Source organism: Papaver somniferum, chromosome 10 (assembly GCF_003573695.1).
Source record: "Papaver somniferum cultivar HN1 chromosome 10, ASM357369v1, whole genome shotgun sequence".
Classification (NCBI taxonomy): domain Eukaryota; kingdom Viridiplantae; phylum Streptophyta; class Magnoliopsida; order Ranunculales; family Papaveraceae; genus Papaver; species Papaver somniferum.
In genome coordinates this window covers 69,968,445-70,040,533 of record NC_039367.1, presented here as the reverse complement: position 1 = coordinate 70,040,533, position 72,089 = coordinate 69,968,445, and the positions used below count along the sequence as shown (strand labels likewise).

At 37.2% G+C, this 72,089-nt stretch overlaps 3 protein-coding genes, 5 non-coding genes and 1 pseudogene across 8 annotated transcripts; all 9 read right to left on the bottom strand.

Annotated features, from left to right (window-relative positions):
• Positions 1 to 3,557: 3,557 nt before the first annotated feature.
• LOC113315760 (protein ALP1-like) lies at positions 3,558 to 4,585 on the bottom strand. The gene is made up of 2 exons (XM_026564018.1): positions 4,456 to 4,585; positions 3,558 to 4,030 (listed from the first exon to the last, which is right to left on the bottom strand). The coding sequence occupies exons 1-2, from the start codon at positions 4,583 to 4,585 to the stop codon at positions 3,558 to 3,560; spliced, it is 603 nt and encodes a 200-aa protein (XP_026419803.1).
• Positions 4,586 to 43,609: 39,024 nt separating this feature from the next.
• LOC113317174 (subtilisin-like protease SBT1.5) lies at positions 43,610 to 46,401 on the bottom strand. The gene is made up of 2 exons (XM_026565297.1): positions 45,694 to 46,401; positions 43,610 to 45,570 (listed from the first exon to the last, which is right to left on the bottom strand). Exons 1-2 carry the CDS (start codon positions 46,323 to 46,325, stop codon positions 43,779 to 43,781), a joined length of 2,424 nt encoding a protein of 807 aa, XP_026421082.1. The 5' UTR covers positions 46,326 to 46,401; the 3' UTR covers positions 43,610 to 43,778.
• Positions 46,402 to 48,774: 2,373 nt separating this feature from the next.
• On the bottom strand, positions 48,775 to 48,852 carry LOC113319890. The gene has a single exon (XR_003345865.1). It is a non-coding gene; the product is annotated as a small nucleolar RNA snoR117 (small nucleolar RNA).
• Positions 48,853 to 49,045: 193 nt separating this feature from the next.
• Positions 49,046 to 49,175, bottom strand: LOC113319875. Its single transcript, XR_003345851.1, has one exon. It is a non-coding gene; the product is annotated as a small nucleolar RNA snoR77 (small nucleolar RNA).
• A 633-nt stretch (positions 49,176 to 49,808) lies between these two features.
• On the bottom strand, positions 49,809 to 49,885 carry LOC113319891. The gene has a single exon (XR_003345866.1). It is a non-coding gene; the product is annotated as a small nucleolar RNA snoR117 (small nucleolar RNA).
• Positions 49,886 to 50,078: 193 nt separating this feature from the next.
• On the bottom strand, positions 50,079 to 50,200 carry LOC113319876. Its single transcript, XR_003345852.1, has one exon. It is a non-coding gene; the product is annotated as a small nucleolar RNA snoR77 (small nucleolar RNA).
• Positions 50,201 to 51,005: 805 nt separating this feature from the next.
• On the bottom strand, positions 51,006 to 51,097 carry LOC113319863. Its single transcript, XR_003345842.1, has one exon. It is a non-coding gene; the product is annotated as a small nucleolar RNA U6-53/MBII-28 (small nucleolar RNA).
• Positions 51,098 to 51,188: 91 nt separating this feature from the next.
• On the bottom strand, positions 51,189 to 51,293 carry LOC113319865 (annotated as a pseudogene).
• A 796-nt stretch (positions 51,294 to 52,089) lies between these two features.
• LOC113315758 lies at positions 52,090 to 54,042 on the bottom strand. The gene is made up of 2 exons (XM_026564017.1): positions 53,031 to 54,042; positions 52,090 to 52,769 (listed from the first exon to the last, which is right to left on the bottom strand). Exons 1-2 carry the CDS (start codon positions 54,040 to 54,042, stop codon positions 52,090 to 52,092), a joined length of 1,692 nt encoding a protein of 563 aa, XP_026419802.1.
• Between the last annotated feature and the right edge of the window lie 18,047 nt (positions 54,043 to 72,089).

Below are 72,089 nucleotides of genomic sequence, written 5' to 3'. Positions count from 1 at the left end.
TACCATCTTTAACTTGCCAGACAAAATTTCCTTTAATAAGGTCTAATCCTTTTTGTATGCTCGTCCAGATCCACGATAAATTTGAGGTTCTAGAGTTTTCTAGTGGGTGAGCATTTGGAAAGTATTTTTCTTTAAGGAGTTTGACCCATAATTGATCTTGATCTGAAATAAGACGACTGGCAAGTTTGGTGAGGAGAGAAATGTTGAATTTGTGGGGAGTTTTAATCCGTAGCCCTCCTTGCGAGATAAGCTTACATATGCTGGCCCAAGCTCTAATGAATCCTCCCTGTCTTTTTTTCCCCTCTTTTTTCCACCAGAAATTCCTCTGAATTCGATCAATTTGATCTAGGGTATCATTTGGAAGAGCAATCACTTGCATTTGATAGGTTGGGAAAGCTTATAGAATAGATTTTATTAAGACGGTCCTTCCTGCTTGAGAAAGGAGTTTCGATTTCCAACCTTGCAAAGTAGAATAATATTTTTGGAGAAGCGGCTCAAAATTTTCCTTTCTATTTTTGTCGAAAAACAGGGGAGTACCGAGGTATCTGTCATTTTTAGTCATCAAGGGGACTTTTAGAATTTTCGCTATAATTTTTCCATGTTTGGGGTGTAATCGAGGACTGAAATAGACACTGGATTTTTGGAGGTTAATCATTTGACCGGTGATATCACCAAATAAGGATAAAATATCTAACAACTTTTTTGCCTCTCCTAAATCATCTCTTGTGAAAAGAAAGCAGTCGTCTGCGAAGAAAAGATGGGAGATGTTTGGCGCATTTTTGTTGATTTTGAGACCCGATATCTTCCTATCCGCAATCGCTTTTTCAAGGAGCCTGGATAAGATTTCCATGCATATGAGGAAAAGGTAAGGGGAAAGGGGTCTCCTTGTCTTAATCCTCTCGAGGTATTGAATTTTGGACCTGGGAAGCCGTTAAGAAGAATAGAAAAGGATGTTGTAGATATGCACCGCCATATGAGATTTACCCATTTTTCATTAAACCCAAAACTGAGAAGGGATTTTGTAATGAAAGACCACTACACTCTGTCGAAAGCCTTAGAGAGATCTAATTTAAGTGTTGGATGTCCTTTTTTCTTTCTAAAAGTTTTCATAGAGTGGATAAGTTCATGAACGATTATGATATTATCTGTGATCTGTCTCCCCGGTAGAAAGGCAAATTGATTTTGGGAAATTAATTTGTTGAGAATGGGTTTCAATCTGTTCGCCAGGATTTTTGAGATTAATTTGTAGATCGTATTGCTTAGGCTAATGGGCCTGAAATCACTTGGAGTTTGAGGTGTGGATAATTTCGGGATGAGGGTGATAAAGGAATAATTGAGTTCTGTGTTGAGAGTACCAAATTTAAAAAATTCATGGACTGTGCTAATAATATCAGGCCCAACTGTTTCCCAGTTGGCTTTGAAGAATCCTGGTTGGTATCCGTCAGGACCCGGAGCGCCCCATTGGTTCATATTAGATAGGCTAAGCCAAATTTCCTCTTTTGTGGGGATTTGAATAAGAGTATGATTTTCTTCTTCAGAGATACATGGATCAATGATGGTGGATAAATCAAAGCTATGATTGTTAATTTAGGATGTACCAATTTGTGTAAAATGATTGACTAAGAGAGAGTTGTTTGATCCCTATCAGAAAGCCAGAGACCAGAAGGTTCTCTAAGAGAGTTGATGGAATTTATTTTTTTTCTATTGGAAGCAATGGCGTGGAAATATCTGTGTTCTGGTCATATTCTTTGAAAAAATTATCTCTAGAAAGTTGATGATAAAAATCATTTTTAATTTCGTACCACTTTCCTAATTCCGCTTGAAGATTTTTTAACTTCTCTATGTCATTGGAAATGTTTCCAGTTCTTTGAATGCTACTATTTTATTATTTAAATTCCTAATGTTTTTATGAATGTTACCGAATATTTCGAAATTCCAATGAGCAAGGTCTGAAGATAGGAGTTGAAGTTTTAAAGCAAGATTCATGCATGTCGAGCTATTAGAGTGTAGGTCTCAGACAGCTTTTACTACTGAAGATAGTGTTGGATGAGATAGCCACGGCCTAATACATCTAAAAGGTTTATGAGCTTTGTGTTTCTCAGGATTGGAATCAAGTAGAATTGGGGTATGATCTGACCCCACTCTAGGTAAGTGAGTTACCTTGGAATCCGGGAAGTGCTGAGACCAGAGATAAGAGGTCATCGCTCTGTCAATTCTTTCACATACATTCTCTTCACCTTTTCTGTTGTTTGACCATGTGAATCGAACACCATCGTAACCCGCATCTTGTAGCCCCAGAGAGTAGATTGTCTGAATGATGAATGATTTACTGCTCGAGCTTTCTTTATTCCCCCTTGCTTTTCATCTGGGTCTAAAATGACATTTAAGTCTCCGATCAGCATCCACGGTTTGTTCACTTGATGTGCTATGTCGGAGATATAAGTCCATTGTTAAACTTTGTTATCAACATCAATGGCTCCGTAGACACACGTGATTAGAATCACAATGTCATTTACTTTTGATTCAAAATGGCAGACATTAAATCTTGACGATATTAACTTCGTATTAATGTTGTTGTGCCAGGTTATTGCTAATCCTTTTGCTATTCCCACGGAAGGTACGATGAACCAGTCATGGAAACTAGAGTTTTTAAAGAAAAGGTTCGTCCAATACAAAGGAGCTTTTGTCTCAGCTAGGAATACAATGTCAGGGTTGTAATATTGGCAAATGTAATTGAAATGGTCTTTAGTAAGCGGGGTGCCAATACCCTGAACGTTCCAAGATAACAACTTCATGTTGTTAAGTTTCACAGATAGTTGATAAGGCTATAGCCTAACTATAAGATATGCTACAAAAACTTAAAAGGATAAAGAGAAAGCTTACTTAATATTTAATAGATCTATATGTAAAGAAAACAAAAACACCAGGAAGAGAGGCAGAGATGTGCAACTCATGAAATATTCTAAGAGATAGATTTATGCAGACTCACTACAATAGTAACGAAAAGAAAATGAGGGTAAAAAATATTTAACAGGATGAATGGAACATCTTACCGACCATGCAACTACCCTAAGGAAACCGTTAAATCCGTGTAGTATCTGTTAAAGAGATGGCAAGGGAGAGTGGGAATTACTGGCCAAAGAAGGAGCAACTTATGGGGTTAAGAATTATCACAAGTACCTAACAAAAGGTTACATCATAGGGAAACAAATCGATCTACCACAATATCTAAACACCTTGTCGATATCAAAGGACTTGGGGGAAAAGCCACTGAATTATTAGTGATCCAAGCATACAGGAGTTGTGGCCTGGAATCATTAGCGGTGGCCATGTAGATAATCATAAACTGAAAAATGATTATATCATAATCATTTTTGGAATAAATTTTAACAAACACCTTTTTGGAATAATTGATTACCAAAAAATGAAAAATGATTTAAATGAGAAGTTGTTTGGTAAACATGTTTATTATTATCATTTTAGTGTTTTTTTTCTTCTAAACCATCAATACACAAATTTAATCATAGATCTTCAATACACTAGTAGTTTGATCTTAGCTAGTTTCGGTATCGGAACCTATACATGGCATCGGCAATTTGATCTCTCATGCGATTCATTTCACTTCTTCTTTGTTGATGTGCGTACATACCACTGAACTCTGGTTCATCAGGCAGGGATTTATCAACATCCATGACATTTTCTTCATTTGCATAATATGCAAACAGTTCATCAGACTTGGATTCCGTTCTTATGGAATTGTGAATTGCACATGCTGCTATCAGTATTTGTACTTGGGTATTGTATGGAAATGAGGAAAGATCCCTCAAAATTGGAAAGCGAGATTTAAGAACTCCAAAGCTTCGCTCGATTGCATTCTTTAACGAAGAATTCCCAAAATTAAACAACTCCTTTGTAGTGAACCTTTCATTGCTTCCTCTTCTACGGTCATGTAAGTGATACCGAACTCCCCGATATGGAGCCAGAAAATCAGGCATGTTCGGATATCCAGCATCAACAACATAATACTTTCCTAAAAATGTAAATAATGTCGGAGAATATTCAGCAACAACAACATCGTTAGTCACAATACAAGTACAGGAAATTCACAAGAAGGAAACGCATCCTGGTCAGAAAGAAGACATGGTACACAAACGACAGTGGTTTAGGTTCTAAGCTATGCATGCTTATAATTCAGTACTTGACAAAGAAGATTGCCTGATCTCATTTAGGGACCCATACATAATGAGAAAAGTTTTGGAACAAATGAGCCAAAGATGAAGGTATAACAATTTCATAAAGTTGAATAAAACATCAATCATTTTGATATTGTAGTGGTGTAAACTGAAATTTCCTACAGATTCATTGAACAACTATATCAAATCAGGATATAACAAAAACAAATTATGTAGTTCGAGGCTCATATGATAAGCAAAATGTATAGCAAAATTAACTAACCTTCAGGGGCATGAGGAAACATCAGAGTTCTATTACTCAAAGCTTCCCATAAAATTCTTGAGTCATTTTCAGATCCTTCCCATCCAACGTAGATATATGTGAATTTCAAATCAAACGAACATACTGCCATCACGTTTTGTGATATATTTCCTTTCCTATCGAAGTATGGTGTTTGTTGGGCTAGTGGTACAATCATTTTAATATGTGTTCCGTTTATAGCGCCAATACAATCCTATAAAATATTTATGGATATTTAAATTATAAGTTAAAAATGGGAAGAAACAAAAAAATACAAAGCTGTAAGAGATCTGACGTACCTTGAACTATGAGAAATATTTAGAGTTGTTGAGTATTTCATCTAGAGTCTCAGAAAAAGAAGGAGGTTTTATAAGTTCCTTGGAAAGTTCCATGATGGATCTCAATATTTCATTGAAGTATCTACTTATAGTTTCACCGGAATGTTGAAATCTTGTTTGTAACATTCTATTATCTTCATTATGTCGAGTCGTGAGAAGGAAAATCGCCAACTGCTCTTCTATGATAACCCATCGACTGTGGGGTAAAAGTGCTATTTCTCTTACAATGTGAGTCAACCTTAAGAAAACAAATTTCTCCATGCGACACTGTTCATAACATCTACGGGGATGGTCGTACAAAATCTCTTGCATGTGTTGATGTCTCGTAAGTATAGAAGTTCTACAAGGTTCCTTATATATGGGACCCTTAACGTTTTTGATAACTGTTGCAACCACAAGTAATAAGGTGTGTTCTTCAAGCTCTTCTTCAGAGTTCATATCCTAATATATACAAACAATTGGTAAGGCTCAGTAAGAGGGAAACTAAATAAAGTAGATTGAACTAAATTAAATGTAGAAGAGTAGATTGAACTAAGAGCATGTTTGGTTCAAGGAATTGAATTCTTGGTAATCCAATTCCGGGGAATGTGATCAATTCCTTGAACCAAACGGTACAAATCAACTCTATTTAGTTGAGAATTTTGATTCCTAGGAATCCAATTCCCTCCAAAACAATACATTTCCATTGCATTGGTCTAATAGTGCAACGGAATTTGATTCCATGGTAAAAACAAATGTAATTGGATTACCTCAACCAAACACTATTTTTTTGGATTTGAATTCAATTCCTTGGAATCCAATCCCAAGAATTGGATTAACCCATAATTGAATTCCTAGGATTCCAATTCTTCCAACCAAACGAGGTGTAAATTGAATGTAGAATAGGAAAACTAGAGAACAATAGAAATAAACAGGTTATCAATTTAAAAACAGTTCTCAATATGCCTCATCTATAACCAGAATGCAAAGGAAAGAGCAAGTGCATTAATCAGAACAGTGTTTGTGTCAAGTTGTCAGTGATAAACACTTCCATGGTTAAAACTCTGATAACACGAGCATTGTAGTGCATAAAAAAGTGTGTAGTTAGTTTATCAACAACTTCAATTCTATAAAACTAGGGGTGTCAACGGGTCCGGGTCCTCCCGGGTATCACTAGACCCGGACCCGGACCCTACTTATAATGGTCGGGTCCGGTTCCTAACGGTTCCGGGTCCGGTTCCTAAACTTGTGGACCCAGAACCGGACCCGTTTAAATACCCGGGTACCCGTCGGTTCCGGGTACCCATTGGGTCTTAATAAAACTATTTAAAAAACCTCAAAAACTTAATATATTTCTCTTTTTGGCTTGGATTTAAGTAATTTTTATAAAAATTTATTATTATTTCTTATTAATGTACTAAATAAAGGTTAAATGTAAGAGAAAAAATTTAAATGAGTAAAATATCAAAGTTAAAACTAGCAAAAATACTTGTAATTTTGCTAAAAACATGAATAAAAGAATGAATAAACGGGTACCCAACGGGTATTACCCGTTTGGACCCGTTTAAATTCGGGTCCGATCGGGTAATTACCCGCCGGATCCTAAGTAGCTAATGGATCCAACTTTAGGACCCGGAACCGGACCCAAATATACCGGGTCCGGTTCCGGGTCCGGGTAATGGGTACCCATTGACAGCCCTATATAAAACCCTTGAAAATTTCGAGTTTCATATTGAACAGCACTACTCAGACATTTAAAGATTGCAGAGGGTCAAAATTTATTTATCTTTTTAGTGTGTTAAAATATATGTAAAAATCAAAATTTTATTCCTCATCCATATAAAAAAATGGTGTGTAATGATTGTTATAAGAAGTATCCAATGGGGATGGAGGGTTAGTTTTGAACATTAGATAAAGAACTCTGCCAATCGGACGACTCTAAGTTGACTCAGTATTAAAAAAAAAATCGTCTAAATATTCTTCTTTCTTAACGAATCTCAACCAGTTTATCTCCTAATGCATCACAGCCTTTACAATGATCCCTAGTTTTGTATCACTTCGTTTTTTGATCTTTCATCTATTTTAGCTTTTTTATTTAAAATTATTTTTTGTTGTTTTATTTTCTTTCAGTTTTTTATAAACTTCTAGTACTTTAGATTCAAAATTTTGTCTATTTTAAAGAGTCTGAAATGCATCATTCACTAATGCACGCTTAAGTATCTCTTTAGGGCCTTATAATTCATTAACCATGGAAGGTATTCAGTATTGGACTTTTTTATGCAATATCTCATTCTCTTAACAGTCTTGTTTCAATCCAAAGCAGTTTTGGTGTCAGTTTGTTCAGCAGTTTTGCAACCCATCAAACTCAAGATGGATCTAAACAGTTTGTTTTAGTATCTCCAAGGTAATCATGTATATGATCTCAATGATACTTGTGAATCTTCTAATTCCGACTCAGGGTATCCGATTCAACCTCTTCAGTCCAAAAATTAAAATTTTCAAAAATCAGAATTTCTCCTGTTATTGGTGCGTAAATGTAGGAATTACGGTTTTCCTCCGGTAATTCCTTAGTTGACCCTTAAGCCATTTAATGCTGAAAATATTCCGTCATATGTTTCAGTTATTTTGCTTCCTAAGTTTGTTATTCTTAGTTATTCCCATGAAACTATTAATGGCTATTTCAATACCCTTTTAAAAAGAAAACATATGTCTGAGTCTTTCACATCTTCTTCAACCCTAGTCGTTCAAACATTTGTAAACTCTAAAGCTATGGCTTCCTTGTCGAATCACCAAATTTCAGCTATTACCAACCAGTTACATAATGCAAATATACGTGTTATTTGTGCCAGGCATATGAGATGGATTGTAGGATCTACAAGAGCCATTGTTGTTGCTACTGATGAATGGAGTAATACTTTGATTGGAAAACTCTTCTCAAAAGCTCAGATTGAAACTGATGTTATAAGAAAAGAAATAAACGTTCTTTGGAATCAATATAGAACTAGGGAGGTTAGAGCTCTGGATAAGAATATTTTTTTCTTCAAGTTTAATTCCAAGGAAATTGTTGAAGCTGTTCTCAAAAAGGGATCGTGGAATGTTAAGAAGTGTCATCTAAATCTCAAAAAATATGATGCTTCTATTGCAGTTGAAGATCAAACTTTTACTCATCAAGAGTGGAAGGTTCAATTTAAAAATATTCTCCTTCAACATCATTCTTAGCAGGTGGTGGATGATGTGTTAGAGGAGCTAGGACCAAAGGTATGGACTGATCCGGAGAATTATTGACTAGGTTTTTGATATATGATTACTGCTAGAGTTAAAATAAATTTGAAGAAACCACTTCATAGAGGGGGTTAGAGGAACACAACTGCTGGAGGAGTTACTTGGGTGAGATACCATTGGGAAAGACAACTGCACAAAATTTTAATGCTACATAGTAGATCATGATGATGATGAATGTCCTAATACAGTTGATGATTCAGAAATAAGAAGGTACACAAATGGGAAGTATATTAGTTATTGTCATGAACTAGCTAAAGCATATGAAGTTGAAATAACTGATGACTTGTATTTGATGCTACAAAAGATTTGTGAAGCTAGCAGGAGACAAATAGAAGAAGAAACTGAAGATCAAGATGAGATTAGGAAATCCAAGAGGTCTAGAAATAGTGAGTCTGAGCCTATTGAAACCACTGGGAGACTTCCTAAACCTGTTCTTCAAAACTTGATATTCACAAAAGTATCTGACCAAAATACTGGAAAACAACCAATGACCGATTTTGATGGCATGGAACATGACTTGATTGATGAAGGAGAAGGAAACAAAAGGGAGTACTTTTTGGAGATGAATGAGGCCATTGCTGATTTGGTAACTATATTCATTTACTCAAAAATCCATTCTTTACTTGTTCATTATTTTTCATTAGTTACTTAAGTTCTTGTTTTAAGTTCTGCACTATTTTCTCTTCATCTCAGTGCTTTTTTAATGCTCGTTCTGCTTATACAAATTCAAAGTCTTAAGTTGGAACTGTCAAGGATTTCTAGGAAAGGATACTAGAGATCATATTCATCATCTCAACAATATACATGCTCCTGACGTCATTTATCTTTCAGAAACCAAAATAAATGATGATAGAATATTGAGGCTCACTAGTTTCCTTTGTATGCCAAATAAAAGGTATGTCGCTTCTGTAGGTGCAGCTGGTGGGATCATCCTTTTATGAAAAGATAGCTTCTCTTTAGATATTGCTGATAACAGTCCACTAATGACCCTAATAAATGGGAATGGCTCCTTTCTTGTGTTTATGGTACTTCCTATAGAGCTGACTAACCAGAACATTGGTCTTTCATTAATGATTTAAGTAAATCAGTTAAAATCCCTTGGGTTCTAACTGGTGACTTAAACATCACCATTTCTTCATATGAGAAAAACTTTGACACATCCTATATCACCTCAGCTGAATTTTTTTCTCTTATTAGAGAGTCTGATTTATCAGATATGGGCTTTAGTGGTAGTCCCTTTACCTAAACTAGAAATAAGCATGGAACTAGTAAATATAAGTATAGACTAGATAGAGCTCTAGTTAACAGTGACTGATATCTAGTTTATCTAGATGTAATTCTTACTCTTCTCTCTCAAAATGGCTTAAATCATACTCCCATATTGCTTCAACTGTACAAAAACAATTCAGTGCCAGATAAGAATTAAAAATTCTTTGAACATTGGTTACAAAATGATAAATGTCATGAGGAAATTTAAAAATGCTTGGTATGTTAATTATGCTGGTTCTAATGAGTATGTGTTGTTTAACAAGCTTTCTAACACTAGACATGTGTTATCTAGTGGAGTAAAAGTACTTTGGGGAATATCCAGAGTAGAATCAAAGAACTACAAGGGGAAATTTATATACTTCAAGCTTCTGATATAGCTGGAAGCAATACGAATGCAATACTAGCTATGGAGAAAGACATTAGTTCTCTTAATGATATTCTTGCTTCTTCAAACAGACAAAAGTCAAGGGATCCATCATATAATAAAATGGACAAGAATTCTAAGTATTTCCATATTAGAGACAATAAAAGAAGAGCCCTTAATTAGAATTGATTCAATACTATCTCCAGGTGGAAGTTGGTGCGGAGATAGAAAATCTCAAGAAAAGCTTCTCAACAATCATTTTCAAAAGATCATGTCCACATCTTCTCCAGCAAATAACTATTAGTTCATGCAACATATTCCTTCATGTATATCCGAAGAACACAATCGAGAGCTAATAACAATTCATTTTGATCAAGAAATCTTTAATACTCTCATGACTATGGATCCATGGACTTCTCCAGCTCCTGACGGTTTTCCACCAGGATTTTATCAGACCCTATGGCAGATAGTCAAGAAAGATATATGTAAAATGATCAAGTCTTTCTTTCATACTAGTTTTCTTCTAAAGCGGCTCAACAAGACTAGAGTATCTTTGATCCCTAAGAATCAAACTTCTTATAAACCTGAAGATTTTAGACCAATTGCCATGTGCAATACAGTTTACAAGATCATCTCCAAACTTATTGCTCTAAGATTGAGAAAACACATTATTAATATCATTTCACCAATGCAAGATGCATATGTCCCAGCGAGAAAGATATCTGAAAATGTTTGTTCAGTTCAAGAAATTGTCCATGTAATGAAGAAAAATGAAGGAAAAGGTGGTCATCTTGCTCTCAAGATGAACATGTCCAAAGAATTTGATTGTCTAGAATGGTCTTTCTTGATTGATATTCTAGAGAAATTTGGTTTTGGGTCAAAAAAAAAATTCAATTGTGTTAGAGCACTGCCCGGTCGAACTCACAAGTGTTGTTATCTCAAGCTTGTTTGTCAAGTTTAGTTATCAAAACTATAAGTCTTGATTTCTAGTCTACTTATAGCTAAATATCGGATTAGGATAGAAAGTGTAGTTGAGCATTAGACTTCACGGCGTTCATCGATTAAATACAAAGAACTACTAAGGGGAGCTTGTGGAACTTCATCAACAAAAGGTATATGGAGACTTGAACTAATATATCACTCAAAAGTCTATGTACTCTATCTCCTATTTGAGACAAAAGTCGTACAACTATATAAACTTCGATTATACACTTTTGATATTTCGAGCTGAGTTTAACTCGCTTACATATATCTCGAAATATATGTTGGTAAGTTTTTGCTTTAACCAAGTTCATCTTATATTCTTAACGAAAGTCAAAGGATGATCATGTGAAAATCGCCTTGTAACATCTTACATGATTTGTGTGAGACAGTCATTTGATGTAGACTCGGAATGTTTCGTATTGATCATTCGATCACTTGAAAATTGCTTTGAAGCTAATAATTTGTGTGAGACATCTATTGTCGTCTTCCAAGAATGTTTCAATGGTTGAAATGAGAGTTTATAACGATTAACCATGATTGTCTATAAACACAGTATGCATACTTGCATATGTGTAGTCCAAGACCGGCAATCTAGTATGCATAACCGTATGTGTACTGGTTGGTCAGGTGAAGTCCGGGAGCTATAGTATGCATACTTGTATGCGTACTGCCGAAGTTAGTTGAAGTCCGAGAATTTTAGTATGCGTATCCGTACGAGCACTATATTCAACTGAGTTCGGATGTGAACGACAGTATGCGTACCCGTTTGCATACTGGCGAACACGGTCCAAGTACGGCTACTTTGGTATGTGTACCTGTTTGCATACTTGAGTGGGTTATGTTCTAAAATCGGTTTGTTCATGAATTAATACATTTATACATTAAGGAATGCAATCTTTTGCAAACCGTGGATATAATGTTCATGAATTGATTCGAGTGAATCAAAATCGATTTTGCTTCAATTATGTCTGGTATACTTCTATGAGAATATAAATAATTGAACAACTCTAAAACTAGTTTCATTTGAGTCATTTAAACTAGTTGTGGTTAAGATGAATATGGTTGATATGAAAGTGTTCATATAGCTAACTTTGGTTAACTATTGTTGAGTCAAAAAAGGTGCACACATTTAGGTATGGTTACTCATATCTAAATGAAGTCACTTTTCATTTGTGTGTAACATGCTAAGTTCGATCTAACGGTTGAAAAATATTATCTTGAGTCTAATCAGGTTTTCAGATAACGGAGAATATTAAATGTTTTGTTACCAAGGTAGCATTGATTGCAAACCATGATTTGAAGACTATACAAGGGAGAACTCTAGCAACTAATAAACCAAATCCCCACACCTCCTGTGTGATACTAGTTGCGACTAGAGTCGATTCTCCTTTGACCTTAGTTTTTTTATAAAACCATGTAGGTTAACTAGTTGAAGACTTCATTAGGATTGTGAAGCCAGACCCAACTATTTTCTCTGTAGTTGCGTGTTTTTATCTTTATGTTTTCTATCGTGATTGAGTACTATCTTCTCTAAGATTTTCTCGAGATTTAATCTCCGATAGGAAAGATAAAAATTAGTCATAAATATCTTCGTCTCATCGTTTGTGATTCCACAATATCTTGTTTCGCTAACATACAATTAAGATTATTGTGAGGTGATTGATATTTCTAGGCTCTTCTTCGGGAATATAATTCTGGTATATCAATTGGTTCCTGTTCACCTTGATTTATCAAAAGACGGAACAAAACTCATAGGTATATCTACGGGAGACAGATTTATCTATTCAATAGACTTTTCTGTGTGAGAAAGATTGGTTTATCAAGTCTTCTACTTTGGGTCGTAACAACTCTTAGTTGTGGGTAAGATCAGCTAAGGTTATCAAGTGCGTAGAGTCCTGCTGGGATTCAGAGATGTAAGGAGCGCAACTGTACCTTGATCAGTGTGAGATTGGTTAGGGCTCAATTATATTCCAGTCTGAAGTTAACTTGGAGTAGGATAGTGTCTGTAGCGGCTTTATACAGTGTGGTGTTCAAATTGGACTAGCTCCTGGGGTTTTTCTGCATTTGCGGTTTCCTCGTTAACAAAACTTCTGGTGTCTGTGTTATTTCTTTTCCGCATTATATTTGTTTATATAATTGAAATATCACTTAGAAACTGTATTCGAAAGAAATTCCCCTGAGAAAGAAGTTAGGCTTCAAAACCTATGTTCTAAATGGGAAAACCTTCGTATGGCTGATGAGGATTCATTTGATGAGTTTAATCACAAAGTGTCTGAAATTGTTAATGCATCTTTTGCATTGGGTAAGACTATTCCTGAAAAGGACATTGTGATGAAAATTCTCAGATCACTTCCAGCCATATACGACTCTAAGAAACATGTCATCGTTGAAGGAAATAACCTTAATACTTTATCCAGAAATACTCTGGTTGGGAAGTTAAAGATCTTTGATCATGAGCATGTATTCAAATCTGGAAAGGATATTTCTTTCAAAACACAAAAGAACACTAAATTACTTGATAAATGTAAAAGTGTTGGCATCTCTGAAGATGATCCTTCTGAGACTGATTCATCAGATGAATATCTTAACAAGTCAGTCTCTTTGATCACAAGACAGTTAGAGATCTTCTTTTGAAGAGAAGTAAACGGTTCATTAGAGATAAACCCGTCATCAGTTAAACCTCATAATCGTGTTCCTCCTAAAAACAGGGATGCTAATGACACTGATGACGAGGATATGCCACAGTGCTTCAAGTGTATAGGTTTCGGTCATTTTGCCAATGAGTGTCCAAATCGTAGAAAATACACTGGAACAAAGGTCTTGCTGCACTTGATGAAATATCTGATCACTATGATTCAAATAAAGACGAAAAATCAAGCGTTGCACTCCTCTGTGAAAATATAGATTTTGATAATTGTAGCAATACGTATATCAACCTCGATATTCTTCCAAGAGAAACTTCAAACACTTTGGAGGATAAAATGGATTTTTCTTTGTTTTCTGGAAAATCTATTTCTAATATTTCAGGTACCACTTTTTGTCTAGCAGCTTGCTCCGCTATGATGTATGAACTGTCCTCCAGATTGACATGTTCTTATTGTACTTTTACGGGCCATGAACTCTCTAAGTGTTACAAGTACAAACATAAAATAAGATATGTCAATAACCTTCAATGAAGAGCAAATCGATTAGAAAACAAGCTCAAACTTGTTCAGAATTCGTCTGAGGTATGTAAACTCATATCTTCTCCAAAGAAAAGGCTAGACCACTAGAGAGAAAAATACGGTCTAAATAGTCTATGAAACAGGGTTCTAAGATTCCATTCAAGAAGGTTATGGTGGACATATTATTGTTCACCCCAGCACAACTTAATCGTGTTGTTGGTGTATCTTGTCTCAAGCGCCTGGTTCAAAAAGAAACAAGAATTTGCACATTCAGGCGTTAGGAAAAGAAAATCGTTTTTTTGTTTTTGTTTTTGTTTTTTTGTTTTTTTTTGGCTTCGTCTTTTCACCTGTTTGGAATTCTTCCATCTTTTCATATCAATTTGATATTGAAAAGGGTTTCCATGTTAATAAAAGAGGGTTAAAATCGATAAGTTTGCCTTCTTTAGGGTTGTGAGTTGTGCGTACGTGAATCCTTTTAGTGTATAAAGGTTCTTTAACCCTACATTCCTTTTTTCCTTCTCAGAAAAACTCTTTTTATCACAAGATTGCTTGTTGAGTCTGATTTGTGAATTCCTCCCACAATCTCATACTTGTATAGAGAATCCAAGCATTACGTCTTCTGATGGAAAAGATGCTAATATGATTGTTAAGCCATCAATCATGAAGGAAAAAGATAAATATCCTGTTCCATCAAATTTGAAAAGAAAAAGAGGGAATGTGAGGAAACCAGTTGTTCCTTCAAATATTTAGAAGTTTTCTGGTGTTCTTGAAGAATTGATTGAAACAAGAAAGGATATTCAGCAAATAAAGGTTATTGTTTTGAGGACTCTCGAAATTCAGAAGGCCCTGGTTCGGTATCAGTCTAGAAGGTTTGTTGGAATTGACTCCTTTCTCCATGAACCTTATGGTCCAATGGTTGTTGACGACAAGGAGTTCGGGGATGATAAAGAATTTTTCATAGGTCTCAATGTCTAGGAAACTTCTTATGATAATTTATTCTTGTGTTTTAAGAAGGATAACTAGGGTTTGGAATAACAATTATTGTGAGTACAGATAGCTATTGCCAACGATTTTCATCTTGCAATGTTTTTAGATTTATTTATTTAAATTCTAAAGTTTATTTGGAAGATGGTTTTGCAATATTAATCTTTATGGTTTTGTATATTGCAACTTGTTAGGGGATATGTGTGTTTGCGTCCGTGAACTGTGATTGTCCCATATTTTGCTTAAAAGTTAAGTCTATCATATGTCTTTATTGATAAAAGATAAAATGAACTTTTGACAACAAAAGTTAAGCCTATTATGTTATTATGCAAATATTTTTGAAGATAGGATGAACTTTTGTCTGCAAAGATTAAGTCTATTATATGTCTTTATGCAAATATTGATGAAAAATAGAATGAATCTTTGAATATTCCGCAGTATCGGTCTTTCCCTGATCCACATCTTTGTGTAAATACTGTGCGGCTCTATAAGTTCTCTTATGTGAGCATTTACGATTAAATTAATCATGGGTTTCTCTTGTCGTTAATTTAATTGAGTTTTCTGGATACAAATTCATGTTTCACGTGATTAGTTAATGTCCAAAGAAATCCTTCTTTTTTTGTAAAAGTAAGTACGCTCTTGTTGTTCTCTCGAGAATGATATTTTATGGGGGAAAATTCATAATTGAACTTGTGCTTAATTGCCAAATATTTGTGCAGAGTACTGCTGTGGAATATTGTAGGAGTTTTCTTGTATCTTTATTAACTCCTTGATGAATGCATTTAGTTTCGACTATATGATTGCATCTAAACAAAGTTGATATGTTTCTTTTTGGTCATGAAGTATCTCCATGAAAATTTCATTCGGATCCCACTAGTTTTCGTACCTTTGCCAATTTGTATTAACAAAAAGGGGGAGAATTAATGTGTAGTTCACACTACAAATACATATGGTTTACGGATCATTATGTAAGGGGGAGTGGTTTTCATGTGAGACGAAGTATTGAATAAGGGGGAGTGATACATATCACCATAGTATTGTTGTCAAAGTTGTGATACAATTGGACTTTGATGTTGTGTAATGATATTATGACACTGTATAACAATGATTGAAAGCAACTGTTTTCTCATTATTATGGCTATGGATCTTCAACAACTATGATGCTGAGTTGAACACATTTAGAATCACTAGAGTACTTGGAAGTGACGAAGATTTCAAGTAATGTTGAAGAACCAAGGAAACCAAGCATTTGGATGAAAAGCTACAAGGTTTATTTATTTTGTAATCCATATCTTGTCACTAAAATTGACAAAGGGGGAGATTGTTAGAGCACTGCTCGGTCGAACTCGCAAGCGTTATTATCTCAAGCTTGTTTGTCAAGTTTAGTTGTCAAAACTATAAGTCTTTATTTCTAGTCTACTTATAGCTAAGTATCGGATTAGGATAGAAAGTGTAGTTGAGCATTAGACTTCACAGCGTTCATCAACTGAAGACGAAGAACTACTAAGGGGAGATTGTGGAACTTCATCAACAAAAGGTATGTGGAGACTTGAACTCATCTATTACTCAAAATTCTATCTACTCTATCTCCTATTTGAGACAAAAGTCGTATAGCTATATAGACTTCGATTATACACATTTGATATATCGAGCTGAGTTTAACTCGTTGTCATATTTCTAGAAATATGTGTTGGTAAGCTTTCGCTTTACCCAAGTTCATCTTATATTCTCGACAAAAGTCAAAAGATGATCATGTGAAAATCGCCTTGTAACATCTTACATGATTTGTGTGAGACAGTCATTTGATGTAGACTTGGAATGTTTCGTATTGATCACTCGATCACTTGAAAATTGCTTTGAAGCTAATAGTTTGTGTGAGACAGATATTGTCGTCTTCCAAGAATGTTTCAATGGTTGAAATGGGAGTTCAGAACTATTAACCATGATTAGATATAAACACATATGTGTAGTCCAAGACCAGCAATCTAGTATGCATACTCGTATGCGTACTGGTTGGTCAGGTGAAGTCCGGGAGCTATAGTATGCATACTCGTATGCGTACTGCCAAAGTCAGTTGAAGCCTGAGAACTTTAGTATGCGTATCCGTACGCGCACTATATTCAACTGAGTTCGGATGTGAACGACAGTATGCGTACCCGTTTGCATACTGGCAAACACAGTCCAAGTCGGGCTACTTGCGTATGCGTACCCGTTTGCATACTTGAGTGAGTTATATTCTAAAATCGGTTTGTTCATAAACTAATACATTTATATACTAAGGAATGCAATCTTTTGCAAACCGTGGCTATAATGTTCATGAATTGATTCGAGTGAATCGAAGTCGATTTTGCTTCAATTGTATCTTGTATACTTCTATGAGAATATAAACAATTGAACAACTCTAGAACTAGTTTCATTTGAGTCATTTGAACTAGTTATGGTTAAGATAAACATGGTTGATATGAAAGTGTTCATATGGCTAACTTCGGTTAACTATTATTGAGTCCACAAAGGTGCACACATTTAGTACGATTAATCATATCTAAATGAAGTCACTTTTCATTTGTGTGTAACAAATTAAGTTCGATCTAACAGTTGAAAGATATTAGCTTGAGTCTAATGAGGTTTTCATCTAACGGTGAATATTGAATGCTTTGCTACCAAGGTATCATTGATTGCAAACTCTAATTTGAAAACTATATAAGGGAGAACTCTAGCAACTAGGAAACTTAATCCCCACACCTCATGTGTGATACTAGTTACGACTAGAGTCGATTCTCCTTTAACCTTAGGTTTTTTCCAAAACCCTGTAGGTTAACGACTTGAAGACTTCATTGGGATTGTGAAGCCAGACCCAACTATTTTCTCTGTAGTTGCATGTTCTGATCTTGTTGTTTTCTACCGTGATTGAGTACTATCTTCTCTAAGATTTGCTCGAGATTTAATCTCCGACAGGCAAGATAAAAAGTAGTCACGAACATCTTCGTCTCATCGTTTTTGATTCCACAATATCTTGTTTCGCTATCATACGATTAAGATTATTTTGAGGTGATTGATATTTCTAGGCTGTTCTTCGGGAATATAAGTCTGGTATATCAATTGGTTCGTGTTCACCTTGATTTATCAAAATACAGAACAAAACTCATAGGTATATCTGTGGGAGACAGATTTATCTATTCAATAGACTTTTCTGTGTGAGACAGATTGGTTTATCAAGTCCTCGACTTTGGGTCGTAGCAACTCTTAGTTTTGGGTGAGATCATCTAAGGGAATCAAGTGCGCAGAGTCCTGCTGGGATTCAGAGACGTAAGGAGCGCAACTGTACCTTGATCAGTGTGAGATTGGTTAGGGTCAACTATATTCCAGTCCGAAGTTAACTTGGAGTAGGCTAGTGTATGTAGCGTCTTAATACAGTGTGGTGTTCAAATCTGGACTAGGTCCCGGGGTTTTTCTGCATTTGCAGTTTCCTCGTTAACAAAACTTTTGGTATCTGTGTTATTTGTTTTCCGCATTATATTGGTTTATATAATTGAAATATCACAGGTTGTGCGTAAGTTCAATCAATTGGGAATCCAACCTTTAATTTTTGATTAAATTGATTGACACTTGGATATTGGTTTTTGATACCGTCGAAGTTATTTCTTATATTCAATCGGGATCGCAAATTCCTATTTGTTTGATTGCAGATTAAATTGAGAAATTGAGGTATAACTTTTTGTTATAGTGTTCTTAAGATTGAGTCTGACTGTCTAGTTGATTCTCTTGAAAGTATATTGTAGTTAGTCCATCTAGATTGCTAAGCGAAATATTGGGTGTGGTTGTTAGACCCCCGCTTTTTCAGGTTGATTTTTTAGTGCATCAGCACAACTGAAATTAAAACCTTACTTAATGGTTCACGTGCCAAAGTTTTTATCCTACTAGAGGGTATACGTCAAGGTGACTCTATGTCACCATATTTATTTATTCTAGCCACGGAATGCTTCTCTAGATATCTATCACGATGTGAAGCAACAAGATAACTTGAAAAGATGAAGATTTCAAGATCTGTACCTAAACTCAATCATCTTTTATTTACAGAAGATTGTCTCTTATTTTATAGGAATTTTTTTCTCAAACCAATAAGCTGATTCAAGTTATCGATCAATTTAGTTCTTGCTCTGGCCAATTAAATAATTCCAGTAAATCTGCAGTCTACTTTAGCTCAAATAAGGTACCAACTGACTGTCAAGTCTTGAGTGGCATTCTCTAGGTCAGGCAACTTGATATCAAAAAGGAAAAGTATTTGGGACTTTTATTCTTTATTGGCAAAAATAAGAAAATACCTTTCACTGTGCTTGTTGACAAGATGGATAAAAGATGTTCAATAGAATGCTAATAATATGTCTGAGGTTGCAAGATCAGTTATGATCAGAAATATTACTAACATAATACCAATTCATCATGGCAAGCTTCAAATTGCCAGATACCACCATCAGAAGAATGAATTATGTTCAAAAAGAATTCTGGAGAAATGAAAAATCAAATAAGGGTAAACGTATTGTAACTTGGAGAAAATCTTGTAATCCTAAGGAGGAAGGTGGACTGGGTTTTCGATATTTGCACATCTTTAAAAGAGCATTACTTGCTAAGTCTACATGGAAGTTATGTACAAATAAAACTTATATAATGGCAAAATCTCTTCAGGCTAAGTATTATCCAGATGGTGATTTATTTAATCTTAAAAAGAAGAAAATACAACTTGGTCATGGAACAGTATTAGCTCAGAACTTCGGTTTGTGTAGAGATTTAGTTGTTGGAGTTTGGGTAATGACTTGTGTATTCTCATTTGGAAGCATAATTGGATTCCAGAAATACAGTCTCCACCACTTCCAAAACAGGGGTGTTCAATACATAATAATTATACTCATGTCAGTCAATTATTTGATTCACTTAATGCTACTTGGAATCTAGATCTCTTATAACATTTGTTCGAACCAGATACTGTTAATCTCATTCTTCAGATAACAATTCACAAAGATCATGAAGATAGGATTATCTGACTTCTTGAAAAAATCGGAAACTTCTCGGTCAAGTCTTACTAGCGTTAGATGTATGAAGAATCTCATCTCTCTCAGTCTGTTGTCTCAACACTGCAAAGGATATATAAGACCCTCTGGAAAATTCTCATGTTACCAAGAATACGTCAATTCCTGTGGAAAGCTATTTTGAACTTTATTCCAACTAAATATGTTCTAAGATCTGCCATCACTGGAGATGACAACTATTTCCCATTCTGACCGATACTGACTATGACTGACTTGTTTCTACATTTTCGATATGTCTGTATCTTCGGGTTTCTGCAGACATAAGGATGTACATGATTTAGACTAGTGATACTCATAAGTGTCGACATAACGATTTGAAAATGTGTTAAACTCTAATTTATTATGTTCAAGTGTTCTTTTGGTACTCAAGGCTAGATCCTGGAAACCAATTTTTCAATACCTATTGTGATATTGAATTATATACTTACCAAATCCCAGATATTTGTATATCTCTTGCTGCTATATTAGTAAAGTACATGTGTGCGTGCTAGCTAATCTTAGTTGTATCTATGAGAGAAATTGGTTTATTGGTTGGGATACAATTGGTGTTTGTTAATTTTGGAAATAAATATATATCACATATCTTAAGGATTTTGGTAGATCTTATTTCCAAACAAGTATTTCTTATAACACTATAAATAGTGCAGTCTTGTATTTTTATAAGAAGTTGGGATCAAGAAGACTTTAGTTGTACAGAGGAAACTAAACCGTATTATTATTTTAGTTTTCATTGATATTTATTTGATTACGAACTAACAGTATAGTTATCATTATTATATAAAGCTTGTTTATTATATGATCCTTCTCTTATGATATAAGGCCTCTCAAGTTTGTCTGGGGATTGACTGTAACATATCTAAGTGATTCTAGAACTATTGATAAAATTGTTTATCAATCAACGTTAACATACTCCGTTCTAATGTATATTGATCGAAAGTGGAATCAAGTTGTTTACAATGGTTACTTTAAAAGATTGAAATTGAAGATTGAAGACTTAAAGACTTTTATTTTGGCTTTGATCTTTGTGTTACTTCTTGTAGAAAATTATACCACTTGATTCTCTAGGATCCACAAGTTCTTTATCTTTAAAATTATAACACTTGCAGAAAGATCGAACAAGTTGTCTAGTTGCATCAAGTTGCTTGGATAAAGCCTGTTTATTGAGATTGATTATTTCGATAAGCGTTATCTTGGTTTGGTCTCTAACCAAAGTATTTTATTGATAATAACAGAATATCCTTTACTCTTCTTTATCACTAATATAAAGATTGATTTGGGTGAGAGACAAGTGAGTTGGTTACTAGAACAAATTTAATTCTTCGTTGTTTCGGGATACGATATCCAAAGAAGTTGATAATATGGTTGTGAAGCAACTCAATATAGTGGACTCTGTCTTGGTATCCATGTGCACATACCAGATTGGTTGTAGGAACAGGGATACTGAAGGAACTGAGTAGGAAATGAATGTTTACTTGGTCTCGATGTACGAAGTTGCGTAGTCAATTTGTATAGCGGCTTAATCTGGGAGTATTCGAAACTGGACTAGGTACCGGGATTTTTCTGCGAGGAAGTTTTTTATTATTAGTAAAATCTTGGTGTGTTGTGTGATTACTTTACGCATTATAATTATGTAATTATACTTGTACGTTAATCAACTTGGTGATGATCCCGTAGCTAATTCGTTTCGAACTCTGGGTATTACCAAGTATACCTTGTCGAATAATATTTTGGTCGTTATTGTTTTGCCAAGGTTATACTAGGTATGCCTGCATAGGTTGATATCGAAAAGATTGTGGTTTATTAGTTTGTAAAAAACAATGGAATTATAAAATGGGTATTGACACCAATAACAGGCTCTGGTCTTTTCAATGATAACCGACATATTTAAGAGAATATTTATTTAAAATAAGATAAATAGGGAAGAAGATAAATTCATGGATTTAAGGGATTTTGGCTGGGGCCATTGATTTAATGGTCGCATGGCAAACATCAGATCTTATTACATGATTTAATGTCTGGATAAAACTTCAATACCAAATATCAAAGAACCTACATATAAATATGTTACCAAAATTATAGTAGAGGTTAAAGAACTTATACCTCGTTCAGTTAGGAGAATTGGAAAGCTAAGAAAGAATTGGATTCCAAAAAATTCGATTCAAGTTCTAAAAATTCGTGTTGGGTCAATTACCTTTGGTTTTATCCTGGAATCCAATTCCATTGCACTATTGGACCAATGTAATGAAAATCTACTATTTTGGAGAGAATTTGATTGCTTGGAATTAAAATTCTTATTTTCATATAGTTCATTTGCCCCATTCGGTTCAGGAACTGGGCGCATTCCCTAGGAATTGGATTCCAAGGAATTCAATTCCTTGAAACGAACATGTCGTCAAATTAAGAAAATTTTCAAGATTAATGAGAATGAAAAGGAAGAAAATAACATAGGCTAATTTAATATGTCTAAATGTAAGACCTCGTTTTATATATCCCTTCGTGGAGATGTAAGACTTGGTGTTAATGGTGGTGGCTAGGATGGTGACACCAATTTTACGATTTGGTTCTAGTAATCCAGGTATTCATATAATTTGATTTTTGTGGAGGTTATGAGAAAGGAAATAGTAATTTCTGCTTAAGTAGGTTGACTTTTATGAAAATATCCATGTGCTCCCAACTTCGCATGGACTTGCATAGATCTTTTCTCTTTTCTCAATCTCTTTGGACTTGTTTTAGTAACACGATATGTTTGTATGATGTAGGATTGTCATTTTGAGTCGGTTGAACTTGTTTGTCCTTTATGTTTATGTTTATGTTTATGTTTATTTTTAATTTTAATTTTTTTTACAGGGCCTACATCCCATCGGTGTGCGATCCATCTAGTTACCTAGTGTTTCCCCTTATATATATTATATCCATGTAATCCTAAGAAACTGATGAATGAAAACTCTCTTGCCTCTTTGTCTTCCCTACATTTCTACTACAATATGTTATCATGTCCGATGCTATGCCGCAGAGCTAGATTGGATTTGTTAGATTTTTTTTCTAGATGATTTACATCAACGCGGTTATGCGATCGATTGTCGTCAAGCTAATGTTAAAATCGATAGAATAAAATCAGATAAGTTGGATCTATTATGTTGATGAGTGCCAAATATTGTATATATTTATCCCTTTTTGTTGGCATTTAACTCATCTTTTGTGCATTAATTCTACATTTTATCCCATATTCTACATTTTCATTGTTTTCAAGAATAAATATTTTTCTTACTTAATTTTGCATTTTTAGGTAATAAATAAAGTCTGGATGACTTGCGGAGCAGAAAAGCTGAAGAGTAGTGAAACCGGAAGAAATTACGCAAGGAAGCCGCAAAGAATGGTGCGCACAAGACCAAAAAGCTAGGAATGGGCTCAAGAAGGAAGAATTGTTCTTAAAGAAGATATGGGCCTGGCATACCCAAGGCCCAAAACCCTTACCCAAACCCATTTTCTATATCCATACCGCCTCCATTCTCAGCTGTTAGATTGGATCCATCTCATCATCCAATGGTCGCTTCTTCATCGTGCATCAAAATCTGAAGTCCCTGCAAAACACCATAGTGCCTAAATTCCAAGCCTTCAGATTAGATCACTTTAGATCCTACGGTCGCTTCTTTCCTGCGCATCAAATCTCGATACTTCCGCTTAACACTTCAACACCTAACCCCATCTAGAGCCGTTAACTTCGTTGTATCAAGACATCCGACGGTCGCTACCAGCCTCTTCAGGCGGAGCCGTCCGATTCACCTACCAGCTTCGATTCCAGTGGCTCAGCTTCGCCAACATCTAACTTTGATGCGCCCGCTCAACACCCTAAAAACGGATACCCTATACCCTAAACTGTCGACCCATTCTTCTTCTCTTTCATTCCTTCTTCTTCTTCTCTTTCTCTCTTCCACCTCCTCTCTGCAACACCCATTCCGCCACCATACCTCTGCCACAACCACCAAAAGCCATCATGGCTCTCACCAATCGAAACCCATCATCATCCTACCTACTTCTACCTACCTATTTCACCATTCTCTCTTCCTTTTCAGAAACCCTAGAGGAGAGATTAGTGAATATGTCGGGCTAGAAAGAGAAATTGAAGGCATGGGAAGGAGCAGAGAAGGGAGAAGAAGCATGGGTTGAAGACGGACTCGTCTTATCACAGTTGGTGAGTAAAAAATCAAAACCCTAATTTTACTGTTAATTTGGGGATTTTTGGATTGAGCTTGCATGTACAAATTGAAGGCATGGGTTGCATCAGGAGAAGAATAAGAGGCATGGGTCAACGTATGAGGGCTGTTATCAGTAGGTTAGGTGAGTCAATTTCACTTTTTGGTGAAACCCTAATTCTCTGATATTTTGGGGATTTTTAGGTTTTTGCTTGCTTGTATAAATAGAAGGTGTTGGGTGTGAAATTGGCTCATGCTGGGTTAGCAGCCAGTGTCCAGAACTGTTATGTTCTGTTAATGTTTTTTGAGTCTCTTCAATTTGTGCTGTTTCATGCACTGTTCCTGTTTAATCATGTATGTGTTCTGTTCAATTTGTTGTTCATGTTAAGCTGCTGTTAATGTGATGTTTGTGAGTTTTTCCTTCATTGTTCATCTGTTGTTCATTATTTATGTTTTCCTGTTCTCTAATGTTCTTGTTATGTATGTTCTAAACCTCAAATGCTAGGACTAGATGAAACCATGAATCAATAAGATAGTCTTCATCATGTGCAGCTCATGTTCAGTGTTGCTAAGCCCTTAGACTAGTTGTGCTTTAATCAGACAATTATCACTTTGGTAATTTTCTTAGCTGTGAGTAGAATATCCCTTAGGTTAATGGTGGATTCAACATCCTAGTGTTCTTCATCACTCTTGTTTACTGTTTGTGTGAATGTTAGGCTAAAGCCTGTGAAGCATGGATTGATTGAGCAGTGGGGAGAAACTAGTGCTCACTAGTGACTGTGAGCAAGCTGGTTCTCTTCCCACTCGAGTAGTATGCCTAGGATCACCTTCACCATTTCACCTTCACCATCTCCCTGCCCTTGGCTTAGGCCTTGGTTCCATTGTTCTCTGCTTTTAGTTTCATTGTACTGTCACATTTACTTCACTATTACCTTGTGTTTATTGTTTTATCATCCATTGCCTCATTATTTCACTACTATCTTCATCACTTTCACAATCTTTTGTCACTGCTTTGTTTAGTGCATTGTTGTTTAGTTCTTTGCTGTTTAGTCATTGTCTTGTTTAATTTTCTTCATTGTCTTTGCCTTAGGCTAACTGCTTGTATTATTGCCTCCTGCCTTCTTTTCCTCTATCTTGCTGTTTTGGCCTAGAGCCATTGTTTCTCTCACTGTTACCTGTCTCTCCTGGTCACTTCTTTTCTTCTTGACCAAAAACTCTCTAAGCCCACTGTCCATTGTTTGTACAAACTGAAGCCCAGTTTACTGAGGCAAAGACCCAGTTCAATCCAAAGAACCAAAGCCCAAAAGGCTTCATAGTTAACCAACAACAAATTAGAGCCCAAAATAGCTAGAGAACTCCAAACACACCCAGTCTCTGTGGATCGACCCGTACTTGCACGAGCTACAACTGACGACCGTGCACTTTCGGTATTACTGTAGGCCCGCGTTTCATTTCGCTTCAATTTTATACGCTTTCCCGGGCCCACCAAGTTTTTGGCGCCGCTGCCGGGGAGTGGTGCTGCCATCTGCTGATTTCCTTTGCTGTCTTTCATCTACCACTGCATAATCTGCTGAAAGTGCATCTTACCTTGCTGTGCTTGAAGCTGTCTCCTGATATCATTGCACTCTTGTTCACTTGCAGGTGCCACTGAGTTGCTGCTGCTGTTGCTGCTGCTGCTGCTAGTTGCTGCAGAGCTGTGTTGCTAGGCCACCTGAGCTGCTGCTGCTGCTGCCAAAGCTGCTGGCTGCCAAGCCAGCAACTGGGCTGCTACCTGCTGCTGCTCTCTGTTCTACTGGTGGGCTTCGTTGCTGTTCTGCTGCTGGGCTGCTAAACCCAACTGCTGTTGCTGGGCTTGAGCGTGAGCTGCTTAGGACGATCCTAAAGCCCAACTGGGCTGTGCAACTAAAGGGAACAAAAGCCTAACTGGGCTTCCCTCCTTAACCAAGTAAGCCTAACCATGAGTAACCCACTTGGGCCCCATTAAATATTCAATTTGGGTATGTAATAATTAATTTATTTTTATTTGGGCTTGTAATAATTTTTTATTTTTTTTTTTTTTTTTTTTTTCTTTTATTTTCTTTTATTTTTCTTTTTGGGCTTGTAATTATTATTATTGTTTTTATTTTCTTTTATGAGTTGTGCTAATTTATGCTAGGTTTAGTTCAAAATTTTTTTTCCAAAGCCCAATTTTAAACCAAAAACAAAATCCCTTGTTAGTCCAAACCCATTCAAAACCAAATCTTCATAACCCTTGTGGGCCAAATTGTTTCCGATTGCTCTGTCTGACCAACATGTTAGTTAAGGTACCTACTAGGACATGATTGTGACCTACAGAGACCAAACAAACAGACTTGTTAGAATTAACCCAGACGAACCTATCGAAATTCTAAGTTCTGAGGGAGACAGTCCAGATCAACCAGAAACAATGGGAGAACCCCGTACCCTCAAGGATTATATGTACCCAACTAGAGCCAGTCAACCTTCTTGTATTGTGCTACCCGAGGCTAATGGCCATTATGAGCTGAAATCAAGCACAATACAGATGCTTCCTATTTTTAGAGGTGTTGAGAATGAAAACCCGTACCACCACGTGAGAGAATTCGAGGAAATTTGTGGAACTCTGCGTTTCACTCAAATGTCCGACGAAACCCTAAAGTTAAGGCTTTTCCTTTCTCCCTGAAAGATAAGGCAAAGGCCTGGCTTATGCTTTACAGCCTCAATCCATCATGACATGGGATGACCTCATAAAGGAGTTTTTCAAAAAGTTTTTCCCGAACCACAAGACTGCGACAATTCGTCAAAGTCTGAATAGCTTTGTGCAATTAGAAGGTGAGACCTTAGCTAGATACCTGGAGAGATTCAATGAATTATTGCTCCAATGTCCCCATCATGGTTTTGAAAAATGGAGACTTGTGCAAATTTTGTATGAAGGTCTAGATGTGTCCACCCGAACAACGGTTGAGTCGATGTGTAATGGTCTATTCGTAGACAAAACTGCTGATGCGTCTTGGGACTTCTTGATTGAAGTAGCTGAAAAGACGCAACAGTGGGAATCCATCCGTGAAACCAGAAAGACTACATCCGAAGCAAAGGCTTTTAGGATTGAAGGATTTCGAGGGAAGAGCAAACATGGCATCAATAGTTAGGAGATTAGAAGAGTTAGAACTACATAAAAATTCAAAACCTTCCACCACTACTCTCCGAGAACATGTCGCTTCGTCTGTTTGTGCCGCTTGTAACGATCCCAACCATCAATTCCAAAATTGTCCCGATTTGCTTGCAGTCCAGGAATCTAGGCTTGAACAGGCACATGCCATGTTTCAAAAACCAGAGCATAACCCTTATTCACAGACCTACAATCCAGGATGGAGAAACCACCCTAACTTTTCATGGTCAAAGGACCCACTCAGGGAGGACCATCTCAACCCAATCAGAGCTATCAAAACAATCAGGGATATCAGAACAATCAAGGTTATCAACACCCGAGAAACCCTCAACAACAATCAAACTCTCAACAACAATCATATCCTCAACACAATACCGACAAGAGATTATCCACCCTAGAGGAAATGTTCCAGAGTTTGATGCAAAGTCAGAAAAATCTAGATCAAAAGATGGATCAAATGTGTGAGAGAGAAAAGGGTAAACTTCCGAGCCAACCCCAACAAAATCCAAAGAGGATATTTCAAACAGGCACAACATCCTGCACTGAAACCTCACCCGATCAAGTCCATGCCATTACCACCCTCCGAAGTGGTAAAGTCATCGAGAACAACGTGGGCGAACCTAATGAATCTGATACAAATTCCACGCTGTCTCCACAACCCCAGAAAACCAAAGAATCTGAGCAAGTTGGAAAATCTGACAATTCTACTGCTGTGAATGTCCCTTTGCCAACTCATTCTCCTGTTGCCCCATTTCCTCAAAGATTGATCTATCAACAGAAAAGTACCCATTACAATGAGATGTTAGATCTGTTCAAGAGAGTCAACATCAACATTCCTTTTCTTGAAGCAATCAAGCAAATCCCTGCTTATGCCAAATTCCTCAAAGACTTGTGTACTCAAAAGCGCAAGCTCAATGTGCAAAAACGTGCTTTCTTAGCTGAGCAGGTGAGTTCCATCATTCTGAACAAAACTCCACCCAAGTTTAGGGATCCAGGATGTCCAACAATTTCTTGCACTATAGGAGAACACACGGTCAATAAAGCGTTATTAGACCTAGGTGCAAGTGTTAACCTACTGCCATATTCTGTTTATGAGCAGTTAGGTCTTGGGGAGTTGAAACCAACATCTATCACTCTACAACTGGCAGACCGATCTGTCAAGATTCCTCGTGGAGTGGTCGAAGACGTTTTGATCAAGGTTGACAAATTCTATTTTCCCGTAGACTTCATTGTCTTAGACACTCAACCTGTACAAAACCCAGACTGTCACATTCCTGTCATCTTAGGACGTCCTTTCTTGGCTACGTCCAACGCGATCATTAATTGTCGTAATGGAGTGTTGAAACTGTCTTTTGGTAACATGACGGTAGAATTGAATGTGTTCGATATTAGTCAACAACCTGTGAATCTTGATGATGATGATGTGCATGAAGTTAATATGATTGAAGGATTAATGCAAGATTCGTTGACTAACATTCTATCCGTCGACCCCTTTCAAGCATGTATGGAGAACTTTAACCCAGATTCCTATGATGATGCATACTGTAGTGACGTCCTATCTCTGCTTGAATCTGTACCTCAAATGGACATCACTGAAAGGAAATATGAAGTGGAACCACCCTTACTCTCTGATTCCAAGCTCATTCCATCCATTGTTGAGCCACCCAAGCTTGAATTGAAAACATTGCCTAGTACGTTGAAGTACGCATTCCTAGGTTCTTCTGATACTTTACCCGTCATTATTTCATCATGTTTAGACACGGAACAGGAAAGTAAGCTTTTAGAAGTACTTAAGGAACACAAAGAGGCCTTAGGATGGACCATCTCAGATATCAAAGGAATTAGTCCCACCATTTGCATGCACCACATTAACCTTGAAGAGAATGCCAAACCATCGAGGGAAATGCAAAGGAGACTTAATCCTAACATGAGAGATGTAGTCAAAGGAGAGATCCTGAAACTACTTGATGCGGGTATCATATACCCAATTCCCGATAGAAAATGGGTTAGTCCCATTCAAGTTGTGCCTAAGAAGTCAGGCATTACTGTAGTTCAGAACGACAAGAATGAATTAGTCCCTACTCGTACAACCACAGGATGGCGAGTATGCATCGACTACAGGAAGTTGAACACAGTAACAAGGAAAGATCACTTCCCGCTCCCTTTCATTGACCAAATGCTAGAACGTGTGTCTGGACACAGTCACTACTGTTTTCTAGATGGCTTTTCCGGTTATAACCAAATTCACATTGCTCCAGAAGATCAGGAAAAAACTACATTCACGTGTCCATTTGGGACGTTTGCTTATAGACGTATGCCCTTCGTGTTGTGTAATGCACCTGCTACTTTTCAGCGTTGCATGATGAGCATTTTTTCTGACATGATAGATAGTTTTCTCGAGATCTTTATGGATGATTTCTCTGTTTTTGGTTCCTCGTTTGACGAATGTTTGAAGCATCTTGCCCTCGTGATATCCAGATGTAAAGAAAAGAACCTTGTTCTAAATTGGGAAAAATGCCATTTTATGGTGAATTCAGGAATAGTTCTAGGACACATCATCTCAGAAAAAGGAATTGAAGTGGATAAAGCTAAAGTTGACCTCATTCAACATCTACCACAACCTCGCTCTGTGAAGGAGATCAGATCATTTCTAGGTCATGCTGGTTTTTACCGGCGATTCATCAAAGATTTCAGCAAAATCTCCAGACCTCTGTGCAGTCTTCTCTCCAAAGATGTTGCCTTCAATTTCGATGCTGCTTGTGTGAAGGCATGGGAGGAATTAAAAACCCTTCTCACCACCGCTCCTATAGTCCGACCACCCGATTGGAAGATTCCGTTCGAACTTATGTGTGATGCCTCTGATTATGCTGTTGGTGCTGTTTTAGGACAGCGTGTTGATAGACTACCATATGTGATATACTATGCTAGCAAAACCCTTAATGATGCCCAACTCAATTATTCAACTACCGAGAAGGAATTGCTTGCCGTCTTTTTCGCATTAGACAAGTTTAGATCTTATCTCATAGGATCTAAGATCATCATATACACTGACCATGCGGCTTTGAAGTATCTTCTTTCCAAGAAGGATGCTAAAGCTCGCCTTATTCGATGGATACTCTTATTACAGGAATTCGATCTCGAAATCCGTGATAAGAAAGGTTGTGAGAATGTGGTTGCTGATCATTTGTCTAGATTAACTTTAGAGTCTATTGATGAATTTGAGCTGATTAGAGAATCATTCCCAGATGAACAACTGATGTCTATCTCAGATTTTCCTTGGTTTGCTGATATTGTTAACTACCTCGCTACAGGTAGGATGCCCTCACGTTGGTCGAGACAAGACCGCTCTAAATTCCTGGCTGAAGTTAAACATTTCCTTTGGGATGACCCATATTTGTTTAAGTACTGCCCAGACCAAATCATTAGGAAATGTGTCCCCAACACCGAACAGAAAGATGTGATATCTTTCTGTCATGACCAAGCATGTGGAGGCCATTTCAGTGCCAAGAAAACCGCTGCAAAGATCTTGCAGTGTGGATTCTATTGGCCATCATTGTTCAAGGATTGCCATGATTATTGTGTTGCTTGTGAACGCTGTCAAAAGCTAGGAAGCATTTCGAGGAGAAACATGATGCCATTGAACCCCATTTTGATTGTGGAGATTTTTGATGTTTGGGGGATAGACTTCATGGGTCCATTTCCCATGTCTGACAGCAAGTTGTACATCCTAGTCGCAGTTGATTACGTTTCTAAGTGGGTAGAAGCCATAGCAACCAGAAAAAATGACCACAAGGTGGTACTTTCATTTCTAAAGGAGAACATATTTTCACGTTTTGGTACCCCTAGAGCTATCATCAGTGACGGTGGCTCACATTTCTGCAATAGGCACTTCGAGTTTTTAGTACGCAAGTATGGAATAACTCACAAGGTTGCTACTCCGTACCACCCTCAGACCAGTGGACAAGTGGAAGTGTCTAATAGGGAAATCAAGCACATTCTAGAAAAGACGGTTAACCCGTCCAGGAAAGATTGGTCATTGAGATTGAATGATGCTTTGTGGGCCTATAGAACAGCTTATAAGACACCAATTGGCATGTCCCCCTATCGTTTAGTGTATGGAAAGCCGTGCCATCTTCCTGTGGAGTTAGAACATCGAGCTTACTGGGCTATCAAGAAACTTAACTTTTCTCTCGACAAGGCGGGTGCACAACGGAAACTTCAACTCAACGAGTTGGAAGAATTGAGAAATGAGGCTTATGACAGTGCCAGGTTATATAAGCATAAGATGAAGATATTTCATGACAAGCGTATTCTACGCAAATCCTTCACTCCTGGTCAGAAAGTCTTGCTGTATGACTCCCGATTACATCTTTTTCCAGGAAAACTGCGTTCCAGATGGAAGGGTCCTTACCTAGTACGCACAGTTTTTCCTCATGGAGCTGTAGAGATGGAGGATGTTTCCAACAAGAACGTTTTCAAAGTCAACGGGCAGAGATTAAAACCATTCCTTGAGCCATTCCCACCCGACATTGAAACAACCAACCTGGAGGACCCGGTCTACATGGACTAAACTGGTCCACTCTTTCCCTAAATAACCAAAAAGTTTTCCAAATGTTTCCCTAAAAACCAAAATTTGTCTTTTTCCCATCAAAACCAAATGTCTCCCAACAAAACCAAATTTTTCCCAAAAAGTCCAATCCCATTAAAAACCAAAATTTTCTTGTAGATAATGTGTTAGTTAAATTTCCTTTTGTATATATTTTGTGCTCATCCATTGTGACTCCTAATATGATGGATTTTTGCCTTGAAATAACGGAGCTTTCGCCGTACAATCGGGTATTCTCTCTCCTTTTACTCTACTCAGCATGTTCCTCTTCATATATTGTTTTATAATTCTTTCCATATTTTGAAACATTGAGGACAATGTTTAGTTTAGGTTTGGGGGTATAGAGTAGATACCATGATAATATGCTATAATTGAAAACAAAACTCCATCTTTTTGAAAAAATTAAAAAATTCCAAAAAAAAAAAAAAATTGAAAAATCAAAAATTAAAAAATTAAAAAATCATAAAAAATGGAGCTCATTTACCTTGAAATGTTGACTCTTGTGCAAATATGTAATTATTAGGAGTCTTAGTCTAGATATTTAGGCACCCTGATTCTAGCACAATTCACATAGTGATAAGAAATTTGCACGCGCACGATCTACCAATACATGTATGGCCTCGATCTTCAAGGTGTTTGATAGGAAGTCACGATTGCCAATCACTTTAGAATACTGAACGAAACTTGACTAGCTTGTTCTTTGGTTGGTTGGGATAGAAGGTGGAGGTTACATTAAGAAAGACAACCATCGAATTTAACTGGGTGCATCAAAAAGGGCTACCTCTTGCAAAGTGTCATGTAATTTTTTTTTTGTTTCTTTTTGTTATGTATCAAAAGAGCTACCATATGTAAAAATCAATTTCAAGTCTTGTAAAAAAAAAAAAAAAAAAAAAATTCAGAAAAAATACAGAAAAATACAAAAAATCAAGTATTTATCAATTCCATTCTCTCTTGTTCCAAAAATAAAAGAGAGTAGTCAATGTAAATAAGAGTCATGTAAATAGTCATTTTGTTGTTTCATTGTAATAAGCAAGGAAGGGTGTATGCCATTGATGTACAACGCGAGTAATTGTGAAATACCTCCAACTCATTCACAATTCTCGTAAAGTCCGGACAGCTAGCTAGATTTCGACCTTGGTTCTTAGCCTGAGAAACTATCTCTTGGTGATTAGTAGTCATAACTTCAGATCTTTTTACACATGTGTAGATACACTTTACACTCTTATCACATGTTTTTTTTGTTATCAGTGCTAGGATTGTGCCTTTGATAGCTAGATTGACATCTCCATTTTGCTGTGAGCTTAAACTGTCTTGCACATGTCACATTTGATGGAATATGAGCTTATATTTTGACCTAGAACTTTGTAGGTACGTTCTAAGCAAACCTTCACGAGACTTAACTCGTCCACTAGGGACACTTAGTGGTTTAAAAGGCTTAGTGCATACGCTAAATGCATTCGAGAGACCAGCGACAGTGGTATAGTTAGGATTTCCTTAGTTTTGTTTTACTTGAGGACAAGTAAAATTCAAGTTTGGGGGTATTTGATGAGTGCCAAATATTGTATATATTTATCCCTTTTTGTTGGCATTTAACTCATCTTTTGTGCATTAATTCTACATTTTATCCCATATTCTGCATTTTCATTGTTTTCAAGAATAAATATTTTTCTTACTTAATTTTGCATTTTTAGGTAATAAATAAAGTCTGATGCGGAGCAGAAAAGAGCTGAAGAGTAGTGAAAAGCCGGAAGAAATTACGCAAGGAAGCCGCAAAGAATGGTGCGCACAAGACCAAAAAGCTAGGAATGGGCTCAAGAAGGAAGAATTGTTCTTAAAGAAGATATGGGCCTGGCATACACAAGGCCCAAAACCCTTACCCAAACCCATTTTCTATATCCATACCCGCCTCCATTCTCAGCCGTTAGATTGGATCCATCTCATCATCCAATGGTCGCTTCTTCATCGTGCATCAAAATCTGAAGTCCCTGCAAAACACCATAGTGCCTAAATTCCAAGCCTTCAGATTAGATCACATTTAGATCCTACGGTCGCTTCTTTGCCTGCGCATCAAATCTCGATACTTCCGCTTAACACTTCAACACCTAACCCCATCTAGAGCCGTTAACTTCGTTGTATCAAGACATCCGACGGTCGCTACCAGCCTCTTCAGGCGGAGCCGTCCGATTCACCTACCAGCTTCGATTCCAGTGGCTCAGCTTCGCCAACATCTAACTTTGATGCGCCCGCTCAACACCCTAAAAACGGATACCCTATACCCTAAACTGTCGACCCATTCTTCTTCTCTTTCATTTCCTTCTCCTTCTTCTTCTCTTTCTCTCCACCTCCTCTCTGCAACACCCATTCCGCCACCATACCTCTGCCACAACCACCAAAAGCCATCATGGCTCTCACCAATCGAAACCCATCATCATCCTACCCTTCTACCTACCTATTTAACCATTCTCTCTTCCTTTTCAGAAACCCTAGAGGAGAGATTAGTGAAATATGTCGGGCTAGAAAGAGAAATTGAAGGCATGGGAAGGAGCAGAGAAGGGAGAAGAAGCATGGGTTGAAGACGGACTCGTCTTATCACAGTTGGTGAGTAAAAAAATCAAAACCCTAATTTTACTGTTAATTTGGGGATTTTTGGGATTGAGCTTGCATGTACAAATTGAAGGCATGGGTTGCATCAGGAGAAGAATAAGAGGCATGGGTCAACGTATGAGGGCTGTTATCAGTAGGTTAGGTGAGTCAATTTCACTTTTTGGTGAAACCCTAATTCTCTGATATTTTGGGGATTTTTAGGTTTTTGCTTGCTTGTATAAATAGAAGGTGTTGGGTATGAAATTGGCTCATGCTGGGTTAGCAGCCAGTGTCCAGAACTGTTATGTTCTGTTAATGTTTTTTTGAGTCTCTTCAATTTGTGATGTTTCATGCACTGTTCCTGTTTAATCATGTATGTGTTCTGTTCAATTTATTGTTCATGTTAAGCTGCTGTTAATGTGATGTTTGTGATGTTTGTTCCTTCATTGTTCATATGTTGTTCATTATTTATGTTTTCCTGTTCTCTAATGTTCTTGTTATGTATGTTCTAAACCTCAAATGCTAGGACTAGATGAAACCATGAATCAATAAGATAGTCTTCATCATGTGCAGCTCATGTTCAGTGTTGCTAAGCCCTTAGACTAGTTGTGCTTTAATCAGACAATTAGCACTTTGGTAATTTTCTTAGCTGTGAGTAGAATATCCCTTAGGTTAATGGTGGATTCAACATCCTAGTGTTCTTTCATCACTCTTGTTTACTGTTTTGTGTGAATGTTAGGCTAAAGCCTGTGAAGCATTGGATTGATTGAGCAGTGGGGAGAAACTAGTGCTCACTAGTGACTGTGAGCAAGCTGGTTCTCTTCCCACTCGAGTAGTATGCCTAGGCTCACCTTCACCATTTCACCTTCACCATCTCCCCTGCCCTTGGCTTAGGCCTTGGTTCCATTGTTCTCTGCTTTTAGTTTCATTGTACTGTCACATTTACTTCACTATTACCTTGTGTTTATTGTTTTATCATCCATTGCCTCATTATTTCACTACTATCTTCATCACTTTCACAATCTTTTGTCACTGCTTTGTTTAGTGCATTGTTGTTTAGTTCTTTGCTGTTTAGTCATTGTCTTGTTTAATTTTCTTCATTGTCTTTGCCTTAGGCTAACTGTCTTTGTATTATTGCCTCACTGCCTTCTTCCTCTATCTTTGTTGTTTTGTCCTAGAGCCATTGTTGCTCACTGTTACCTGTCTCTCCTGGTCACTTCTTTTCTTCTTGACCAAAAACTCTCTAAGCCCACTGTCCATTGTTTGTACAAACTGAAGCCCAGTTTACTGAGGCAAAGACCCAGTTCAATCCAAAGGACCAAAGCCCAAAAGGCTTCATAGTTAACCAACAACAAATTAGAGCCCAAAATAGCTAGAGAACTCCAAACACACCCAGTCTCTGTGGATCGACCCGTACTTGCACGAGCTACAACTGACGACCGTGCACTTGCGGTATTACTGTAGGCCCGCGTTTCATTTCGCTTCAATTTTATACGCTTTCCCGGGCCCACCATATGTCATATATTTTTTTCCTCTTTCCATGATTGATTAAAAAAAAAAAAATATATCTTGATCTATGTCTATTTCCTTTTTCTTTTCCATGATCTATTTGTTCAAATCAGCTAATTTGAAATTGTTTTGAATCTATTTTATATCATATCATGGTTATATATGTTTTATAATAATATATCTCATATGATAAAACAATATATATAAACATATGTCATATGTAGGCGTAAAGATTCATTCTAATTTTGTGATGTACATTTTATTATTTTTTTTTGATTTTCTGGTGCGGCGGTGATTACCCATCACGTCTGGTGTATGATCCTCGCGGAAAGGAGGAAGAAGAAATTAGGTCAGGAAGACAAGCCCCAGTCTGACCAACCCGGTCCATCCCGGCTCGACCAACCCGGTCCAGCCCTGTTCGACCAACTCGGTTCAACCAACCGATCCAGCTCGGCTCGACCAACCCGTTCCAGACCGTTTTGACCAACCCAACCTAGCCCGGTGCAGCTCAACCAGATTCCATTTCGGCCCGGTTTTGTTCCTTTCCGGCCTTGCGCATCAAAGTTTGTTCCAGTTTTATGTATATACACTGGGAACCATTGTTTGAGGTATGTACCCAATATAGGTTACATTGGATATTTGTGGGCTTATTTATTTGGTTTTTTTGAACATGCATAGTTCCGTTTTTCTCTTAAGATAAGTCCGTATCATATAAACGGTCGGCTTAAATTGTGGTTGTTGATCTCGTTTATTAAGAATTTTGATCTTAATGTTATTTATTCTCTTGAATATGATACTGGTTATAATTAAATTTGTCATTAGTCCAATTGTTTGTACCAACTCTATTTCAATGTATTCATTTGGGGTTTAAAAGGGCTTAAGCACCATTACTGTGTACTTGATATTTTTCTCCCAAAATTTGAATGTTCCTTGAAATGTATCAACTTGCTCGGATATTAGTATGTTAGTTGTTTCAAAACATACGTTCAAAATAAAATCACATGTATTCCAATTTTTGTGGAAGAACTCACAAAAGATGATATGAATCAAAAAAAAATTCATTTCTCTACTTCATCCATAATACCGACGAACCGGTATATGTTGAAGTATGACAACAAGAGAATTAATTGTTTTTAGTAATATATTCAACCTAAAGTAAGTGGTTGACATGTGTAGTGAGACTCTCTTGGCCTATTGAGATAAAGAAATTTCTCCAATTAAGCTAAATGTAGCAAAATTGAAAATGGAAAGAACCCGGAGTGATAAGGGTTAGACGTAATGACTCATATAAAGCATGTGAAAAGGGACATATATATCATGAGACGGAAATGTATTTTTTTTCCTAATAGTAATGACAACAAAGTACCGGTATCAGCTGAATTTGGGATGAAGCTAAGATGTAATTCTAGCTCCCATCATAAATGAAAGAGTTGGAAATGCACCTGGTCATAGGTGTTGATATATACAATGTAATGTGTGTATCATAGTAGCAACCAATTTTCACATCAACTTTAATGGCAACAAGAACTTTGCCTGGCCAATTGACTATTTAATTGAACTAGATCATATGTCTTCCCTTACATTGAGAATGGATTTGATTGTATCTATAAATTATTTCTAATGAATGTGGAAGGAAGCATATTCTTAGAAAATTAATGTGTCAATCTAGTGAATTGTAGATCACCGAAACTTGAATTACTGAATCCTTATTAACCCCAACAATGAAATGATTTGGATTAATTCATAAAGACTCTGACATAACCATAAGGCACGTTGGTTGTGACACGATGTTCCGTTTTGAAAGTAATAACACGAGCATCACATCATTTGAGTGTATAAGAAAATGAACTGATAGAATACGAAGTTACGACATCTATCATAATCAGTGATTTCTAAAGTTACTAGATTTGCACTGCCTCTCCCCATTATGCTTTAGAGTAAGAAAGAACATCACTCATCTTATAAAGTCGGGTTATTTTGTTTTTGGTACTCACGTTTTGTCCAACTTTTGAGTTTGATCTGACATTTGTCCAGCTTGGCGTTTGGTACCTGGAAAAAACGTTGACATGCGTTGACTTGGATACAGTTTGACTTCTGTTTGATAATTATTATAAAAAAATTAAATAAAATCTAATTAGTATTGTAGTTTACTGTTTTAGCCTTTTACTTTACCAACAACGTCTCCCTAACTCCCCAAATCATTTTCTATTTCGCTTCTTCCACCTCCAGGCCCTCCACAAACACAGACATGAATCTTTCTCCTCTCTCAAATCTAGCTCTCTGCTACTGCCATCTCGATTCTTCAGAATCTACTCTATTTTTTTAAGAGATGAAGTGGATTTAGTTATGGTACAGTTTGTGTTTAGTTAGAGTTTTGCTGTTTTGAAAAATTGAAGTTTTAAATGAAAAAGTTATATTAGGGTTTCGATTCATCTTCGGGTTTCAATTTTGGTTCATGACAGAATCAATCTAATAGGGGTTTCAGTAAGTGGTTCAATTAGCGATTTTGATTAAATAAATCAATTGGGAGAAGGTTAGGGTTTGAAGAATCTGAAGAAAATATCAGGAAAGAGGGTTGTGATATTGTGATTTGCTGTTGAATCTCAATTGATTCAACAAATCAATCGATTCAACAATATCAGGGAAGAGGGTTTTTGAATCTCAATTGATTCAACAAATCAATTGAGATGTTTTGATTTGTTGTTGAGAGATGGGGATATTGTTGTTGAAAAGGGTTTTTGTGCAATGGAATCGCTGCTTGCAATTGGTCTGGTCTAAGGTGTGAAAGATGGTTGCAGCAGTGTGATGAATCAGAAAGGATACAATTGAAGAGATGGGATAGTGGATAGAGATTCAGATGGCGTTGGTGGTTACAACTCAGATTTGATCTCATAAAGTAGATAGCAGTGATAATGGTTTCAGCTGGAATTGCAAAAGAAGCTGCAGAGAATAGGAGTTGGTGTTGCCGCAATAGAGAAGGAATGAAGCTGGTGATGTTGTTTATGAGTTGAGAAAATGAAGTTACATGTTGCTGATTGATTGAAATGCAGGAGTGTTCGAAGTGCTGCATAGATGAATGATATGAGTTGTATATGAATGAATGATTGTGCAGGAAAGGATTTGAAACAAATGGAGTGGAATTATGGCCGGAATTGATCAGATTTCAGATCTAACTCTGTCGGACTTATGTACCGGCGAGTAGACTCAGCCTATTCAGCAAATGAAGTTAAGGGTACAAGGGTAAATTTTTTTAGGTATTAGGTTTTATTTAATTCTTTTTGTAATTACTAGACAGAAGTCAATATTTAACATAGTCAACTCGGGTCAACGTCTTTTTCAGGTACCAAACACCAACCTGGACAAATGTTAGACCAAACTCAAAAGTTGGACAAAACCTAAGTACCAAAAACAAAATAACCCTACAAAGTCTCTCTTTAGTGAAACATGATTGAGACCATCCTGTTTTACTTAGATGCAAATGTTAAATAACTGATTCTCCAAAGAAATAAAGTGTTGTTAGTGAACATATATCCATGCAGAATGCGGACCATTCAATTGATTTATGGCTCTGGTGGATGATTCGACGCATTGAATCAGTTATTGTTCATAACAAATGATGCGTTTAATTTTTGTAGAATTCCTAGCACATATTACACAAAGCAAAGTGCAAAGGCTCACCACCCTTGTTAATGCTAGAGAATTTACATCAAAAGGACTTGATGAATATTGCATGTTTGATAAAATCAATATAGAACATCTTATACCCAATGGTCTCGCAGAGGCTACCATTAAAGGTTACAGATGGTGTCTAAGGAATAGGTTATGCGTAACCTTTTATTGCTTTGGGGATATGCAATATTACGCACATCTTTACTTAATTCGTTTTAGAACCCAATATTAGTCAACCTTTTCTGCATACCAGTTGGTAACTGGATTTAAGCCTAACATTCGTGTTCTTACGCATTTTTGGTTGCACTATATATGTGCCATTACGAGTCCACATCGTATTATGATGAGTCACAAAAATGATTAAGTAATTTTGTTGGATATTTACTCTCAACAATTATCCGCATTTAAAAACTTTTGGCAGGAGATCTCTTACCGCTAGATTTGCTGGTTATCACTTAAATGAGATAGTCTTCCCGTCGTTAGGGGGAGATAAGAAAAAGTATTTTCTAAGGGAACGACAGGAATTGTCGTGGTGTGTTCCCACTGTGTCTCATATTGATTCTTGTACTCCACAAATGTAAATGTGAAGTGATAAAGAATATTCGATTTTCAGAATGTACACTGATGTCGCTAAAGTGACAAGATCACACATACCAGCTGCAAATATTCCTACAAGGTTAGAAATCCTCGGTATGGGGTACACCATAGACTAAGGTGTTGCAACTACACTTGGTGGAAGTGTAGTTGAGGTCGTGGCTCCATAAAGGAAGATGGAGAGACCACTTGGTTCGATCAATACTCACCTAGAAAGGAAGTAGGTGAGTAAGGCACAACTTATTTATATCATCAGAAATCATCTCATAAGATTGTCTCTGAATATGTCCATGAATCAAACTGGAGGACGCTCCAAAGTTTTAAATGATTCTAGAGAACAATGAAATCCTGACGGATTATGAGAATGCACATGAGTTAATGGAAGGATCATGCATGCACAATGATGATACAATCCATAAATAGTTGCTCCAGAATTAGAGCACAATGAGATCGAACCATGCTTTATTTTGATTAATTTCAAATAAATATCATATTTGGCCCACACAATCCAGGTAGAACTTAGTTCTTTAGAAAATATACGGGTATTTGGCGTGGTAGTGCTAACCAACCAAGTGTAAAGCCTATTGGACATATATAATTAATTTGTCATAAAGCATAATGAGAAGAAAGTAGTCTTAAAGTATAAAGACTCGCCTTGTGGCGCGAGGTTTCTCACAAAGCCCTGGAATTGTTCTCTTGTAATGAACGTTATGGAGTTTTGCTACCTAGTTAGCTTGGTAATTTCAAAAGACTTGAAATACAGCATATGTATGTGGTTGTTACGTATCTCTGAAAGAATCAAGAGATAGAGGATATTTACAAAAGTACTTGATAAATTTTTGTTGCCCAAATCAAATGACTCTAAACCACGAAGTGCGTTTACAGTTAGATAGAACGCTCACTTATAGATTCAAGCAATCATACGGATGTGGTATACCCGTCTAAGTGGCTATTTGATTTGAAGGGGATAGACAAGTAAGTTATTTTTCCTTGCGTATTCATAAGAAAGTTCCTGATTTGGAATTGTATCTATTTATGTTGATGGTACGTAGATGATGTGTACTCTTGATGTGATAAGAGATCTTAAAAGCTATTTAAATCCGAATTTGAGATGAAAAATCTAGGGAAATCTCGATAGAATACTGAGATTGTGGTATATTATTCCACCAGTTTTCATATGTCTAAAGTTGTCAGGCAATTTAACAAAAACATGCATCTTGATAGCACTCCCATGATTAGTCGAGGTTCAAATGTAAGTAAGTAACCATTTTGTCAAAAAGAAATATGACGAAGATGTGTTGGGAGATGAAATTCCCATGTCTAAGTACAATAAACGCATTTTTGTACTTAGTATAATAATGTACTCGATTAAATTTACATCCTCAGGGAATTTGTTAGCTAGATATAGATTCCCCCAACACAACGTCATTGGAATGGTATAGTGAATGTAACCATGTACTTAAAAGTAACCATTGACATAATTTTTTTTTATCCCTACAAAGACATTAAAAGGAATGCTAATGAAAGTGCAATCCAAAAGTTGTTGATTATGAAGGAACAATAATCTCTTCTCCAGCGAAATTAATCAGAGGGAGATATGGTAGATTATTTTCTAGGTTATTACTGATATTCAGTTTTGAAAAGTACATGACTAAACGAACAGTCTGGAACAACTCTGAAAGTAATCAGGGGGAGATGCCGACATCAGGGGGAGGATCCAAGGATATGATGTCGACATAATTTACTTCGAAATTGAAGTTGTGTTGTACTCTTTTTCCCTTCGATCGAGAATAGTTTTTCCCAAAGGGTTTTGTTACTCGATAAGGCTTTTAGCGAGATAATACTAAAAACATCAAGTATGTTTAACGTTGAAGACATAAAGATCGCGTTGATATTACTGAAAATATCTGAATCAAAAAAATGAAAACGATAGTTCGTTAAGCAACGTAACTTCCAGAATCAACAACATGGTCTTATAAACATTCAAGTCACCAAAGTAAAGTGTGATAAACTCATTTTGACTGCATTAGACTAATGAAAATTTTCTAACATCAGGGGGAGCATCTAATGGTGTGTTGAACTATTTTCCTTCACCGAGGTTACTTTTTCCCACAGAGTTTTGTTACTCGGCAAGGTTTTTAATGAGACAACAACAAACACCGGGAATGTAATTTCCCAACTAAGGCTATTGTCTTTCCATGAGGATTTTCTGCCTTAGGAGTTGTAAAGTAACTAGTCAACTTCAACGGAGCAAAGTGATCATCTGCAACAGATCACCTTTACTTGCATCTTTCGTTGTACTCTTTTCCCTTAGTTAAGGTTTTATCCCACCGGGTTTCCTTGTCAAGGTTTTAATGAGGCAACGTATGCGAATCCAACTATGTTCTAAGTTTCTTTAGTATTGTACTCTTTTTCTTTAGTTCAGGTTTTGTTCCTCTGGGTTTTCCTGACAAAGTTTTAACGAGGCAATTAACTTAGACTCGTCGATCTTTGAAGATCGTATTGCATGTGATGAACTACATGTAAAATACGAGACAACATGTGAAGAGTTGTACCAAGGTTTTATCCCACTGGGTTTTTCCTTGTCAAAGTTATAGTAAGGCAATTGATTTACATCACAAGTCATCAAGGAGAGGACGACATTTGAAGAACTATATTCGAAGCACTATATGTAAAGCACTATGTATAAAGTTTTGTTATTGAAACGCACAAGGGGGAGTGTTACAGGGCCTACAACCCATGGGTGTGCGGTCCATCTAGTTAACTAGTGTTTCCCCTTATATATATTGTATCCACGTAACCCTAAGAAACTGATGAATGAAAACTCTCTTGCCTCTTTGTCTTCCCTACATTTCTACTACAATATTTTTTGATTTTTAGTGAAAGGTAAAATTATTCTTACTTTTTACTTTTTTGCCTTATAAGTAAAATAAAAGTAAAAATAATTCTTATGGATATAATAGTCAAACCATCCTTCAATTTTATAGAGTTTGATAATCCCTGTAAAGTTTAAGTGTATGCCGGGCTTGTTTTTGCGAGTCCAATTGTGCACGTAACATTTCAATCTCTATCCTGATTTAATTTAGGGAGTTATGTAACAAAGATCGTGATTCTAAACACGAAGTGTAATAGGGTCATCAGTTAAATAATCGACCAATTATGAGAATATGTGAAATATACATTCGTTAGAGGAGTGTGAACAAATTTGAACTCTGTTTTTGCATTGTGCAATCTCTCTGAATATTCATCGAGCAAAATTAAATTTAAATTACTCATTTTCATCGCAAAAAAAATAGTATTCATTCCGTTTTTGTAAAAAAAAGTATTATTATTCTTTTCAGTTTAACCTAAAAATTGGATAGTATCTCTTTTGCAGAAGGAAGGTATTATTATATTCAGTTGTTCACTCGTTATATAGAAATAACCATTCAACACCAGATAGTTTTTGAACGAAAATTCTTATACATTTGTCACTTAAATATATTCATTCTCATGAACACTTGATAATTACTAATTAGAACATGAAACTCTTACTTCTCAGTAAGATTCCTGCCATGTCACTGCGATCGGCATGCTAACCATGTGTTCACCATCTGACCACGTCAACCTACCAAATTCACTCCTTGTATTTCCTGGTGTCATCGCAACTTTCTCCGTCACAATCTTTACCACAAAGCTTTTTTTCTCTTCCCTGTGAGTGAACTCAAGCTTAGGAGGATCAACCATCACGATTACTCCCAGTGGATTTTCTATCTTCACTGTATAACTTGATGCACCATCATTAACATGCGTCAAAGTTCTTCTAACTTCAATCTCAATCTTTGACGGTTTGGATTGGTCCACCACAACAGAAATTGATGGATAATTTAAATCCCAAGGTTGTAATCCTTTCTTGGTACAATCAACCGGTCTACGAGCTATGGATCTTATGTTGCGAGCGGTGTAATTAGATGCACATAAGAAATCTAAATAATCATCAACCGTTAGATCGTAAACAAGGCCAGGATCAAGGGCTTTCTCTGGATTCACGTGCCCAGAACCCATATCCCAAGCCTTGGATGTGTTGTAGTTGACTTCATCTAAAAGAACTCTCCCTGTACTGTCGTGTATGTAAGCCGTTGTCATCAAAGATGATCTAATCCTTGCCGGTGACCAATCAGGGTGGGCCCCTTTCAGAAGAGCACCTAGGCCCGTCACGTGTGGGCACGACATAGAAGTACCAGATTGTATATTAAATTCTGTACGTCTGAGATCAGATGATAAACCTGTAGGACTCACATTACCCGGCCAAGCAGCTAAGATATCGACTCCTGGTGCTATTATATCAGGTTTGATGATGTAAATCGATTCGAGATTTGGCCCTCTTGATGAAAAGCCCGCAACAACTGGAGCTGGTTTCGTGCCTAACTGAGTCCCATGGAAAACAAACTTGGCACGGGGATTCTTTGATGTGGCAATATAACCATGAACTGTATATCCATCCGTTTCAGTCACAGCCAACCCAGGGAGCACATGTGCATCAGCAACTAAGCCTAATCCTTCAGGCGACACATTAGCAAGGATCATCCCCGCCCCGCCAGCATCTTTCACGACCACTCCTTTTGAAACTCGTGGAACCCCGCCGCGATCACACAGAACAATTTTCCCACGGACAAGCTCTTGTTCTAACGAGTTCGGCATGCAAATAGCAGAAGTAAACCCACTGCTTCTCGAGGATGTGTTGGTACCGTTATGAACATTTGCAGATAAATTTCCAGCATAAACAAGAGGGAAAAACGTATTCTCAGGTAACGGTGGACCGCTATAAAGAGAAGCTCCTTTGATAACGCGCCCATCTTCTAAGATAAGATCAGCTGGAAATTTCCTATCTATAGTTCCGGCACCTACTGTTGTTATCCAAGGAGCTATATTAGCTACTGTCATTATTCCCGGACCTTCGTTTCCCGCTGAAGCCGAAACAAATACACCCTTTTCCATTGCACCAAAAGATCCCATGGCAATTGGGTCTTGATAGTAAGGTACAGCACCAGAGCCAACAGAGAGAGAAATGATGTCTACACCATCTTCAACGGCTTTGTCAATGGCAGCAAGTATGTCAGAGTCGAAACAACCTCTTTCCCAACATATCTTGTAGGCTGCAATTCGTGCCTTTGGTGCAATTCCAGCAGCAACTCCACTAGCTAAACCTAGCAAGGATGCGTGATGTCTGTGACGTCCAGCGGCTGTAGACGCTGTATGAGTCCCATGTCCATCGGAATCTCTCGGCGACCTGAATTCTGTCGTCTCATTAATTACTCCAGCTGTGGCTGTGTAGCCATTAGGGAAATACCTAAAGCACATGAACTTGGATGATCAAAATCAAAACAATCAAGCTCGATTAGCTATTAATTAATATGCAATTCACAGACGAACTCAATTTGGACAAAATCACCCTTGTGTTTTTAAATCTTACCTTGCCCCGACTAGTTTTCTGTTACAAAGCGTTTTAGAGAACTCTTTTCCTTCCATGCACTCACCTTTCCAGTGAGAAGGTATAGGACCAAGACCACGATCATGAAAACTTCGCCGTTCAGGCCATATACCCGTATCAAGAATACCAATTACAACATTCGAACCATAATCTGAACCCTTAAGTAGGCCATTTGCACTATGAGCACTGGGACCAGTAAGTCCAAGAAAGTGAGGTGATCGAGTTGTATGAATTTTCCGAACTCGGTCTACATAAACACCTAAAACACCAGGACGATTCTTAATCTCTTCTGCCTGTTGTTGATTTAATTTTGTTGAAAACCCATGAAAAACAGTCTTGTATACGTGAAGAAAATCATTTTTGCTGTTCTTGTTTTGGGTTTTCTCATGGTCTAATTTTAGTTGATCAGAAGTGAGACTTTTGAGTGTAGAACTATACCAATGTTCAACATCTGAGAAAACTGAAGGTTTCAAATTGTTTTGGACTCTGATTATGTATGTTTGGGTTTCAAACTGGTCACTGAGATTGACGGAGTTGGTTGTTGTACCTGAAACAATATCAGAGAAACAGAGAAGAATAGAAGAAAACAGTGCCGACCAAACCAGAAGACTCATTTCTAGATAGAGAGAGAGTTGGGAAAGGTCTGATCATGTCATGCTAAAGAAGGAAGAGTCATTTTGTAGTAGTGTAAAGAAAATGGCATGAAAAAGAGGACAAGGTAGGGATTAATTAGGGGTGGAACAAAAGGCATTAATGGTCTGATGAAGAGTTAATTATGCTGTTGGCAGTAGTGGTGGTTGTTTAGAATTTTCACGGATGCATGCATTCAATGTCAGTAAAGCTTAATAGGAAAATGCGTTACATGAAGTGGATTTTGTTTGGACGGACTATTAGGTGAAGGGATAGAACACCCAGGAGGAGAGAGATAATCCAAAGTGCATAAGACAATTACAAGCTACAAGACAACAAATGGAGTCTAGCTTCATTGGAACGTAACGGCCCTTTACATGCAATGTCCAAGTGGTTGTTGAATTGGGATGACTCACGATCATACACATAACGACACACAAAGGCTGTTTTTTCTCCCAGATTTTGACAAACATAGCATACGTCGAACCAAGGCTTTCGATTTAGAAAGCAAGTCCGAAGGCAGGTAAATGTTTATCTGTAAAAAAGCAGAACAAACTTAAGTCATATCTTACAGCAGGCGTGTCCATTGGCTGGTATGTTAACAAGCAGACTGCAATTGCAAAAATGTAGCTATATAACCAAAGCGCTCCATCTTATAGCCCGCCATAATTCATAGCCCGATAAATTCTCTTTACTATCAAACACAAGGTGACTCTTTATTTCGGCCTTTCTAAACTTGATTTTTGTTGTTTTGGGTTTGCTCAAGTGCCGTGAGCTTGATTTTTTTTTTGAATCGTTTTTTTTTTGGGACTACTCAAAAACGGTGGGGGACTACTCTGCATTTTTCGGGATGGATATTAGAAGTAATAATGAGACACCCCTTATCTAAATTTCTTTTTAATACCAAATTTGTCCTTGCTAATTAAATTAGTGATTGTAATGATTAATTAGTGTTAGAATAATGATTAATTAGTGAGGTTAGATTAATTAGTTGGTGTTTTTAAAAGAATAATTTTTTAGAAGAAGGGGTTTTGTTTCTTTTTTTTTCTTTTAATAAGATGGTTGATTTCGAAATGAGGGTTTTGGGTACTTAAGTATACTTCAAATTTAGTTAATGTTGCTTGAATCGGCAAAAATTTTCGAAAAAATGAAAAATTTATAAACTGATTTCGACCTTCGGCTAGGAAATCTGAAGAACAGGTAGACGAACTCATCTGTAAGTGTCGTTCGGCTAGCGGTTCTGAAAACACAGGTAGTCAAACTCATTTTAAATGGAGTTTTTGCTTTCAGAGAAAAGTTCGGCTAGGAAAAAAAAAGTTTCGACGTAAACGAACCAAATGCTCGACTGGGAAAAAAAATTCGACGTATCCGAACTCAATATATATAGGTTTTCAGAGAAACGTTTGGTTAGGAGAAAAAATGGAAGTTACCGAACTAAAAGTTCGGCTAGGAAAATTTTTTTGCAAGGTAACCGAACTTTTCTCTGAAAGAAAAAACTCCATTAAAGCTGAGTTCGGCTAGTTCGACAAACTGTTTCACATAATTCTTAGCCGAACTTCTCTCTGTAACTTCCATTTCCAACTCATTTTGATGATTACTTCTCATTTTTTTCAACGAAAACGAATGAAAAGTAATGAGTTTGTTATAATTTTGATTTTGATTTGTTTTGTTAATGATAAAAATTAAGCTATATATAGATGTGGCGGTGCGGTGGTGGTTATATATATACATAGGTGGTGGTGATGAGAGGAGGTGGTTATATATATATAGGTGAAGGGTAGATTAGTCATTTCCACATTTTAGGACACTCCTTATAACTATAGGGTAGATATTCTTATCACATAATAGTCCCCTACCATTTTTGAGTAGTCCCCAGAGAACGGGTTTTTCTTTTTTTTGTTTTGGGTTTAACGAGGGAGGGTTTGGCGAATTGCACTTCACTTTTCTATTGGCGCGTAGCCCTCTTAAGTACCTTTTCATTACGATGAATTTTCTCTTTGACCAGAAGATAGCTTGTGATGTTGATCCTGCATGTCATATACACAATCAAAGTTTGTTTGCTGACTTATCCTCTCAAAACCAAAGATGACCCAAGAACGTTCCCTTACCACATACTCAAATAAGCTTATGAGATTTTCTCAACATGAAAACTCTCAAGGTGGTACTCTCAAGGTATACTTGGTTTCTTTGAAGTGTTTGGTTTTTTCATAAAACCAAATCCCTTGCCCCAAATCTAGAAATGAATAGCAGTTATATTAAGAGTAAAAGCAGACAACAAATAAGGGCAACATTCACCCATGAAATCGCCATTGTTAAATGAGCACACGAGCAACTCTAATTTGTTGCCTGCACAATTAGCCTAGAAATTCAGAAAACAGACGCAGATATCAGAAATTGTTTTCTAATTTAAGACGATTATACAAGATAAACATGTGGCCTCAGAAACATGTAAAAAGTCTCATCAAAGAGTAGATTCTCAGATGGTACGGACAATTTCTAACATCATTGGCACCACATAAATCTATATTTTGTTACTAGTTCTATTCCTAATTGTAAAATCTGAATTTTGCCCAAAAATCGTAAGCTAAAATCTATCATTGTATAAACGAAACCAAAGACATTTAAATTATTCTCGACACCCATATCAATTTACAATTAGATCCTGATACACTTTTACAAAAACAGAGCGCATGGGAAAGAAAAAAATGTACTTAAGCTTACCAGACCCGCTTCAGAGAAAGAAATTTCTCAGCAAATCTGAAGAGCCAAAGAAAATAATTTCCGAGTAGAACACCCTCCTTACCATTGTTTTTTAATTCACAAGGGGGCTGCCTGAATTTCCACTCGTTAACATATTTAACTACTCAAAGAACGTGAATCATAAAAAACATGGTGGTTGCAGTTAAACTAGCAGTGCCCATTAGTAGATCCTTGCAACAAACAAAAGAAAGGTCAGACTACCTTAGCTTCAAAACAAAACAAAAATAAATAAATAAATAAACACAATATTTGCAAAGACTACTGAATGAGTGTAGATCAAGATCATTCCATGTATTGTAACAGAAGGATTTGATATTGATTTTCATGATAGAGAAATCATCCTCTGCAGAGAAATTAGTCATTAGTTCATTTTCATGTATGAATGGAAAACGCAATAGGTTAAAAGCAAATAACACCGCAATTGTACAACCATTGAAACATGATAGGAATTTTCCAAAAAAAAAAAATCAGTAAGAAACCTAAACAGCTCAAGGTTTATTCCATTACTCATTGTAAATGAATCGATTCGGAAACTGAACAGAAATTGAATTGAACAGAAACATAATAAAAAATCAACAAAGTAAAAAAAAGGAAAATGAATGAAATAATAGGCCAGTTAAACAAACAGATACAGTTAACTAACTAGTTCCCTCAGAGGTTCTGGATAAAACAAAAGGATTCGATTCATTAAGACCAATATAAACATGTGGCCTCAGAAACATGTAAAAGTCTCATCAAAGAGTAGATTCTCAGATGGTACGGACAATTTCTAACATCATTGGCACCACATATATCTATATTTTGTTACTAGTTCTATTCCAAATTGTAAAATCTGAATTTTGCCCAAAAACCGTCAGCTACACTTTGGAAGAAAAATTCTATCATTGTAAATACAAAACCAAAGACATTTAAAATTATTCTTGACACCCATATCAATTTACCATAGACCCTGAACAGAGAGAGCTGGGAAAGAACAAAATGTACTTAAGCTTACTAGACCAGCTTCAGAGAAATAAATTTCTCAGAGCCAAAGAAAATAATTTCCGAGTAGAACAACACCCTCCTTACCATTGTTTTTCAATTCGCAAGGGGGCTGCCTGAATTTCCAATCGTTACTCAATTTGTTAACATATTAACTGCTCCAAGAATGTGAATCATAAAACCATGGTGGTGGCAATTAACAAAGCCCACATTAGCAGTGCCCATTAGTAGATTCTTGCAACAAACAAAACTACCTTAGTCTCAAAAACAAAAGGTTACCTATAAGCCAGCAAGAAAACTGTAAAAATATCTTTACAAACAATATGTTACACTAGCTGTATTTTATCCGGCGCACCCGATATTTTGCAAAGACTACTGAATGAGTAAAGGATATATGAACTAATTTATGCTCTTTGCACAAGAGATGAACAGGCCGATCTCTTTGCCCATTTTTTTCAAATCCATATAGTGTCCAATCTAAAACTCTAAACAGTTTGCTAACACCTTTTCATAAGACCAACATAGAGATGACACAAGGTCTAATTTTCTAAAGTAGATCAAGATCATTCCTGTATTATCATCAAGGATTCAATCACGTGATGATAACATAACATTTGATCTTGATTTTCATGATAGAGAAATCATCCTCTGCATTTTCATGTATGCATGAAACGCAAAAGGTTAAAAGCAAATAACACCACAAATGTACAACCATCGAAACATGATAGGAATTTTTCAAAAAAGAAAAGCTAAAGGTTTTTTCCAAGCCCTAATTTCCATTCCATTACTCGTTGTACATAATCGATTCGGAAACTCAACAGAAATTGAATTGAACAGAAACGTAGTAGAAAAACAACAAAGTATAAAAGAGAATGAATGAAATAATAGGCCACTTAAACAAACAGATATAGTTAACTAACTAGTTCCCTCAGATGTTCTGGATAAACAAAAGGATTCAATTCATTAAGACCAAAAGGAATCTCAGAATTAGCATGGTAGTTAATCATCACTGGGAAATCAACATTTTCACAAAATCTGATAAGAACCCTAATCTCTAAATCAGAAGCCCTAAGAAAACGAAACAAAGAAGTTGATAGAAATAAATTAGGATGCTCAGATATATATAATGGATATGGTTTAATTCCCTGACCTTCCACAAAGTAAGGTCTCGTAATGAGCTGGGATTGCATAAAAAATCATCATTGCATCGTGAATCAAATATCAAAACAAATCTAAAACCCTTAGAAATACAACAGGAAATTATGAAACTAGAAATGCAGGAGAAACGGATCTGAGGAGCCGAAGAAAGAGAAGTACTGGAGTGGTTTTAAAGAGAATTTGATTAGGGTTTTACTGTTTTAGGGTTTATTTGATATAGCCGCCCCATATACTTGCTTTTCTAAAGATCTCAGGGTAGGTTATATAACTTATAACCATACAACATTTTACTTTTACACCCACTTCTATTACTTTTACACCCACTTCCATACTCCCGTGCATGGGTTCTTGCAAATTTTTGGGGATGGCATCCAAATCTGAGTTATTCACGATGATGTGGCCTTATAGTTTTTTGATTATTTATTTTTAAAAATGATTTTTTTTTATAGGAAAACCTTAGCAAAAGAAACTAAGGACCATGTAAAGGAGTAGCAGTGCTTATGGTGAGCCTGCTTTCATTGTTCTTACATAGTATATCTAAATTAAAAGCTTTTAAGTTTTGGAGTCTGTGAATTAACTTAAGACTACTTAACACAAAAGTGATAGGCTTGATTCTTGAACTATGATCTTCAGCTTGTTTGTTGGATGGTCATAGTAACTGGGATTGAATCTTTCTTGAATTGCTTGATGATATAGATAGTGAAATCTGAGAAGAATTTCCTTTGATTCAGCATGTACTTCAATGTCCATGTGTTGATTTTCCTTGGCCCAGCTGAAAGCTAGGTCTGCTCCTCATGTTGCTTCCCATCCTCCAGAGTGGCCTGGGTATGTTCTGCTATCAATGTTGTTTCATGCAGCATCCAAAATAGTTAGTGCAGAGAAAAATTTGCAAGTCTTAGGGTTCTGTATAGTGCATATCCTTATGGTGAAACCAAACTCCTGTGGAGTGTGGTTCAGGTCATACGGAATATGTGTGACAGATTCAGTGTCAGTCCCAAGGTTGTTTGAGAGGAGATCATTGAGAGCATGAGAAGATAGGTTGTGCACTCTGCTATAATCACATAGGTATTGCTGAATACAATGAGAAGTGTGTTTAACATTTGGAGTTATGTGATTGAAAACCAGATCACACCTAGCTTTCCAGATATGCCAGCAGGTGGTAGCATATAAAATAGTTTTTCCAAGAATGGCTCCAGTATCAAACCAGGAGTTGAACCAGTCCATAAAATTTGTGTTGTTGTCAAACTTTCCATGGTTGGTCCCCAAGATTTCATGCCAAATTGCAGTAGCATTAGGGCAGTTTAGGAAGAGATGTGTCATTGTCTCCTCTCCACTACTGCAGACCTGACAAATAGGATTAATGTACTGCAGAATGCTTGCAGTCTTAGCATTGGTAGGAAGAATTTCATGTGCACAGTTCCAGAGAAAGATCTTGATAGCTGGAGCAGTATCCAATCTCCAGATACCCTCCCAATTTCTGTTACTGGTATCATTTTTGTATAAGTGTTCTATATTCGCCTTGTATAGAGCTTTGACAGAGAACTTCCCAGTTTCATTTAAGGTTCATTGTATTAAATCTTCTTCTCTTGGATTGGTGTTGAGGTCCAGTATAGCTTGAGCAATGTTCTGATTGAATATATGGTGGATTAGTTGGATATTCCAGCTTCCATCATGATGCATAAGATGAGATAGCAACTCTATTTGTTGAGGGAAGTGATTGGGTTTGAGAAGCTTAGCTGTAGAATTTGGGAGCCAGTAATCTTCCCAAATGTTGATTTTCATCCCATTGCCTATCTTCCAGTTATAGTGTTGTTGTATATTCTGTATTCCTTCTAGAATCCCTTTCCAGATCCAAGAGTCTCCAGGCTTTGCTTTTGTATCCATATTTAGGACATTCCTTCCTAGAAGATATTTGGCATCCATGATTTTGTACCAGAGAAAGTCTTTTTCTTGTTCAAGTCTCCATCCAATCTTTGTAATCATGAAACTGTTGAAGAGTTCCATATTCATAAAACCTAATCCTCCCATATCTTTTGGTTTGCATATTGTTGTCCAGGCCTTTGGGTAGTATCCTCTTGGGTTTTCCAGATTTTTGCCCCTGAAAAAATCTCTTTGCAGCTTGTTCAAATCCTGGCAAGTTTGTTTAGGGATTCTGAAACAGTTCATTTGATAGATACTGGCTGTGGATGTAACAGTTTTGATGAGAACTTCCCTGCCAGCATGGTCTAGATGCACATTTTTCCAGATGGAGAGTCTCAGTTTTAATTTATCCACTCCTGGCTTGAATGACTTGATTTTGCTTATGTGAGTGAAAAGGGGAGAACCTAGATATTTGTCATCCAGTTGCAGAACTTGAACTCCCATAATGTTGTTGATGATTGAGAAGAGGTTTGGATCAGTGTTTTTGCTGAAGAACACCCCAGATTTGTTGAAATTAATGAGCTGACCAGAGGTTTCTCCAAAGATGTTGAGGATGTCCATGAGGTTTTGAGCTTCTACTTTGTTTGCTTTGCAGAAAACCATGCAGTCATCAGCAAACAGAAGGTGGTTAATTGAGGGTGCGCTTCCACAAATTTTTATTCCAGTAATGATGCTTAAGTCCTCAGCATGAGTAAGAGTTCTTGAGAGAGCTTCCATGCAGAATAAAAAGAGGTAGGAGGATAAGGGATCTCCTTGCCTTAAACCTCTTGAAGGGTTGAAGAAAGAATCTGGTGAGCCATTGATAAGGACAGCTGAGGAAGTGGTAGTAATCCCATCGGCCTCAACATTGATATAAAAAATGGAAGATCTAGACCAAGACATAATGTTGCAGCACCAACACCTTACTCTCTTCTTTCCTTATTTGATATTTCCCTAACTAGTTATTATTTCCTTAGACAGGCTGTTGCTTTTAATTCATCTAGTTTAGTTAGGAGTCTTATTTGTTACCGTAATTAATGCAACTTGGGTAACACGTTTATCTGCATATAAATATGCTAGCTTGTTTACGTAAAGGTTTATCAATCAAAACTAAACTCAAGTTATTTTTACTTATTCTTCTTTTCTTTTCAATATTTGGTTACTGTGTTACAATTTACTTGTTCTTCACGAGAAATATAGAGCTTATTGGTTTAGAACCCTAATATCTGGATCAGGGCAGGTTGATTTTACTCAAAAATTCAAGCAAATTTTTTTTCTTCCGCTGTTCATCATGACTATAACAGAGGAGGTCAATAAGATTACAACTAGGATGACCACCCTCGAAACATCAGTCAATGACTTTATGCAAGTTATTACTGAGACTCAAGAAGTTGACGATGCATATAAAAAAGCTTCAATGGATGCTTTGTTTACTAAGATAGATGATTCAAACGCTGCGACCATCAATAAGGTTTTGGACTCTCATATGAATGATATAACTGCTTTAATCCGAGCTAACAAACAATACATAGCTACGCTTACTGATAATATTACTAAGAATATGACATCAATTTTATTGGCGCGTTTTCCTCTTAATTCTTTCCCTCCTGGTTTCAGTGGTATTCCTCAATCTAATGGTAACAATGGTTTTCAGAACAACAATATTGCTTCTACTTCAGATAATACTTCAGGTATTCGAGCAGCATCAATTAATCTTAAATTTCCAAGCTTTGATGGTACGGATCCTACAAGATGGATTTTTCAAGCCGACCAGTATTTTCGCTTACACAACATCACTGAAGCTCTCAAAATTTCTCTCGCTACTGCTCACTTTAAAGGTGAAGCTAATGCTTGGTACATATGGATTCAAAGTAAGTTAATTAACCCAACTTGGCAGCACTTCTGTTCTCTTGTTTGTGATCGCTTTGCTGATAAGAAGTTTGTTAATACACGGATGGCTTTATCTTCCATGTCACAAAAAGGATCTGTTCGTGACCATATTATGGAATATGAACAAATACTAAACTTTGTTACTGATTTGCCTGAAGACTACATTATTGATCTCTTTATTAAATCCTTGAAACCTGAGATCAGATCTGTTATTGAAGTGCTTGAACCTCCAAATTTAGCTTTGGCTTTCAAAAATGCTCTGAAACAAGAAGATGTACTTCTTACAACTTCTTTTTATAAGACTGTTGCTAGACCTAACCCTTTCAGGCAAGCACTTAATGCAGTGCAACTTAAGAAAAATACAATCCCTCCTGGAGCTAAAAGGTTATCCTTGGATGAGCAAAGAGAAAAACGAGACAAAGGGTTATGCTTCAATTGTGATCAGCTTTACACAACTGGTCACTTGTGTGCTAAACCAATATTGTTAATTTTGGATATGGCTCCAGAAAACGATGAAGATAACAATATATTTGATGAGGAAGATGATATGCAGATTATAAAGGAGACTCACAATGAAGTTACACCTCCTACAGATTCTGAAATTTCTCTTCACTCTCTTATGGGATACTCTTTTCCTAAAACTATGAGACTCACAGGATATATTCAAGGAGAACCTCTTACAGTTCTCATTGATTCGGGTTCTACTCACAATTTTTTTACATCCATCAATTGCTAAGAAACATGGTCTTTCTCATCAACCTACTGGTGCTGATTTACAAGTTATGGTTGGTAATGGTGGATTTTTGGAAACTCAGGGCTCTTGTAAAGATGCCTCTCTTCAATTACAAGACTATACACTCACTACTGATTTCTTTGTTTTGAATGTTAGTGGATGCAATGTTGTTTTAGGTGTACAATGGCTACAAACCTTGGGTGAAATAATGTGGGATTTTCAAAAAATTCACATGAAATTTCAGTTAAAAAATAGTAATTATTTGTTGGTTGGCAATTCTTCAGCCTCAATCATGCTTTTGGATAGTTCTCCACTGCATAAATTCTTGGATTGTGCACACAATGGATTTCTTCTTTAGCTTACCCCTACTTTGCCAACAACAACTTCTGATAAGGTACCTACTGGAATTTCAGAATTACTTTTGCGTTATTCAGATATTTTCGAAACTCCAACATCTCTCCCACCTTGTCGAACTCATGATCATCGCATAAATTTGCTTCCTAACACAACACCAATAAATGTTAGACCATACAACTATCCACATTTTCAAAAAGCTGAAATTGAGAGAATTGTGTCTGAACTAAAACAAGCTGGTTTCATTCGTCAAAGCTCTATCCCTTAATCTTTTCTTGTGTTATTAGTTAGAAAGAAGGATTCTAGTTGGCGTATGTGTGTTGATTACAAGGCACTTAACAAAGTTACTGTCAAAGACATATATCCAATTCCAGTTGTTGATGAGTTGATTGATGAGCTAAATGGTAAGACAATTTTTTCAAAAGTGGATATGCGCTTTGGATTTCATCAAATCTGATTACTTAATGCAGATATTCATAAAACAATTTTCAGAATGCATGATGGCCACTATGAGTTCTTAGTAATGCCATTTGGATTATCTAATGCACCTGCAATATTTCAGAGTTTGATGAACGATGTGTTTCGACCTTACCTTCGAAAATTTGTCTTGGTATTTTTCGATGACATATTGATTTACAGTAGCTCTTTGTCTGAACATCTTCAGCATTTGAAAATTGTGTTCGTCTTACTAAGAACACACAAGTTATTTCTGAAACAATCTAAGTGTGACTTTGCAAAGTCATCTATTGGATATCTTGGCCATACAGTATCAGCTGAAGGTGTTGTTGTGGAAGAGATAGGATTTCAAGCATTAAGAATTGGCCTATTCCTTCTACCATTAAAGATCTTAGAGGATTCTTAGGTTTGGCAGGTTATTATCGCAAATTTGTGAAAGATTATGAAAAAATTTGTATTCCACTCACTAAGTTGTTAAAACAAGATGTTTTCAAATGGTCTGAACAAGCTTCAACAGCATTTAATCAACTCAAGAGTGCGTTAACCAGCACTCCAGTTTTAGCATTACCAGACTTTACGAAAGAATTTTGTTTGGAATGTGATGCTTCTGGTAATGGATTGGGAGAAGTTTTAATGCAGTCTAACAAGCCTATTGCTTATTACAGCAAACCTTTGTCAGGTAAGAATTTGAATATATCAGTCTATGATAAGGAGATGCTTGATATTGTCTCTGCAGTAAACAAATGGAGACCTTATTTGCTTGGATGACATTTCAAAATCTACACAAATTATAGAAGTCTTAAATATTTCCTTGAGCAAAGATTGTCTTCTCTTCAACAACAAAAATGGTTGTCTAAACTGTTGGGATATGATTATGAAATCATCTATAGATGTGGAGCTGCAAATAAAGTTGCAGATGCTTTATCAAGAATGGCTAATCCTCAACTTTTGGCCATCTCTACTCCCATTTTTCTGGAATCAATGAAATTACTCAAGAATGTCATACAGATGCTGTCTTAGGAGTTCTTATTCAAAATTTGCGCCAAGACCCAACTTATAAACGTAATTACTCATATGTTGATGGAGTTTTATATTTTAAAGGTCGAGTTGTTGTAGTATCTACTTCTGAATGGTGTGCTAAACTACTTCATGAGTTCCATTCAACTCCAATTGGTGGACACTCTAGATATTTGAGAACTTATAAACGACTTCAGCAAAACTTTTATTGGAAAGGTATGAAATCTTCCATCAAGATATTTATACAGCATTGCGATGTTTATCAGCGCAATAAATATGAAGCTTCAGCACCTCCTGGATTACTACATCCATTATCTAACCCTACTGATGTCTGGATTGATATTTCTATGGATTTTATTGCACTAGTACAGAAATGGCCTTTAGCCACGCCAAATATAAATTTTCCTGTCACGCCCTTTTAGTTTTGGCGTGTCTATAGGGTATACTTCTACCCTATAGACACGCAATGTTCAATGGACGTGTTCATATAAGTGTTTTCAGACACGCCAGGGCTACTAGCGTGTCAAAATTTCAACTGTTTAGTCACGTTTACTTCAAATTTTTGATTGGGCGTGTTTATAGACCAGTCTATGGCCACATTAGGTATTGGGAGTGTTTATAGACCAGTTTATGGCCACATTAGGGAGTTGTGGCGTGTCCAAAAGGTTAGTCACGCCATTTAAGGTGTGGTTTTAAAGTTGGTTCATTAGACACACCAGTATATGCTTGTACATAGTGTACGATTGATTGACACGCCAAATTCAAAGTGTGGCAAAAAGTTCTTCTTTGGACACGCCGGTATATGTGTGTCCATAGTGTACGATATATAGACACGCCAAGTTGAAAGTGTGGCCAAAAATTTCTTCTTTGGACATGCTAGTATATGTGTGTCCATAATGTGCGTTCTAATGACACACCAGTTTTATAGCGTGGCTAAAAAGTTCGTTTTGAAAAAATTCATAAAAATCTTTCGCCCATATTCGGGCGCATGACCTCGAAGATTTAAATAACGTACCAATCCACCAAGCTGGCCATCTTTAGATGTTTATGATTAGTGTTTTGAAAATACTAGATTGGTTGAACTACTCAACATTTAAATAAACACTCCAAGTTGAAAGTGTGTCCAAAAAGTTCTTCTTTGGACACGCTAGTATATGTGTGTCCATAGTGTGCGTTCTATAGACACGCCGGTTTTATAGCGTGGCTAAAAAGTTCGTTTTGAAAAAATTAATAAAAATCTTTCGCCCATATTCGAACGGATGACCTCGAAGGATTTAGATAATGTACGAATCCACCAAGCTGCCATCTTTAGATGTTTTTGATTAGTGTTTTGAAAATACTAGATTGGTTGAACTACTCAACATTTAAATAAACACTCCAAGTTGAAAGTGTGGACAAAAAGTACACCCAAAACCCTCAAGACTAATTCCCTAGCTTTCTCTGGAATAGATTCTGACTTGCATGTTCTGCAAGTTATTGGGTTCTCCAAAACTATTTCTGCAAATCTTCTAAACACCTATAATCAAAATTTCTCTGGTAATCCGTTGCATTGGAATGCTATAAATAACTTGGGAGTCTGCAATTTGGTTTCTAAAAGATCTTACTCCTGGACTATGTGTGCTATCAAAATTTCCTCTCAGCTACCACACTGCATTTCTGGTAAGATTTTTCATTGCTCTCTCAAGCATTCCTGTACTAATATGTTATTCTATCTCTATAACTTCAAAGTTGCCGATGCTACCAGTTGGAGTAGTTCATATGAATGCCCAGATAAAACTATTAACCCCATAAAACAATTTCAAACATTCATGATAACGAGAAAATTTCCAAAGGTGTCTAGTTTTCTTTAGTTATTCCCAACAATGTATAAATTACCAAAAATGTTTGAATATGTACCCATTGCTTGATATTGTGTACACAATATCAATAATCCACACCTATAATGTGTACACATTATATCTTTTTCGGAATTTTTAAAAAACTAGACATTTTTAGTAAATAACTTTCTGTATAAAACACTTTTGGGCATAACCCCCTTTCAAATTCCCCCTGCTATTTACTATAGTCACCATATCAAGCTCAAAACCAAAATTAAACACAACAACCACTCAACCAAGCATAATACAATAACCCAAAACCACATATACATTCAATTGAACATCATTGTCTTTAAAACCAACACTATCAAATCCAAAATCAGCACCACTAGCATTAACTGTTTATCCATGAGAAACATATGAAATTTTCACCCAAAAAATATTTACAGGAATACTTACTTTACCATCTGGAAGGGGATGGTTGAATACTGCTCAAGCTCCTGGTGCAACCCCAGAGGTCCCCACACCACTTCCAACAACCTTCTTGTTAGCTCCACTCCCTTCTGGTGCACCCCTCCTCCTTGGCACAGAATAGTTTCCCCTAGGAGGAGGCATAGGCACTACTACATCCTCAGAAATCTCATTAGAATCAGTTATCTCCCCTGGTACGAAGATTGCAATATCATAAGCATCCTCTGCCAACTGTCGCATCACTGGTGCCAGCATGAAGATATTGGGGAAGACTACCACATCATTGGGGAGACCATGAGTGTCATTCTCCCGAATCTTAGCTTTGCATGCAACTGGAACTGGTGCAGAATAGAACCCCTGTCTAGCACCACCACAAACCACCTGCTGCTCCCCTACAAGCACCACACCTTCATTAATCACAAACCGGCCTTTGTCAGGATGAACGCATACACCACCCACCCTTCATCACCCCTTGGAGTTGAGGAAGTTGAGGATCCAACGCATAACACTGGCACTATCATGCATAACAACCCTATCCTCTTTGACTTCTCCAACACCTCCAGTACCAACTTGCATGTTTGGCTTTGGTTCCTCACTGCTGCTACTGCTTATCTCTACTACCTGTCAAATTGGAGAAATGGGGGAATCCCAATCAATAACACCATCACAGTTACTAATAAAGCCAATTACAACTATGAAATTCACTTTCAACACCTTGAACCCAACAATTCTTCCATGATTATCAAAAATCAATACCTGGTTTTCTTGCATATTCATCTTAGCCTTCTTTTCCTCTGGTCTACCCATGGATTCCTGATTTGTAGACATGGCTGGGCGATCATTCAGATTTAGATATGCATTATAACCTCGCTTAGACATAGCTTCAACAATTGGAACACTGAAGGGATTTTGCGGAGATGGAATGTGGAAGTTACAGAGTTACAGAATTGGAAATTAAAACTGATTTCTTCCAAACAGGCCTTATGGACGAGAAGACCAACAGTTAACACATCTCACCCATCCTTTTTCAATCCTCGAGATCAATTAGTTGAGATATCGTGGAGGCACATGCCTACTAAGTGCATGCAAAGACCTATTGAACGCCACCCCAACTTATTGGCCGTTAAGAGGCGGCAGCAAACACTTGGCAGCTATTTGGCAAGCGGACTCTCTAAGCGGGCTACCCGTGACCCGAAGTCGAAACCCAGTACCGAACCGCAGCTTCCCTCAACTATTTTCGTCAGAGACGGGCTTGAAGTGGAAAGTGGAAGCCCAATTACCTTAAAAATTCTAGAAGAAGACGTTGTCATCCTTCTGAACAAGCCCATCCTTCTGAAAAAATTAATAAAAAGCTTTCGAACGCAATATTCGAACGCATGACCTCAAAGAAGTTAGGTAACGTATCAATCCACCAAGATGCCCATCTTTAGACGTGTCTATAGGGTGTTTTGAAAAAACTAAACTGGTTCAGCTACTCAACATTTTAATAAACACGCCAAATCAAAGTGTGGCTTGTTATAATATGCATGGGATATGGCGTCTATCCACTTAGCACCATTAGCTACACCAAGCACCTTGCATAAGCACCTTGTTACACCAAACACCTTGTATAAGCAACTTGTATAAGCTACTTAAGCAATAGTAATCTACTTTGTTGGATGAGATTAACACCTAAAGCTAGTGGGTGTTGAATTGCATGGTTTGCAAGCTAGAGGTGTTATTGCTACATAACATCCTACATGTAATGTGACATGTAATACTAGGTGGTGTACAAGCTAACACCTTAAGACTTGTATAAATAGCTCCCTTAGGCTATTGTATTTTGTATCCCAATTTCTTAAGTGAATAAGAAATTCTCCATTCTCTCTTATTACTTCTCTTAATATCCATTTTGAGTTTAGTGGTTAATTAGTATTTGCTTTAATTATTGTTAATGTTACTTTGGAAACGTAATATGGCCAAAATTTTCCTTTTTTGGACACGCTATTATACGAAGGACTGTTCTAGCAGGAAGAACATTTTTAGCAGGTTGCAATGAAGCCTCCCAACTGGTGCTGCCATCTCATAGTATGCATAAAACACAAAGAGTTAATTAGACTCCAAAGATAAACATCAAAGTTTGGTGACCCACCAGATACTCCCTTAATGGCAGTTCCAAAGAGGGTATAAGTCTTAATGGGAATTAGGTGTTGAAAATAGATCTTGATAGGGTAATGATAGTTATTAGAGTGAAGGGGACACGGATGGCTTTGAATGGGCGTAGTTAACAAAGTGACATGACGACTAACTAAGCGCCATAAATGGAATTGAATTGGTACAATGGGGTATTTGAGGTGTTAATTAGCAGAGAGATTACCATTTTCAGAGAGATCTTTAACAGAAGAGGAAAGGTTTAGGTTTATCAAACTAAATTGAGAGTATGGATGATCCTTCCCAGAATTCAACCAATTCCATAGGAAATCTTCCAAATGCACCACCAGTAACACCTGAATTTGCACAAGCCAAGTCAATTCTCCCTTCTTTGAGCATAGAGGAATTGCAGCAGTTAAGAGAAGATGCACAGTCTGAAATTGATCATCGTATTCAAGAGAAAACTCGTCAGAGAGAGGCATAAGAGGATGTTCAGGAGCGTAAGAAAAGGATATTTGAGGATCTCTACAATGCATGGCTACCCAAGTTCTTAGAATGGCAAGAACGGAAGGATGAGGAAAAGGCTGAGAAGCAGTCCAAGACCACAAAGTTTGGCAGTTCAACAGAAAGTGATTCCGAGGCCTCAGAAGGGTATGAGTATGAAGTGGAGGAAGTGGATACCAGTGACCTAGATTCGGATGCTGCGGAGGACAAACAAAGGATGAATTCTTATCATGATGAGAAGGCGAGAAGGCGATTTGAATATGAACTTGCCAATCCCAAGATTTTTGCTCGCAGCATGAGTGAGGGTGAACCTGTTGCAGTGAAGGTGAGCCGTCGAATCGCTGATCTCGATGATGAGTCAAGTAAGGAAGAAAGGGAAGAAGGGGATGAGGATAGTGATGATGAATCATCATCCAGTGGGACTTCTCCTGCACCATATGATAGCGAGGACTATGGTGAAGAGGGTCTGGATACTGATGAGGATGAACGGTGGTAAGCTCATCAGAGTTACCAGGAAAGGCTAGATTTTCAGGCATTACATAAATCCTGAAAACGATCAACAAGTTTTTTGCAAAACAGCTTTTCTGGTAATTTTCCTTCCTTCTACTCTTCCTGATGTTGGTGCAAAAGATGGCAAGTTTCTTTGTATTTTGAAAGTTGATGCGGACGGTTTTGAATTTCCTTTTATTTTGATTTTGTGGGCAAGTATAAGATACATGGAATTTTCTTGTGTTTGGATTGTAAAGTTGAAAGGGGTAGTCGTTGTTTCAAGTTTGTAGTAATGGTTTGTAATGAAAGGGGTTTGGGTCATGGCCTTTTGGTGAAGGTATTTTGAGAATATGTAATGGTAGTTGTAATGGTAGTTTAAATCTTTGATCTTTTGATGGTTTCATAGTTGTGTGAACTTGTGGTGCTGATGCGGAAATTGAAAAAACTTGATATAATGCTCAATGAGCTGATAAATGTTAAAGGAATGTTTGTAGTATTGGACTTGTTTTTGTTATTGTCTTCTTGTTTTTGTAAATGTACAAACAAGCAATGTTCATGGTGAATGATTCTAAAATTCCAATGATTGTTAAGTAGAGATGGGTAGGAATGACTGAATTAATGAATCAATAGGGTATATAAAATGCTGTTTAAGATGGTGGGTATTACTCCAGTTTATAAAATGTTGTTGGAGTAAGATTAATTCAAAGACTATTTCAGGCCCAATTCCAAAAAAAATCTATGTGCAAGCCTAGTACTATTACTACTAATCCTAGCATGACAGAATATTAATTCAATAATCAGTATAGCCAAATCCAAACTCATCCAACATTGCTAAAACCCATCTGCATACAAAACCCCACCATGATTTAAGAATCAATTTTTTTTCAACAATCCATACATTCATTCTCTAGTTAACATAAAAATCCAAACAACTACATTCTATCACCTGGCTTGTCGCTTAGTCCTTGGAAATGGTTGCTCAGATGCAGTCGTTTGAGAAGCAGGGACTGTTGTTGGTGCTGGTGCTGGTGGTTTCCTTGCAGTTCTACCCTTAATGTCGTCTCGATAGTAATCATCCCTGGATGTCCTTTGGAGGTCAAGTTTATCTACCTTTGGAAATTTATACTCATTCCGACAAATAACTGTCGTACTGAATTCCTCGTCGACTTCATCACCAGCATATTTCCAGATTTGGGTAGGTGCACCTAACACAATAGACTTTCTTTTATTTTCCTGGTCTGGCATATAAAATACCTGCTTAGCTTGGGAGGCTACAACGAAAGGATCATCTTGGAGTCCCAACTTATCAAGCTCAACCAAAATGTAGCCAAGTTTGTCTTTTGAGACCCCTACTTTGGTAACCCATTTACACCTGAAAAGTGGCACTTTCAGCGAATGATATGTCAGCACCCATATCTCTTGTAAAACACCATAATAATCCACAAGATTAAGGGTAATCCCCGCTTATCTAATATGCATGTCAGTTGCCTCTACGTAAACCCCGCTATTCTGGTTAACGGAACCATCATGAGATTTTGTGCGAAACAGGTATCCATTGATGTGATATGCTTCGTATGTCTCTACTTGTGCATTCGATGGGATTGATAGCCACCTTAAGTCCTGATTGAAGTTTTCCCTAGAGTCTGCCCACTCACTGTCAACCTGAAATACATTATAAGGATTAGCCTCCGTCTCCATGCAAAAGTTACACAACAAGAGTGACATTTTCTGCAATCTCTTACCACTTTTTGTAACCATTTGGCGAACTCTTCACGATGTTTTTGATCTAGCTGTCTATCACTCATACCAAGATATTTATCCTTCAAAAAATTCTGGTGTCGGCTGGACAGTGCAATGATTAATGTTATTATCTTTACAGAAATTCTGACACATAATCAAAAACTAAATAAAAAATGAGGTTATCTGGTTAGATCTAGTTATACTTACTCAACGTAAGGAGCAACTTCAGGCGAATTCCGCAATACATAGAAATGCGCTTTATCAAACAGATCCTTATCAACACGGGGAAACTTAGGATTTGACATTGGTTTTCCCCTGAAAGAATAAGAATCTTCGCCAGTGTCAGATGTGTAGAGTTTGTCTGGTGGAATTTCGACTGTATCATTCATGCTTTGTTGGTGCTCACTGATAACCTCAATTGTCTCTTCCGCAAGGTTCCCTTCAGCAATGCTTCCTCCAGGTATGTTTCTGTTTCACACATGCCCTTTTATGACCTTCATGCACCTTTCAAACGGATACATCCATCGAAAGAATACAAGACTACAAATTTGCACTTCCCCGGTAAGATGCACAATTAAATGAACCATGATCTCGAATAAGGATGGAGGAAAGTATTTCTCGAGCAAGCACAACGTCACAACGAGATCCGACTGCAATTTTTCTAGCTCTTCCACCTTGATTTCTTTGCTAGATATTGCCCTGAAAAAGAAACAAAACCTGATAATAACATATCTTGTTGGCTGCCACATAATTGATTTAATCGCAATGGGAAAAAATGTTGCATTAGTATGTGATAATCATGCGATTTTAGTCCGATAAGCTTTCGATCTTTTCGATTCACCAGTGTTGAAAAGTGTGAACAATACCCTTGTGGAACCTTTATCTCGGATAATGTTGCACCGAACTTGTCCTTTTCCTCTAGGCTTAATGAGTGACATGTTGCCTTTAGTATATATCCCCCTTTGCCATTTTCCCGAGGTTGAAACTCGTCTCTAAAACCCATCTCCTTCAGGCCCATTCGAGCAGCAAGGTGGTCTTTCGACTTAAATTCATTGTTCAACAATGTTCCAACGATACTCTCGCATACATTCTTTTCGACGTGCATGAAATCTATGCAATAGTGGACAACATGATACCGTCAGTAGGGGAGGAGCCGGAACCATATATTGAACTTTTTCCAGTAGCGCCTTTCGGTCTCCTTCTCCTTCCCCTTCCCCTTTTTTGGGTCGATGGTCTTTTCGATTCTCTTCATCTTTCCACCTCTTCCAGGGTTATCCTGCACGAATTCCACCACAATGTTCTTCCTTCCCTTTCCCCATTTATTATTTATAATCTTTACCTTATTGTATATTTGTGACGGGGTCAAAAGTTCCGGAGCCTTTTCAGTTTCTTCTTTTCCGTTGAACCCCTTCTGACGTATGAATGGATGATCATATGGTAGGTATCTTCTATGTCCAATATAAACCTCTTTTCTACGATGTTTTAGCCTGACATAGTAAGTATTTCTCCCGCACACCTTACAGGCGTCTCGTCCCTTGTAGGGGTAACCACACAGTGTACCGAGAGCAGGGTAATCATTTATTGTCCATAAAACAACCGCACGTAGAGTAAACATCTCCTGTTTCAGCGCATCAAAATATTGGACTCCCTCGAACAATTCCTTGAGATCCTCGACAAACGGTTGTAACATAACATAAATGTCCTTACAAGGCCCCCCATTGATAATTAATGATAGCATGGTGAACTTTCTCTTCATACACAACTCTGGCGGAAGGTTGTAAATCACTGTCAGAATTGGCCACACACTGTGATGTTTTTGCATGCCTTTGTTTACGTCAACCCCGTCAGACGAAATGCCTAGCCGTAGATTTCGAGGATCATCACGAATTACGGTATATCTTTCATCTATATTTTTCTATGCTGGTGAGTCCGCCGGATGCCGTAAAACACCCTCTTCTTTCTTTCTGGTGTCGTGCCACAATAAATATTTGACAATTCACTTTAATTGAAACAGCCGTTCAGTCTTGGGATAATTGGGAAAAACCACAAGACTTTTTCCGGAATTTTTTCATGCACCTCTTTGGTGGTGTCGTCAACTTTCCATCTTGATTCCCCACAGGTGGGACACTTGATGTCATCCTTGTATTTCTTCCTATAGAGAATGCAGTCATTGATGCATACATGTATCTTTTCGTAACCTGAACCCAAATCTCTCATCACCTTCTTAGCTTCATATGTACTTTTCATCATCTCATTTCCTGGAGGAAGCATGGATTGTAACAGTGGTAGAAGTTCATTAAAGAACTTGTCGGAAGCTCCGTTCTTGCTCTTCAAGTTAAAAAGTTCACACATTGCAGATATCTTTGTAAAATCCTTACATACTTCGTATAGGGGTTTCCCAGCATCATTGAGTATCCGTTGCATCTTCTCAGATTCATTTGAAATTTTTTCTCCTAATAAAGCATTAACCATTTCTATAGTCTCTGCAGCATGTGCTGGTTCATCAGAGTGCGGACCGTCGCTGTGATGAGTGCTAAAAAGTGCATATTTATATATATTTTTCTTGGCATTTAACTCATCCTTTGTGCATTAATTCTACATTTTATCCCATATTCTGTATTTTCATTGTTTTCAAGAATAAATATTTTTCTTACTTAATTTTATATTTTTAGGTAATAAATAAAGTTTGGATGAATTGCGGAGCGGAATAGAGCAGAAAAGTAGTGAAAAGCCGGGAGGAGTTACGCAAGGAAGCCGCGAAGAACGTTGTGCACAAAACCAAGAGGCTAGGAATGGTCTTGAAGAAGAAGAATTGTCCTTAAAGAAGATATGGGCTTGGAATACCCAAGGCCCAAAACCCTTACTCAAACACATTTCCACTATCCAAGCCCGTCTCGGATTTCAGCCATCAGATCGAAGCATTTCAGCATCCTACGGTCGCTCCATCATCGCACATCAAACTCCGAAGCCCCTGCTTTACATCGCAACGCCCATCTCCATCTTGGGTCGTCCGTTTTGCTACATCCCTTCATCCGACGGTCGCTCCACGCTTACCTCCGTATCGCCGCTGGATCCACCTACCATCTTCCCATCCATCGCTCCTTGTCGCAGATCATCAGACCTCGCTGAACCCGCCTAACACCCAAGTATCGAACACCCTATACCCCTAGCCAAACACTCCCCTCCTTCTTTCCATCGACTCCATCTTCTCCATTCCTCTACAGACGCCATACCACCACCTTTTCCACCACCTGCTCCGCCACCAACTCTCTGCCACTACCACAACCACCACTAACTCCACTTACCACCAAACCTAAGTCCATCATCACCTCTATGTCTCTCAACTAGCCTTTTCAATTTCACATCGCCCCAAACCCTAGCCGTTTGTGTGTGAAATTGGAGAGAATAGTTAGTAGGCATCAATGGACAAATTGAAGGCATGGGAAGACACAGAAGACACAATAGAAGAATGGGTCGACGTTATTGAGTGTTTTCAGAAAGTAGGTATGATTTAATTTTGATTTCTTTGAAACCCTAATTCTGATATTTTGGGGATTCTAGGGTTAGACGTGTGAAACTATAAATAGAAGGTGTTGGGTGTGAAATTGAGGCATGCCTGGGCTAGCCAGAGCTTCACCCAAGGGGCCTGGAATAGCCAGTGCTTCCAAGTTGTTTTCAGTTCATGTTTTGAAGTCAGTTAATTTCAATTTCAAATGTTAATTATGTTTATCATGTTCTAATTTCATGTGCTAGGGTTTAGATGAAACTCTTGATTTTATGTTAAGATAGTTAGTAATTTGTCATTGTTCTTGTAGTGCTAAAAATGAGTTAGGACTGCTAGTAGCCATTTGAACAAGCAAGCCTGTGATCAGCTGTGCTGTAGAAAGACAGCTGATGCTAGGGGTAAGTGAGTGATAATGGTTAAAAATTCAGTACATTAGAAGGATTGAGCCCAAATGCCTTAGAGTTGATAGATTAAGTGGTTGTGCAAGTAAACCTGTGATCAGCTGTGCTGTAGAAAGACAACTGATGCTAGGGGTATGCTAGTAAAATTAGTTGATAGATCATCCATTACAATCTTCCCTGAGATGAAACAAGAACATGATTGATTAGGATCTGCCTTAGTTTAGGATCAAGAAGTAGATTCAAAGACCCTAGTACCTTCATTCTTTACTTCACTGCCTTTGGCTCATTGCCATTGTAACTGTCACTATCTCACTGCCACCTAGTTACTTGTTTAGATAACTTTAGTCTAGGAAACTTCAATACACCCCAAGTCCCTGTGGAATGATCCCTTGCTTACTTTCTATACTAAAACTTGGCCTTGTATACTTGCAAGAGTTTTTGTGTGTTTTCCAACCACACCAAGTTTTTGGCGCCGCTGCCGGGGACTTGGTTGTGTTGTGTTGAATTTTTCTTGGCTGTTTTTGCATGTTAGTTCATTTGCATTATTGCATACTCTTTTGCATATTGTTTCATTCTAGCATACTCATCATGCATTGCATTCTTGCATTTTAGTGTAACTTGCTGTTTTAGTAGCTGCTGTGTAGTGCAGCTGAATTTCTTAGCTTCTAGCAAGAAACTTACTTCTCTTTTTGAGCCAACAGGTGTTGCTGCTGCTTCCTGTTGCTGCTTTTCTTCCTTGCTGTCTGCTGCTGCTGCTGCCAAGGCAAGTGCTGGAGAAGCTGCTGCTGTGCCTGAGAGCCTCTTGCTGCTGAGGCTGCCCCTGAGTTGCTGCTGAACTGCCCCTCCTGAGACTTGCTTTCCAAGAACTGCTGCCTGAAGCCTACCTGTGCTGCTGCTGCTGCTTCCTGTTGCTGCTGCCAGCCTCTGCTGCTGCTGTTGCTGCTGTGCTCCTGTTGCTGTTCCCTGCTGCTGCTGCCTGCTGAAGCTGGTGTAAGATAAAGCCCAACTGGGCTGTAAACTGCAGAAGGAGAGGAAATTGAACCAAGCCCAACTGGGCCTTGAGTATTGAAGCCAAAGCTTAGGATGATCCAAAGCCCAACTGGGCTTTTGCAACCAAACTGAACAGCTGGGCTGTGCTTAAGCAAGTAAGCCTAAACCCATTAAGAGAACCCAACCTGTGGGCTTCCATTTTTCATTTGTGGGCTTGTAATAATTTTTTCCATTTTTCTGTTGGGCTTGTAATTTTAATGACTTGTGGGCTTGTTTGTTTAATTGCTTGTGGGCTTGTGATGTTAGACTGATTTGGGCCTGTAGTTTTAAATTAGAAAAACTGAACTTTTGAAAGCCCAACTGGGCCTCCGACCAAACAAGCAACAGTTAGGCTATTTCAAAAGCTACATTGGGCTTCAGTTTGCATACACATTGTAGGCTTAGTTCACCTTCCCTTGACAAAGCAATTTCTCCCACCAATGTGGGCTTGCTCCTAATTTCAAAAACCAAAATTGCTCCCAAATTAAACCAAATTTTTATCATCTCCCTTGGGCCTTACTTTTTTGTGATTTGTGTGATTATTTCATAAAACAAAGACATGTCTGGATTTTGGTCTGCCTCTGGGAATAAATCTATTAGAGATGCTTACGGGCAAGATTCACCTTATGAGCCTCCCACAGACCATGATGTCAATAGTTATAGGGATTATAATTATGGACCTTTTCAAGGTCATGAGCCTCAATATGCAAACCCGTATAACTATTCACCCATGTATCAACCTAGCCAACCTAATATGCATGTTTGTACCTTTTGTGGTGGTTTAGACCACCCTGATGAATATTGCTATGTTTTGCATGAATTTAGGAAATCTAGGGGATACCATGAAAATCCAAATTATGAAATGCCCACAAATTGTGAGGCTGGTAGTCATTGGGACCATAATCAACCTTTCGAAGGTTGTGATCAATATTTTGTAAACCCTAATGACCATGCACACATGTACCATTCACCACAATTTGAACATGAAGAATTTTGTACTCCCATGAATTTAGACTCCACCGTAGAAGCTCTCAGACTCGGTGAGCAAAATTCTGATAGAACTATGTCACGCATTCAGGCGAAGTTAGATCAGATTTTGCTTCAACTACAAAAGGAGGAAATTCATGAGGAAATGCATGTTGTCCCTAATGAAGTGTCCAGTCCCATTCATCTAAATGATATTGAATATGAACCTGATTTAGAGGAACATGAATCGACTAAGGACACCACCACTTTTAATGAGGATCAATATGCATGTTACCATGATGATGATTATGATGATAATGATATGTTAGAAGAACATGTTTTTGCTGAAAATATTGTGGAACCTTTTGGTTCAATAACATATGGCTTCTCAGCCTCAACCTTCATGAATGTTGTTTCTTCTGATACTCATTGTAATTCATATGATTTTGATTCTAATATGGGGCTTGTACAATTCTTTTGTGAAGATGAACATGACATAGGAATAGTTGAATCTTCTGTAGACACTAATTTTATTATGCATGAGGACGAATTTGATGTGTCTGATTCCTTGCCTAAGTCACAAAATGTTATTTCTTCCGGTGATGATTTGAGTACTTCGAACAATCATGATACTGATTTAGGTCTTGATGTTTTGTTCGATGAATGTGAGCATGTTTTACCTGTTTCTGATTTAGGGAAAGTATGTGTTGGTACTATTGATCTTACCCATGAAAATAATTTAGATGTACCCACTTTCTTACCTAAATCTCAAATTGAGATTATTCCACCCAACCTAGATTTGGTTTGCAACAAAAAATTTAAACCAACTTTTCTGAAAATTCCCAATCTAGGATTGGAACTGTGTGCCTCCCAAGTCCTCTTGGACTATTTTGCTTCAAAATATAACACTTTTAAAGAGCCACAGTTGGAATGCATTTCTTTGCCCATCCCGAAAACAGTCCATTATGAGTTAGACCTTTTGAATCCTGAACCCCTAAAATTAAAAGATTTTGTGCTTAAAAGTAAACCTGTTGAACAATTTAGGTTTAGGGGTGATTCATTTGGTTTTTCACTCTCACTCCCATTTCAGTCCAATTTTAGTGTTTTGAAACTTTCTATGTCTACACTTTGTCTTTTGGGTTGATCCTCAACTCTTTAGATTGTTAGTGTATGGTGAATTTTTGTATATAATCCAGTAGATAAAATTTCTTAAAACCTTTTTGTTCCTTTTGTATATATTTTGCTAATCCAATATGATCTCGGCTGAAATATGTTGGATTTTTTTTCTTGAATAACGGAGTTCTAATCTTGCTTTCGCCGAAATCGGGTATTCTCTTCCTTTTCTCTACTCAACATGATCCTCTTCATATGTTGTATTAATTTTTCATATTTTGAAACATTGAGGACAATGTTTAGTTTAGGTTTGGGGGTGAAAAGTAGATACTTTG

Excerpts from the sequence above, each read along its gene's own strand:
- LOC113315760 (XM_026564018.1), bottom strand. The coding sequence starts at position 4,585 with ATGGCAGTATGTTCGTTTGATTTGAAATTCACATATATCTACGTTGGA. Across the intron at positions 4,031-4,455 it reads GTTTCCTCATGCCCCTGAAG|GAAAGTATTATGTTGTTGAT; the intron begins GTTAGTTAATTT and ends TTACATTTTTAG.
- LOC113317174 (XM_026565297.1), bottom strand. The coding sequence starts at position 46,325 with ATGAGTCTTCTGGTTTGGTCGGCACTGTTTTCTTCTATTCTTCTCTGT. Across the intron at positions 45,571-45,693 it reads AGAAAACTAGTCGGGGCAAG|GTATTTCCCTAATGGCTACA; the intron begins GTAAGATTTAAA and ends CATGTGCTTTAG.
- LOC113315758 (XM_026564017.1), bottom strand. The coding sequence starts at position 54,042 with ATGTCTTGGTCTAGATCTTCCATTTTTTATATCAATGTTGAGGCCGAT. Across the intron at positions 52,770-53,030 it reads ACACTATAACTGGAAGATAG|CTCTATACAAGGCGAATATA; the intron begins GCAATGGGATGA and ends TCTCTGTCAAAG.